Here is a 71,815-nt window from a genome sequence, read left to right on the forward strand (position 1 = left end):
ACTCAACTTCCAGAGCCCCTTCTACCCAAGGATCTCATTAATGTTTGGAAAACCTTTTAAGTCAGTGCTCACCTTCTTCCAGTGCAGTAGGTAAATATTATCTCCATTTTTACAAGGGGACTGAAACCAAGGCACAGAGACCTTGTCTGCCTGTCCCCAAGGCCCAAAGGAACTCTGAGCCACAGCCTAAACTAGACCTCTCACTCCTGACTCCCAAGTGTGTGTTTGAATAGGTTTCTCTCTAAAGACAAATTATCCCCTGACATTTTCCAGGTCATCTGCCTGCCTTTACCCCCCTAAAGAACAGCCTAGTAAAGGCAGTGCATTAGTCAACGTGAGTTAAACTTCTCCTCTCTCCTCCTGTTTGTTCTTTCAGGCAGGGACTGACTTCATTTTGTGTCTTAGCACAACATTAGCACTTAAGTTATAAGGAATCCTCAATTCTCCCACTGAAATATAATTTGTCCTATTTTCATATTGGTGCCTATCACTGCTGGATGCTGTCAGCAATGTTAAGGAGTACTTGTGGCACCTTAGAGACTAACCAATTTATTTCAGCATAAGCTTTCGTGAGCTATTGGGAGTCAGCAATGTTGTTTATTATTTGTTGGAACTTGTAGGAGGGAGCCAGCTGAGAGAAGAGTTTCTTCAAATGCTTCCATAGTGGGTGTGGGGCTTGACCCCTGAAGAAGCAAGGGTTTGGCCCTGCAGAACTCTGGTATCCACTGGAGGAATGGGGCCATGTACTTCTCTCCCAGCTCCATAGCAGTGACTAGAACCCCCATGAAATGGGAGCCTCCTGCAACATTAAGGGGGACCCTACAAAAGATAATGCACCCTGGGTCTGTATTATCTCTTGTGCGGATTCACTGCTGGCTGCCAAGACTGTGAAGCACAGAGCACTGGCCAGCAGGCCCTGCTCCTAGCCTGCTCAATATGCAGACCTTGTACACTGGTGGGAAAGCACCATTGAGATGGCTGCCTCCCCCTTCGATGTAGCACAGGGGAGAGCATGCCTAGAGGAGACCCTTAACACAGAGATCCCTTCACAGTATTTTTGTATGGAGCGAGAACTAGTCTATGCCAGGGTATGCTGGGCTTTTCTGAGAGTCCTTGATCTCCTATTTCAGGGGGGCCTGGAGTCCAAATGTAGCACTTGTCTAATATCTCAATTAATCTCACTCCCTCTCATTCTAGTTACTGAGGCTTTCTGATACAGCTCTTTGGTCCTGATTTGCAGTTACCCTGCTGATCCAGCACAGCTCCTCCCCTAAACAAAGGCAACTATTCAGTGCCAAGGATGTAGTATTTATGCTATAGACAAATGGCCACCGTTGTCACCAGTACTGCATCCCAGGGACATTACATGCAAAATGTCTTTATTTCAGAACGCTGATCCCTGTTCCTTCATAAGCAGTATGAAGATCCCATGTAGACAGCTAAAAGAGGGTTGGGCCTGTCCACCAACTTGGGGACAAAACAGTCAGCCAAACCCCACTTCTACACAGGCTCTCTTGTTCCTCCACCACACAAGACAGATGGGAAAGTCCTATTTGTGATAGACTTGACCTGGACTGATACTGTAGGGTCCTCCAGTCCCCAGTAGCTAGAAGATCACAGCCCTCCCTTAGCCATCAGGGGGACCACAGGGCGGACGGGCGGGCCAGCCGGCCTGCCTGCCTGCAGCCTTCCACTATTGCTCCTCAGGGAACTGTTTATTTGTCTGCCCTGTCAGGGCCACCACACACACACTTATCTCTGCCAGCTGGGAGTCAGCACAATCACTCCAGCTGCTTACCTGGATCAGCTGGTTCTCAACACCTGCCTGCTGAGCTTCTCCTTAGGCCAGGGCTTGCTGCTCAGACTGTTAAAGGGGCAGACCACTACTACAGTGCCCCACTGAAATCACTGGGCTCCATGCGAGTGTAACCCACACTCGCTCTGTACGGCACTCTGGCCTTAGGGGCTGGGCCACACATAAAAGTTGATGAGCTTGCTACAGCAGTGTATTAATAAAGAGGTGTTTTAGCTCAGGCGGTAGTTCCTCATGCTTTTACATCCAGAGGTGACAAGCCCTGCTGATAATGACCCACATGGGGGTGTGGTGTTACACCAGCACAGGAGTCCACCTGCATGAAGCTCAGTGCAGGACTAAGGCCTATGTTTTTACCCCAAACCCGTTACCATAGTAGCTGATCACCTCAGTTCAGTACCAGCCATCATTGGGGGCATCACAAAATGACGACATTCATGTTTCTAACTACTTGATGGGTGGGGACACCAAGGCAGGTATCTGATTTCTGACAGTTGCATTTCCAGTTTGCTGAGGACACAAAATGAGCAGCTTTCCTAAAAACAGCCAAATAAATCTGTTTCCATCTACAAATCTCTCTGATCTGCATAGTATCATATTAGTCCCAGCAAAGATCCACAGACATCAAGAGACAATTGACACTGGACACAGTGGCTTCTCAAGTGTGGATCATTTTCCATTAGTGAGTCACTGAGACAGCGGGAGCAGAGTTGTACAATAAAATTGCCACAGCAGCCGGGGATGGATTAACACTAAATGGGACCTGGATCAGCCACAAGTGCGTGGCATCAAAATGACTCGCTTGTTTCTGGGAGGTTCAGGTTGGTCTTTGCAGAAATTCTGGGGTCTCTTTTGGCTCCTAGGACTCAGCTCAGCCCATCTGCTTGATCCTGCCTAATCTGCTACTGACTACATTGCCGTAGAAATGTCATGCAAAGTTCAGCGCTGCAGGCAGATGGCGTGTCAAAGAAAAGCAGTGATCAGACTGACATGTTGCAGGATTTCTGATTTTCATGGGAGACCCCAGGAAACTGCTGTCAGTGGAATCAGACAGTGAAGTGAATCCAGATGATTGTTGAAAGAGAGGGTAAAAAGCCGAGGAACACTTGAGCAATTTAGCCTGCTCTAATACTCTGCATCTCCAAGAGAAAGATGTGATGTCTGGGTTCCCCTCCCATAGTGTTATACACTGCACTAATTCACACAACTGATGAATATCTAAACAGGCACAATTACGGCCCATTATATGGGGAATATTTAAATAATCATATTGACCTGAGGCTTTGCTTGTCATTTGCAATATTGAAAATAACTTGCATTTCTATAGCATTTTTCATTCCCCCCCCCCCCCAAGATCCTAACGAACATTACAGAAGTCCTACTAAACAGAAATCACTTCTCTCACCATTAAACAAACAAACACAGCTGCCATGTTTTGGGGCAGAAAGTGGCAGATGTTGAACAGCAAGGTTTAGGATAGCAAGTGAAAGATACTATATCCAATAAAAACTCAAGGTGACATGGAGAAAGTCGGATGTAACTATTCATAGTGCCAAACATGCCCTGCGACCTTCAGGACCTGAGTACTGAGCAACCAACCGACGCCCCCTGGATTTGCACCCCGCAAACAGGAGCGTGAGCTGTGGGAGCTCGGTGGATCTTAAAATCAAACAGCATTACGTGAAAGCACACTAGGGGATCTTCAGTGAGCGCCAGCAGAGTCTGCATGGACAAATTAATGCGCAATGCATTAGTGTACTCTACACATCACACCCCTGGAGTGCACATTACCACATCATGTGGACAAGTCCTCAGAGTGCTTCCTTTTCTGAATATTTTAGAGGGACAAATTGATTTCCAGTGCAGCTCCTGAAATGACTTGGTGGATATGTATTGTCACATCTTAAAACATAGAAGAATGACAGCGCATACCTTGTGCTCCTCATGGTTTTATGCACACAGGTTTAAAAGCACCTCTGGGTGACTGGATGGCACAGGGCGAGATAAAGGGCTATGGAGTCTTGCATCCCTAGATCCTCATTTGACTCCAAGCCAAAGACCCTTTTCTCCTGCTGCAGAATCTAAGTTCCTGGTGTCCTGTGCAGGGGTGAAATGCACACTTGTGCAGAGACCACCCGGAAGGCCTGTGTGTGATTTAAGGGATGCAAAGGCCTCTGGCTGGCCCCTCCGCACAGGGTGGATTTCACCCTGGAAAAATAGGGCTCTGCATAATTAGTAACTGAAAGTAGCTATCATCAGTGGTTCCCTATTGGCCCATTCATATTGCAGTTGATGAACCCTGTACAGTTCTCAGGGCACAAACATTTCTGTTTCTTACACACACACACACACTCTCTCTCTCTCTCTTCCCAGTCTGCAGCTACTCAGTGGCTGCCTCTACACAGACAAAGGAGACAACGTGTATGGAGACACAATTACTCCCTCAGTCCTAGAGATGGACCCTCCAGGGCAGGGATGTTTGAGAAGGAGATTTTATTTTTCTACTGGAAATTTTGAAATTTTTTATGGTTTTTCCCCAGAATGTCCCATAATATTTTAAAAAAATAAAAATAAAAAATCAAACAAGCATTGGATTTTGTTTTTTGGGGAGAGTGGGGGTGGAGGGGTTGTGAAGGGGGTTTAGTTGAAAAACCAAGACATTTCAAATGAAATTAAAGCGTTCTCACAGAAATATTCACTTCCCTCAAAACACCATTTTCCATTAAAAAAATAGAAATTTTTTTATCAGCGTTAATTATGGCAGAGCTAGATGAATCATATACTCTTGTAGATCAAACCTAAACTTTGGATCTGGACTTCATGGATAAATGCAGAGGGACAGATGTTCAACCATGGTGTTTAAGAATATTTTCATTTCATAGATTCATAGAGATTAGGGCCAGAAGGGATCATTAGATCACTTCGACTGACCTCCTGTATATCACAGGCCATTGAATTTCACCCAGCTACCCCTATATTGAGTCCTATAACTAGTGTTTGCCTGAAAAATCTCTCCCCCTTGACAAGGTCATATGGGACCAAGGGTTTTTTTCTGCATGTGTTTGTGCGTGTAGAGTAGAGGGGAAGGGGGAAGAAGTAAAGGATGCAAAGCCACCAGATGGAAGCAACAGAGGATGATTACAGCATTAAGTGGAGGGAAATTGGCCCAGTGACTTTTGTGCCCCTCTTGTCTCAGCAAGGCTTTATTTGCTTTCCCCTCTTCCTGTCAGTCCCTGTGCCTCTTCAGGTCTTCACTATTAAATTTGGCAGGAAACTTATTAATTTGATTGCTCGTAGGAGTTGCCCAAAGATAAATACATGCAGCTTAATAAACCTTGTTAGCAGGAAGGAAGGAGAGAACATTTAATTAATGTACTGTAGTAATGGTTGCAAAGCACTTTTGAAGATGAAGAGTGCCATGAGTAGGATGCTGCCCTCAGAAGTCATGCACATGTATCTGAGGGGAGAAGATAGCTTTAAATATTACTTCAGTCTTTCAGGGAATAAGTAGCACACATAATGACTTCTTTTGGCTGCATGTAGGAGTGAGGGAGCTCACAGATACTCTACCCCGTTGCATCCTGGGAGTGTTGTTGTTGCAGAAGGTACAGGGAAATGGGACTTCTGAACCCTTTGCCTTGTATGTGTTGGCTCACAAGGCAGCTGGTGGTAAAATTGTTGAGCCATCGGTCTAGGCTTGTGTGACTGCCTTCCTGTAGAATTTTCTCTTCAGGGCAGGTGTATATATTCCCAAGGAATGGAGGGTGGCCCTGGAGTCCTTTAGAGTGTGTAAGGATTCATCTGGCTTCTGGTTAAAAAGATGAGTTTCAACAAAGGGCAGGACCTCCGTGGAAAACCCCGCAGTGGGAGGCCATGATTCATGGCACATTGTAATGGCAGTAGCCATTGCCTTTGAAGATGTATCTGCTGCATCTACTGCTGATTGAAGAGTGGTCCTGGCAACCAGATTGCCTGCCTTAGTGACAGCCTGAAATTGAGCTCTGTCCTGTTGCAGAAGCTATGCAATAAAGTCAATGAATTTATAATAATTCATACTTAGCCATCAGTGTTTGGTAATTGGCTATTCTGAACCAAAGGTGAATAGAAGTGAAGACCGTCCTTCCCAATAAATTGAGTCATTTATCCCTTTATTGACCAGATTGGATCTAGGCTGTTGCTGGCCAGATGTCTCCATAGCAGCCTGGACAACCAAGGAGTTAGGAGCAGGATGAGAAAAGAGAAATTATACCCCTTTGGCTGGGACAAAATAACATTTTTCTGGCCTCTTGGGGTAGGGGCCCAGATCTTGGGGATATACCAGACTGTTCTAGCTGGTTCGGCTGGATCCAGAGAATTGGAGGATGTCCAGGAGTTTATGCTGAGAATCCTGAACTTACCCCCCCCCCGCCCCAGGAAGATCTGTAACTTCTCTGACGCCATATGTAACAGTTCCTGGAATTGTGTATGGTCATTGGGGAGGATGGGGATACTGGAGCAATTGCTTCCTTCAATGATGAGAACAGCCTCACTGGTACCAGCGGAACTGCCAGATCTGCTGCATAATTCTCCTCTTCCAGGCGGTCAGGAGGAAGTGCTGCCTGTCCTCTCACAGGGGAAAGATGGACTGACTTTCTAGTGGATCATGTTGTCTCTGCAGGGTGGTATGGGTCCTACAGTCCCCACTATAGCCAGTAAGACAGGTCAAAGGGTGATTGTGGAGGACTCCAGGCCATGGGGTTCCAAGGCAGGTGCTTAGGCAGAGATTGGTTCCAGACTGACCCAGGTCCCTTGTCTGGGAAGGAATGTCCCAGAGGAGGAGACATTGGTTCCTCAGATAGTTTAGAGGCTCCCAAGGAAGAAAATATTGATTCTGGATCTATTGGCAGAACCAACAGTTCCGCTGGAGGGAAACCATGGCTGGAAGCTGGAATAGGAAACAGACTCCGCCCATAAATTGCATCTCCTGGTGGAGTCAGGACCTCCCTAGAGAGGGACCTGATCGAGATGGAGATTGAGGATCCAGGAGAGCAAAAATGTCCTCGGGCGGAGCATAAGACTCTACTCTTCATGGAGTGTGAGGGGTCCTGTCAGAGCTGGAGCCGTTACAGTGTGTGCCGCCGTCAGGCAAGGCAGAGCCAGTACCATTGGTGGCTGAGGCTCCCGACGGTTTCATTTTGTTGGTGCAGTCGGTTCCCGGAGCTGAAGGCTTAGTTGGTACTGGAGGCACTGCTGCCCACAGCGCGCAATCTGGTACTGATACAGCCCTGGATTTGTGGGCTGTCTTGCCACGACCCTGTGATTTAGGACATTCTCAGTCCCCATGGGCTGAGCAGGAAGACTCGACTTAGGCAGGGCTGCACCTAACTTCTTTGAAGCAGATTTAGAGCATTTATGAGAATGCTCCCTGCCCTCCCAACAAGTCCCCAGTGAGGGATCTGTGGGGATAAATTCCCTTGCTCCTAAGTTGGATCTCACAGCAGCAGGTGCAGTCCTTGCTGATGTAGGCAGTGGGGTCTCTTGGCCTGTGTCTGACTGTAGCCTCACGGTCGTCTCCATTAGGTGCTTCTTAAGGCAAAGATCCTGCCCTTGACGGACACGAGTGGGGAACAAGTGGCAGATACTGGGCCTGGCCACAACATGAGCTTCCCCGAGGCAGCATTCATATTTGTTGCTGACTGAGAAGGAGCGTGAACAAGCAGCACAGAATTTGAAACCCGGGGTCCTGGGCAAAGTTCAGTACCCACAACAGGGCAGGGAGGGTGGGGGTGGGGGTGGGGGGGAGAGAAAGGGTAATTCCCCAGGATGGGGAATCTAACTAACTATCAAACTTAGATAAGAACTATCAGATAAAATTCTTTAACTATTTACAAAAAATATATACCTATGTATTTACAGATTGAAGAATAAAGGAAGATGAAGCTTGGACAGTGGAGGTTCCGACCCAGGCCATGTAGTGACAGGAAGGAACGGGAGAGGTGGTCAGTCCACTCTGCCCTTTATCTCCTTGGTTGGAAGCATGAGGAGAGTGAAGGCAAATGTGGGGCCCAACAGACCTGGTTTTCAAGAATTTTCCAGTTCCGGGTGCATGGCGCGCACATGTACCCACCGCAGAATACACACAGGCCCCAGCACTCAAAGAAGGAAAATCACCAGAGAGATTTTCAGAATTGTTCAGCAGTCAGTGCTCAGCAGCTTCCCTTGTTCTTCCACTGAGCACTTTCCAAAAATCTGGTCCTTCGTGTTGTTGGGATACACACAGAGTTAGGGTGCCGTGCTCCGGTGTCACGCGCACTGCTGCACTGGCCTGCTGCAATGCAACCAGGGCTAAATCTTGTTGGAAAGTTATGTGTACATGAATGCCATGTCGGGATCTCCTAACATCTCCGTGAGCTAGGGGCCTGATCCTGAGAACTCTTACTCATGCAACTAGCCTTTACTCACACCAGCAGACCCGTTGAGGTCAATGGCGCTATACATGAGTGAAGGTTGTAGCTCTGAGGTGGAGTGTTAAAGAAAAAAGCTGGAACAAATAAGAAAGGGGACCGGAGCCCGAGGAAAAAAATAGTACTACTGAACATGGTAGTTCTGGTTTGTGCCCCACTTCTTCTCACTCTTTTGGTTGGAGCCTTGATGTGCTTCTGTAATAGGAACCACCACCAAAGCAAGGTCACCTAGCAAGTCTGTGGCAGAGTCAGGAGCACAACATGGAGCTCTGGACCCTTGGGCCTTATCTATACAGGGGTTTTAAGCCTCTGGTGTAGCAGCACCAATGCAAACCCCTCCTGGTGCAATGCAGCTACACGGACCAGAAAACAGGCTAAGGTACAGCATTGCAAAAGTCTGTACTAGAAGTTTGCATTGCATTGGTATAGCTATACACCAGTGACTAAAAGCCCCAATATAGACAAAGCCTCAATCCTGTTCTTTAATTACAAGACTGTACTTCCTACAAACTCTTTCCCTTCCAGTGATTAGCTCTCCAACTGGCATACTCTAGCATATAAAGAAAAAACCATGACTTCATAGCTTGCTTTTGTGACTTTGCAGGATGGCTCCATCCTGTGATGAAAAGATTGCATTGCATCCAAATGTGAATTTCTTTAACAGAAGTCATTCAACTTTTTTCACCCAGATGGGTTATACCAGCACCTTAATGATTTATTCTAGCTAAAGAACCTAAGAAAATTCTTGAGAGCGCTTCTCCTGTCAGCTTAGTTAATCCACTTCTGTGAGAGGCAGTAGCTAAGTCAGGAGAAGCGCTCCCGCCGACACAGCGCTGTCTACACCAGCGCTTCAGTCAGTAGAACTACATCGCTCAGTCATGTGGATTATTCACATCCGTGAGTGACGTAATGATACAGAAGTAATTCTGTAGTGTAAACTAGGGCTTACAGAGACCCTCCCCAGCATACCCTATAACCAGGTGATTAGAAGGAAAACCAGGGTTCAAGTTCCTTTTTGCTACCTAAATCTCCTTGGGAATCAAACCTGAAAAATCAAAATGTTTTGTTGCACGAATGATAAAATGAACCATTTTGACATTTCCAAAAAGTTTTCTTTTTGACAGAACTTTGCCAAAATCTACACAAATTCACCCAATGTTTCAGTCGATCCAAGTCCGCATTTTTCAGTGGAAAAAAAGTTTAGTCTGAAAAATTTCACTCAGCTTTAGCTGTAACCCATACCTTACCCTCCACATGCAAGTCAGACCCACTATCCTGCTGGGGGCCAAGGAGCTCACTGTACCTGGTTCAGCCCCACACCCCCTGAGTCAGAAACCTCACCCTTCTTCCCAGGGGCTCTGCCAATGCTCACAGTCCTCCTAGCCACCCTCTAGTTCATACTGGATTACTGACTCCCAGGGAGCCCCTCTCTGTTTGCTACCCCACTTTACTGGGCCACAGGCTGTTCTGGTTTTCCCTCCAGCAGGCCTTCTTGTCCTTTGTCACTCATCTGCTCCAGCTGGGGAGGCAAGATAAGTCTGGCACAGATGCAGCTGAGCCCTAACACTCCCCACCCCTTAAAGGCCCAGCTCATACTGGGAAAGCCCCAAGCACTTGGCGCACGGCCCTAACAGTCCTTCACATTTCTGGAGTCTCAGGGAGAAGTGGTAGCCAGTACTATCTTTTCAACTATGGCTGTCCAAGATGCCATGTGATTTTTCTACTTCATTTAAAATATCATGGTAAGCCAAATTCTAGCCTTCCCCCCACCTCCTCAAGGATTAAAGATGTAATATTTTTCTTCTTCCATTAGCAAATAAAAATAAATTGGAACACACTGGTATTTTAGGCAAAGGTGTCCTAGAACTGTTCAGATCAGAAGGTTTTAACAATGGTCAGATTTTTTAAAAAATCATTAGCAACTAAAACTTGTGAATATCATTATTTTCAGCTTCGCTTAAAGGGATAACATCAGTGGTTCTCAAACTTCTGTAATAATGGCCCTTTTCACAGAGCAAGTCCCTGAGTGTGACCCCCCACCTCTCCCCATCCCTGTATAAATTAAAAACACTTTTTAAATATTTAACACTATTATAAATACTGGAAGCAAAGTGGGGTGGGAGTGGAGGGGTGGCAGCTTGCAACCCCCCCATGTAATAACCTTGCAACCCCCTGAGTGGTCACAACCCCCAGTTTGAGAACCCCTGGTCTATATAATCAGGCAGAAGATACGAGTTAAAGGTTGTTTCAGGGACACTAGACTCTGAATTCCCCTGCCAATTTTGGGGGTTTTGTAAATTCAAGTTTCCTATACTATTAGATATCCTTTTCTCTTCCCTGTTGCTGGGTGAAAGCTCCACACAAACAAAAGGGAGGGGAATTACTATGCCTCCACTTTTGCAAACTGCTTCATGCAGGCACTAGAGTCAATGGGGTTCCATTGTCTTCCTGCCTGGAGCAGTTTCCAGGAGCCTAAGCTGGGGGGCAGCATTGCCCACTGGAGAGGGCACTGAACTCAGACAGGTGACTTGAATTCTGGCTCATCTCAGCACTGACTTGCTGTGTGACCTTTGGAAGGTCACTTCATCTGTCTGGGCCTGTTTCCCTTCCCCACCCTTAGGTAGGTAGGTAAGTATTTGGCAGCAGGGACAGATATATCTCACTGTGTTTGTACAGTGCCTAGCACAAGGGACCTCTGGTCATTACTGTAATACAAATAATAATTGGTTAATGATGTGGGGAAGACTGAAATTGACTATACATAAAGTCAACAAAATAAAAGCAAGAGCTTTTTCCCCCACTCTAATCTCATTCACTTATGGAAAGCTTAGGTATTACTTGTAAAGATACCAAAAAGTACTCAGGTAGAATGATTCACTTTGGTTATATATTTGTGCAAATTAAGTGAGTATGTGTGATTTTATGAAACAGTCACAGGAGGGCAGCATCAGCTGTGTTTTGGGTTTGACAGAAAGGAGATATTTGATAAAGCTTTCTAGCAGGTCAGTGTTTATGATGATACTTCATAAGACGCAGTAGAAAAACTTACTGGCTAGACAGATACAACCACCACTTCAGGTTTTCTAAAAATCTGTATTTACACAATTTTGTAACAGAAGCGGACTGAATATTTTACAGTTGCACACAAATAAATTTATTTAGCATGAATGTAAAACAAAGTATGGCGTGGGGCACTTTACCATTATTTAGCGCTGCTCCCCATTGTAAACAGGGCAGGGCAGTTGTATAATAACTGAAGGTTTTCACTCAGTACATTCTTTGCTTGCACAGGAAAATTACAAAAGGCCCCAGATTCTGCAACAAGTAGCACATATACAGGCTGCAGAGAAAGATTTCAGTGGGGCTCTGCACAGCTGCAGCAGGGCTGAGGCCTAAGCATGTATCCTTTTCCTACCATAGATGTCAAGGCCAGTTATACAGGGACATATAATTCAGTATTTTACTTTTAGCAAAACAACTGATGGCATGATCCTGCAACATGCTGATCATCCTGAACTCAGTCAGAGCTGAGGTTTCTCAGCTCCACACAAGATCAAGTTCTTATTGATTATGCAAACGTTAGGAATGATACGTCACGCAGTGTACTTTTTCTCCCCATGTTTTTTAGTTTTGTGGTAGTGGGTATAATCATTGTACAATTCCTTAAAGACTTCTCTTACGCCCATCTGTAGCGATGCGTTTAAGAACTTGATGTCGCGTTCAATGCAAAGGTCTAGGATGTGATAAATTCCCTCAGTTAGATGTTTCTTTACAGCTGGAAGTAAGGTCACCTAGGAGATGAACAAAATCTCATGAAACTTTTTACTTTCCATAGTTAGTATACGTCAAGTGACTGGAAATAAAAGTCCTGACAAGATACAATCCAAGGTATCAGCCCATCTAGAATGGTCTGTTAAAACACCGTGTAAAATATTAGATAATAAATTCTCTCCCCGATTTTGCAAACCTGATTTAAAACACAGCAGTAATATATAATCCTGTATATTAAAATTTGCAGCGGTGCTGAGTGTTCAGGTAAACGCTCTGTTATATTTGGGAGAATTTGAAATCATCCCAACAAAAAAAACCCTACAGTAAAATATTCTAAGACACCCATCCTGGAATAGATTTTTCCTTCAGGAGACGGAACAATAGCCAACGTATCAGCTGCATGCTGCACACTGAAATCTCAGTTAGGAACAAGTCCTTCTGTGAGCGTACATCTAAAATGGTTAGTTTGTTTTGCCTCTTCCAGTTTAATAACTGCATTTATCTAGCAACTTTTACCCAAGAATTTCAATTTGCTTTATAAACATTAATTACAGAAGCCTTAAAGAACACCCTCTCAGGTGTGTGTCTACTTGACCCATTTTAACCCCGTGGAACCCCAGGCACACAGAAATTAAAAGACTTGCCTTAAGTCATACAGCAAGCTAATGCCAGAGCTGGGAATACAACCTAAAACTCCTAACTCAGTCCCTTGCTGATCACTAGACACGCTGTCTTCCCACAACTGCCATAATCCCCATAACAAAGCTCATCAAGGCTGACTCTGGAGTGTTTTGGGGCTCTAGGCAAACTGGAACACATCCTCGGATCATAACCCGCTCACTGAACATTTTACTGCTTTAGATTCAGGTGGCCTCTGGAGCGGATCATGCTGTTCTTGCCACAGAAATAGGTCTTATCTCTGCTGAATACTAAAATTAACTTGGTGCCTCCAGACCTGTGCCTCTGCACTCCAAGCATAATGAAAACTGCATGAAAGGCTCTCATTAAAACTCAGAATTTTCCTCTCTTCCTGAGGCAAGTAATACACTCTTCACTATGGAAGTGAACTCCTAATCACAGTGTCGGGTCCAGGCTCTCTTTCTGCTCTGAGGCCACAGAGCAGTGAAGGGGCAGGGGCTGCCTTCTAAGAGGATGAAGAGCCAGCTGATCACTGCACAGAAGGAACAGCATGAAATGCCACTATAATTGAGAATTTGGATTAAGTTCATACCTGGTGTAAGCAGATGCATCTGCAGTGGAGTTACACCTGCTTACACCACATCTGAATTTGGCCAACTCCTCTTGACTGTCTTTACTCTACAATGCAATTCCCACAAACCACTGTCTAAAAACCTTATGAGATTTACACAACTGCCAGTGTGAGCTGGCAGTTAATTCTACCTACACACGTGTTATGGTCTACATAGTTAGCAAGACCAATTTGCGTTACAGAACTCTTGATGGGGGACGGCTAAGTGTGTGAAGAATTATTTCATCATTACTGAATTATGCTACAGCTCTGAGATAATGCATGAAAGGTGAGATCAAGCATGTGGAAGAGGCTGCAGGTGTACCCAGGGCCAATGATGGACTTTTCGAGGTTTATTTCAGAATAATTAATAAGGGTCTACATTTGTTGTGATAAATATTGATAAACTAGATTTTTCATCAGGAGAAAGTGCCCTTTATGATTGAGAGAGTACAAGTGTGTGTGCAGCCTTTGTAAAAATCTACTTTGAAAAGGGGTTTCTCTTCTGTTCTTTCAGAGCAACATGAGAGGTCACAAGTGCTTTCTAGCATGTACAGGTCCAGCCCCTTTCCCCTTTGAGATCGATCCTCTTTTTTTTTTTTTTTTTTTTAAAAAGAAAACTCCACATCACCAATTCAGTAAGTGTCCCACCAATTCATTAACTCTCCTCCTCATGCTCAATTATTCCATTAACATATGAATCCCCAAACAAAGATTCATTTGTGCAGTTATTTATCATCAACTAGTTAGGCATATGGTTACACCGCACCCTTTAGCTAAAGTCTCAAGAGGCCTTACGCTCTAACACAGAATCAAATAACTTGAAAATGTCCGTATGTGAAAATTAAAACAGACACCACTTGCGGAGATTTAATGACCACAGCACATCACCTTTCGCCACTCACCTTCCGAAAGAGCGGGCTGCCTACAAACTCTCCGATTTCAACAAAGCCCTAGTCTTGCTGCACATGCCCACGTGGCTATCACTCTCTCTTTGATTCATCAGAAAGCTCAACCTGACCTGGCGTAGTAAACTTTATCCTCTAACTTTTTCAAGACACCACTGCCCCTTTGGGGAAGTGATATCATGTACCAGCCGAGATAATTCCAAGCACCTGAGATCAATTTGGGGAGAATTAGAACCATAGTTCGAGCCCCAGGTGTATGCAAAAACAAAACAAAAAACCAACACACCAGAAGAACCAGGAGATTTTGTAAAAACAATTTTAAGGGGTAGATCATCTCAGGAACCTTTGCTCAAATGACCACAAATTTAGAACACTAGCCCTACTCTGCATCCCTAGGAGGTACAGCAAATTTCAAGACATCCAAGTCAGCATGTGGATTTTTAAAAAATTTAAAATAGTTGTCTTTTAAACAATAAGTGACTCTCAACCTGAACCTTATAAATGACTTTAAGGTGGATGAGTGTATATTACCTTCTGCAGTTCAATCACGTATTGGGCCACTATAAAGACAGAAAACACTGTGAACTCCTCTGTTTTTGCAGCAATGTGACTATACATCCTTTCCACCAAGTGTGCACATTTCAATACAACTCCAAACTCATCTGTGCTCCCTAAAACAGAAATCAAATTGTGGTGCAAAATTAGGGGTTAAAAAAAATTGTTATACAAGGAAAAAAAACCCAAAAAACAAAACTTCAGCAACTACCTAGCCATGGTTTCATATTTTGGATTTGCCAAAATGCATTTTTTTAATTACAGGAGAGGTGAGAACAGAAGAGTGGTTTAAAAGCAACTGTGCCCTTATGAAAATGAACAATCCCTTACAACACTTTATAGACTCTCTTTCAAGGGCAATATTGTAAGAATAAAGGCAGAAGGCTGTTTCAACTCCACCATACACTAGGATGCAGCCAACTTTTGTTACATGAATTCAAGCAGAAAGAAGGGCGGGGAAGGTACCTCCCATGTTCCAGCCCTCTGCCCAGTTAACTGGAAAAAGAGCAAAAACATCAGATTTTTTTAATTTATTTTTTTTTTGAAGTGCCACTTGCAGAATACTAGATCAAGAAGCTGCTTCTTGATAATGAGACCTATTACATGGCACAGTCTCCAAAGAGAATCACCATCACTGGAGACATTAAAAACTAGATGGGACAGAGGACTTGAATTTTCTGTAGGGAACAATCCTTCACTGGCAGGCAATGAGATAACTTAATAGAAATTAGGAGGAAAGTGGGGGGGGAAATTCAGGCATGTGTCTTGTTTTTTATTATTAAAATACAATAATTCTGCAGGGGTAGACAAAGTGTATCTAAATCACAGCATTTCCTGAACCTGTAGCTTTCCGCTGATTTTTCTCTTTAGAAAATGTGGATACTACTGAAATGTATAAGCCCCAGCTTTTATGCCATAGGTGCATCAATATATCATTCCTCTCTCTCCCCTTTGGAATATCTTAGTGTACTTGCCTATTGCATATACATGGTTATAACACACACACACAAAGTGGGGTAAATTTCAAAGCAGTGAACTTGGTTTTAGCCACGTGAATTAATGGAGTCAAATAAGTAAATCCCAAGTAACACTTTGAACATGTACAAGATTCTGGTTTTGTATCTAACACACAATGATGAACATGTAGTCTGTAGCATATCTAACATCTGCAACACAGGGCTCTGTTTAGTAGCACATATATAAAGCCCTTTCCCAAGTGCGATGGTGTAAATCATCAGCATTTGGAGCCACCACACCAGAAAAAACATGCTTTTCCTAAAACCTTCACTGACCTTATACAATAGGGGCTACTGTGGCTGTTTCTGAGTGAGAATGCAAAGGTCAGGGAGAGGAACTGACATAAGGTACAAGGAGCCCTGCCCCTGTCTGCGTTGTGTCATTGTGCTGGGACAATCCTGTAAGCCAGGATTACAGTTCGAAATGGAAGCACTATGCTAGTCTCCCAGGATGAAGCCTGGAAAGAACCTTTCAAAGAGTGTCAGAGTGCAGATTGCTACATGGCTCATCCACACTTCTGCCTATGTGGCCAGTGGCCCAAAAGCCACGATCTGGCCCTGGGACTTTGTTTCAACTTCTAACGTTACACACAGCCTGCCCTGTCCTGCACATTCTTCTGTGCATTGCACCCACTCAGAGTTGGGTACGTTAATGAAAATGATGACACAGCACCTCTGTCTCCTTTCTGTCGCCCCTCGTGCATAACAGAAACAACCAGCCTCTTGAAGCTGTTCAGGAAAGATGGCGCTGCTTTTAGCATCACCTGCAAGAACATCAAATGAAAGAGGATCAGATAAATACCTAATGCAGTACAGAAAAAAGGCTTTGAGGATGGTTCCTTTATTAAAGCAGCACATGCAGCATGACATTCAACATCCCAAAATAAGAGTGGATTTATGTGCTTTAAAGGAAGGTACATCGCCTGTACGCGCTACAGGGAAGGGACTGTCTTTTTGTTCTGTTTCTACGGCTGCTGGCACAATGGGGTCCTGGTACCTGACTAGGGCTGGTAGGTGCTATGGTTAATACAAATAATTACAATCATCTCAAAGTAATCCCACATCCACAAAGCAGAGGTTGAAAGTTATGTTGTTCTAATGCCTGGGGCATTTACCGCTGTCTGTCCTGAACCAGTGCTTGCCCAAGGGACCAGAGATTTAAGGACCAATACACTTATTCATCTGAAAACAGTTTGGAAAAATCAGCTTTCAGCTGACAGGCACTAGAGGCAAAAATTTTCAAAAGTGACTTACACAGCCAGGTGCTTAAGTCCTTTTGATCTACAAAGAGACTTAGCCTAAGTGCCCGTCTCTTTTTTTTTTTTTTTTTTTTTTAAATATGGAACTTAGGCCCTTTTGAAAACTTTGGCCAAATCTAACTTTAGAGGTTGTGATAATTTGCTTCCAAATATCTTATCATTTCAGAACCTCCACGTTTTCAACCTCCTGGTCATAGGTCAGGGATTGGCTTCTTAAAATTTCTGATCCCCCACCCTTCAAGCCCCTTCTCCCTTCACCTTAGGGTGACACTGCAGTATGGAAAACAGCACTTCATGAATTCCCAGGAAGATGCTCCCATACTCCTCCATCTTCAAATGATCCAGAGGGACAGTCAGCAGAATGCTGAATGCCAGGCTCACGTGATGGGGATTGGAGAGAATTTCTTCTCCTTGCCTCAGCAGGGCTGCTACTGTCTCCAGTATAGGAACAACAATGGTGGGAATCAGCGATTGGTCCCGACAAGCCTCTTTGGTTTGAATCTACATGTGAAAGACAAGACAACAATAACAAAAAAGAATTCCTCTGTCTCTACCCACCCCCTTCTTCCACACCAGAGAATTGTACTGTTGCAACTTGAACCAGCAGGAGTACACTGGCGCAAACTGCAACAGCATAAAGCCTCATCCGTACTAATCAATCTGTTTTAGGTACATGCCGTGCACCATATCCCCATGCAGCATTCCCTGAAAGCACTGCAGGGTCTGTGCATTGTTGCATCTATCCCACAATCCCATAGAGAAGATGCATACAGAATGTGTTCTACAGGGTCTATTTGCATCTGTTCATGTTTTTACACTGTTCCAGTGGATAGTTCTGTCCTTCACAAACATTGACTCACCCCAAGCCCCTGCCAGACAATCTCTGGTCCCAGAGAGTCAGGCATTGTGATGGCAAGCACCAACACTACTACAGTTGCGTGCAGCCACAACACAGGTAACGAAACGGATTTAATTATTTTAATTCACTTATTCTGTCATTTTTATATGCTCTTTTTTTATTAGTTTGGCCTTGTAGCAAAGCAAAAAGCCAACAAACAGTTTTCTCCTCCTTTGGATCGGAAGAAGAGTTGCCCAGGCCTGGGGAGAGGCAACTCTCTAAGCATCTCCATGTAGCCTAGTGAGATGCTCTCAACCTCTACACAATGCAGTGCAGCCCCAAAGATGTAATCTTCCTCAAAGTAATGGTGATGTTAATGAATGAGTGTGTGTGCCATGCCAATATACAGGGATATACTTGAGGAAATTTGGGCCAAACAGCGTAAATGGATCCTAGCCAAACTGATGTCAAATGTAGAATTTTTTTTTTTTTTAAATATCTTTTTATGTATGTTTCAGACACAATTGTTTCAGGCTCTGCCAAACAAAAGTGATAGGTAACATATACCGTGGGAGGTACTTACAACTAAAGCTGTGATTATCTGTGGGCTGGTAAACCAGAAAGCTCTCTCTTTCTCTCCAGTTAACGGGCAGTTGACCAGCAATTTGGTTAGCGTAACAGCTGACAATACTTCCTGCAAAAAAATGGATAAACAATCTCTGCAAAAAGATAAATACGCTCACTTGAAATATGGCACCTCTCAGTGGAGGCATCACATTATCAGCAGCTCAATAGAATTTGCACTGAGCAATAATCACCTTAGCATACTGTACTATATCTATTTTAAAAGCAAATCGTGACATTAAAACATTTAAAAATAAAGGCAGATCAACTCATGTAGCAGCCATTATAGATAATGGAGGGAAGTAGTGTGAACATACACATATGAAACTCACTTGTGGTTTGAGCCTGCCATATAACCAGCATAATCTCATCACATTTACCAGCTAACATGTCACCACATATTGGCTTATAAGAACTAAGATGAAAACATAGAACATCAGTGTATTTCAGCCTTACAGTCCAAAAACATGTGGACTTCAATGCCTATATGCTATGGCGATTAGCGTTACACAAACCATGTAGAAAGATTAGGTTAGATTCTCTTTTAAATGGACATTATCTACAGAGATGACACACAGATGCCTTTTCCAAATGGGCAGGTCTGGGAGCCAGATACTCCTGAGCTTCAGCAAGGCTCTGAGTTCCAAGTCACTTAACCTTCCAAGGGGAGTGGGGGGGGGCGGGAAGGTTATGCCAGGCTTGTTTGCCAAATTTCTTCCCAATGTTACAACTACCAATTCAGTTCCATTGGCGACAGATGTTACATGTCACTTAATGAACTACTGGAAGATGCTCAGATGCTACAGTAATGAGCACGGTATAAGAACCTATACAGAATAGAATAGTGGGAGCACTAATATAATCAGTGCTTCACATAACTGCTGGTGTTTAAAAGCACCGTGCCACCTGACCCTGTTCAGAGTAGGTCTGGACAATAAAATGGTTAAAATGCCAGTGGCTGCAAGTCTCTTGTCTATGCTACAGCTTTGGTGGTAACAATAGTGGGAAATTTTTAAGTGATAAAACCTTTTGTCTGGTCTTGGTCTCAGTTTCTCCATCTGAAAAATGGGGATAATTGTACTAACTTACCCTCCTCAAAGCAGTCTTGTGACGATCAGTACATTTGTGTTTGTAAAGCACTTTGCCAATGAAAAGTGCTCAGTTAGTGCTAAGTAGTACTGTGATAAGAAAAGAACCACCCACACTACAAGAAATGTATACTAGCATGTGCCAGTTTACACCTACAACTGCAAAGAACAGACCACACTAGGTGTGACTTTTAAATGAACTAGGCAAATCTTTGTTTTGCGTGTTCATGGACTGAACCAGCTTCCTGGTAATCACCTACATAATTATGACAAATTTTTCCTGGGTGCTGAGTCTGAGGACTCTACTGAATAACACAATAGGAAACAAAATTAAAGCTTTTATTTGGCCAGTTTGTAATGTTAGAATTAACACATAGGCGTCGACCTTCTGCATTCTCTACAGGAATTCACTGATGTGAGACTCCTGTTAATGTTACTGGGAATTAGAGTGCTAAATGCCTGGGGATCCTACTGAAAGCTTTCTTCATAGGTAAGAAAAGTTTCTCTCTTTTTCATAGTGGAGTCTATCGATCTCAGGTATTTCTAGGGCACACTTCATCGCAGTACCTAAGCACCAGGTTTATTGCCATGTAAGTTACCATGAGTGTGCAGCATAACAAACACACATTTAAAGCCAAACTCCTATGTGTTCCTCATGTCCTATTCATGGTCTTTCTTCCTGCCCATTTTATCAGATACCATCCATGTTCTATTGCAGTTCTTCAAGCCATGGAGAGAAAACTAAAGAAAATAAATTATAAGAAATAAGCCCAAAGTTCCCTACTTTAGGATTTTGTTTCCAAATATTGCTAACTTCAAGTCCTTGGAGCACCAGCCTCATCATGACACAGAACTCCTCAGTCGTGCAGCTCTCCACCAGCTGAGTCATCAATTCTGTCAGCTGCATTTCTAGATCTTGAATTACCTGGACTGTGGTGCCAGGACCTGCATATTCAAGAGACACAAACATGTCTGAATTGCTTATCCACCTGGGGAACTGCCAAAAAAACCCTTTCAAAATCAAGCCTTGAAAAAGAGCTCTCTCTGTGAGTGATTTTTTAATGTTCACCCGCACAGAACTGCTTTCTCCCACCAACCACAGCAGCAGTGTATCATTCAGAACATTCCCATCCTACTGTGTATCCCGCAGTCAGTATCTTGATTAAATGCTTTCACTCTGTGAAAACCCCATAATGAGGCTTGTTCACAAGCTAGGGGAACAAGTTGATCACAAGCTACAGAATATCAGGGTGTTGGGAGGAGAGCCACACATCACATGAATATTAATGGACAATGCTTAGATCTCGGTTTAGCAGTGACCAGGTCTCCTACATATGAAGTCAAAGATTATATTATCTATGACTAGTTTAAATTTTGGTTTACTTTGCAAGCATATTTATCTGCTCCACAAACACCCCGAATGTAGCAGTAACTCCTGGGATTTGTGGCAAGATTTTCTGTAGGAGAAAATAATTTTAATCTATTTAAAGCCTGGCACTTCTACAGCACATTTCATCAGAGAATCTCAAAGCATTTTATCACCATTAATTATGCCTCTGCACTAAATAAATATACCAGCTTTGTACAGGAGTAGAGTGTGGTACAGAGATGTTAAGAGGGAGTCAGCAGAAAAGCCAGGGTCAGAACTTGGTAATCCTGACTCCCAATCCTGTTTTAACACTTACATCATACTGCCTCCTGTGGTGAATTCTGTAACTGGAAAGAATTGAGATACACAGCGTGCAAGAAATATTATACATAGGCACAATATAAAAATCTATTTGCAACTCAACTAGCAAGAGCTTCAGCCAGGCTCCCAAACAGATTTACAAAAAGGCTTCTCCATACAGAATTGTACTACAATTAAGGGATTAAGCGCATTTGTGATTCCCTACCAACCAGGGGGTAATATACATTTGTAAGATCACTGTAGTAGTAAACTAGACTAAATCAAATCTTTCAGGCATCAAAGACAAAAATAATATTGCCAGGTTTTTTGGTACTACTACACTGCACATGTGGAATGTCAGTTTAGGTTATATTTTAAATGAGGCAACATAGATTAGTCGTTAGATCACACTGGCAGTCAGAAGACCAGGTTCCCCTAATTCCAATTCTGTCACTGGCTCACTGTGTGCAGGTGATAAAGGGTCTGGCTTTCTGAGAGGTGCCGAGTACCCACAGCTATCATGGACTTTGCCTGGAGTATACTGTGTTCAGCACCTCTGAAAACCAGGCCAGTAGTCTTTCTGTTCCTCAATTTCCTCACCTTTAAATGGAGATGATACTTATCTACCTTTGTAAGGCCCTCTGAGATCTTCAGTGAAAAGTGCTGAGTTATTTAACTAAGCCGATCCATTAACTCCTTCAGTGATAGTTGCTATACCAGATACATAAGACCAAAAAAAATGCATTTTCAGAGCAGCCCCAAAAAGTTTGACCACATTTGGTGAAATGGTCCTAAACAGAATATTTCTACGGGGGTGTTTCTCAGTGCCTTGGGCCATCATTTATAGAACAGCGTAGTATTTTAAAAAGGGCTAAGGGCTACATTTTCAAACCTTGATAGATTTGTGTCACAAAATATACACGTGCACATACAAAACATGTATTAGCATAGGCAAAATACATATTTTTGCACAAAAATGAGCACTGAGGCACATGAGTAACTATTTCTGTGAAAGCAAGGAGATCAAAATAACTACGTGGCTGACATCCTCAAAGACCTTCCAGATGAGACCCCTACCAAGACAGGTCAACACTGCGCCCCAGTCATGACAACAGTATCCCTCTAAAAGCTTCCCAGTTTGTTTCTTAAGAAGATAGGACCAATTTACTGATGGACTAGCATACGTGGATATCTTGTGACTTTCTTAAGAACCTCTTGGATGCTTTTACCCACCCCTGTATTCCAAAATTAAACGGAGGAGTTGAAGAAAAGAAAAAAAGAGCTCTGTACCAGCAAGGAGTTTTTTTACAGCATGGAACACAGTGAGAGCAGTCTCTTCTCCAGGATACAGATCTGTTACTGAGCAGAAAACAGTTAAAAACTGCAAGGCAGAGTGAAAGAACTGGAGATGGCCTTCCACAGAGGTCAGCTCTCTCAGTACTTGAGTGTAAAACTTTTGGTACAGTTCAGTGTGGGAATACTCCCGATATTTTCCTGGGTCTTTAGGATTCTCCTGCTTGCCTTCCATTTTCATAAAGCGACCAGTACACATGTAGCTCAGATCTGCTTTCAGTAGAGTTGAGACAGCTGGGATGAAAGCCAAAGGCAAAGGCTGGTCTTTGGTGAGGTTTCTAAGGCAGAGCTGGATGGCTGTTCCTGTCTGGAGGACTGTTGGCTCCAACAAAGCAGACAGCATTTCTGTCAGTTGTTGTTTCTTCTCTGGCTGCTGCTGGAGGTACAGAGTCAGAACATGGCAGAGTGTGGTTAGCGGCACTAAGAGCAGCTGATTGACTGCAGTGTTCCAGGGCTTGCCTCTGTCTGCATCAACATATGGTTTGCAGCTCGCTAGGAAAAAAGAGAACTTTTCCAAATTGAGTTTCAGGCTCTGCCTCTTTTCGACAATCATCTGAAGAAAGCATTCCAAAAAGGTTTGGATCACCTGGAGAAATTCTGCCCAGGCGGGAGTGGTCAAAACATCAGCAAAGCACTTGCTGGCTGCAAACAGGGCGGTCATGACAGCCTCAAGAGCATCGCTGGCATGAAAAACTTTAAAGATAGAGTTGACACTTCTGCCAGTCTGTAGGCATGTTAGGAGGCGGAAGCAGGTAATTAGAAACTTCAATGATAGCAACTTACTGCAAGAGATGTTAGCTCTGGTATTGGCTACCAAGGATAGCAGCAAGAGAAAACAACGGGTATGGTCTGAAGGAAAAAGACTATCAAGTTTCAATGCAGAAATCATCTCTAGTAAATGCAGAAAGCTTTCTATCTGGTCTTCTTCCAAAGTAATGGGGGAACCGGTCCTTGTTAACAACAATATATGTTGAGCAATTTTTTCCATTGTTGTCCAGCAAATGAAGGGTTCATCCTTTGATTGATTGTTTTCTGACTGTGCCTCCCCCATGCCAACCATCTTGCAAGATGAGAGGACTTCCTCATGCCATGGTATATTAACTGCAGACAGCTGTTGAATAGGCTGATCTACGATGCCCTGAGTAGCAGAACAAAACACACTAGAGCACTGCTGAATAACGCGGCTTATAAAAGCACAGTGAAGCACCTTAATTTCTGGAAGAAAAGTACTATGCAGCAAGGCTTTAGAAACCTTTTCAGCTGTGATGAAGGAATCCTGATCTGCAGAAACTCCCGGAGCTTTAGTTGATGGTAAAGTCTTCAGAAGCACGTCAGCAACATACTCTACATCTTTCAGAGAAAGATGAGGAATCAGGATTGTTAGATTTGAGACTACAAGGTACCAGTGTGCAGCGGGGTAGGTGAGAGCATTTATTGCACTGATGTTGCCATTCCAAGGTTCGGACTCTTCCATGCTCATGCTTGATCTTCCAGAATGAAGGATGAAAGCTGCGGCATGCTGCAAGGTGTGAAGATCAGCCTCAGTCTGAAAACTGGTTTGCATTAAGATCTTTTTTATTTTCTGAAGCATGAGCAGTTCTAAGCAATATTTACTAGGTGAGCAGAAATTACCTGAGAATCTCACTACCCTCTTCCAACACTGGCTATCCACGCCAGGGAGAAGGGCTGAGAAGTCCCAGCTCTCTGCAGCACAGTCAGTACCACCACCAGCTGCTTCAGCCAGTCGAGACACATATTTGCTGCAGTTTATACTAAGCAGAGTGTCAACCTCCACCCATGTGCAGACAAGGAGGAGCGCGGAATCACTGACCTTCTCTAGCCAAAGCCCTGGTTTATCTTCGTCTGCCCACTGATCCTTCAATAGGTCTAGCAATGGCTGGATTACCTCTTTCTGCATCTTGTCCAACAGACTCTGAGTGCGAAGGACAACAGGTAATGGGGTGACATTATCCAAACTCTTCATGTTGAACAGAAAAGTGTGAAGCACAGAGCTCACAGACAACAGCTTCAGTGCCATGTCAGAATCATCTTTAACGTCAGGAATTATTTGAGTCTGACACTTCTCCAGTATGAGGAACAAAATATCCAGAATCTGGTTGGGTGGCAGCTCGAGGAGGCACTCACGAAGCTTTGCCGTCAGCCCAGCAGACAAGACTGGCAGCCTTAACTCATCATCAGCTGGACGGCAGATCACGGACAGAACCTCTTCAAAGAATTTAGGGAACTGTCGCAGCTTCGTGTAAGTCTGAAACATGGCATTTATGAGAGTCTCTTGAGGCTTCTTTGTACGTGGCTCAGAGACCTCTGCATCGATCCAAGCTGAGGCCACAAGGTCATCCAGATCAGGCTCGACAATTAAATGATTTAACGAAATCAAGGTCTTGAGACACCTAAACCAAGCTGGGATGGAAGCCTGGGAGTGATTCACCAACATTTCTGCCAGTTTGCGGTAAAACTGGAACTGGGTCTCTTTGTGCCTGATCCGGTCAGCGGCAACGTTATAGATATCGTTGCTGAGCACCAAGTTCAGGAGCTGTTCCACAGCAAGCAGTTCTGTGCTCCAGTCTACTGGCGAGAGCATCTCCTGCCATAGATCCTCCTGCAGGTGAGAAATCCTTAGACAGCCAAAAAGCCTGGTGAACATGTGGAAACAGACCATGTGGTTTTCTGCCTTACAGTAAGAATCCAAAAAGAGCTTATAAAGCAGAGGTACTGAATTTGCTACTATGATCACCTGGAGCGTTGATTCACAAAAGCTAGCATCCTGGAACTTGGACAGCACTGTTTTGACTGGCATCAGAATAGTTTTAAGAGCCCTTTTCTTTTTCTCTTGCGGTTCCCTTTCTGGCAGGAGCTCCCCTCTGTAAGAGGACAAGAGCTCAGGCTGGAAAATCCCAGCCTGTAGCACAGCCTCTACTTGGTTTCGGATTTCCCTGCTCAGATGCTGACGTACGCGGCCATCATCAGCTGGTGTCCACGCTCTGGCCATAAGCAAATGCCTCAGGAGTAGACATGGTTGAAACAAGTGGCTGGTCACTTGCCCAAACACACGATTTGGGTTGATCTGTTGCCTCTGAATCAGGAGGTACTGAGCAAAGGTCAGCTGGAGGACATCAAACAACTGGGAGGTCACAGCATCTTCTGAGGTCAGCCATTGACAGGCCAGCCAGGAGAGCTTGCTTAAGAGATTCACCATCAGCTCATATTTTGTGGTATAGATGATGGAGAGAGGCGGAGTGGAAAGGATGCCCCTGCAACAACTTAGCACTGTACCAACATTTCCGCGGGATTTTTGAATGCAGGACTCGGATATCCTTTCATTTATGACCTGAAGATAAAACAACAAAAAAAGCATCACTATCAACCTTGCACACAGAAACAAAGGTCATTGGGGAACAGACAACAATCTTCTTTGCTGGGCAGCTCCGGCTGGACACATCAACAGCATTTAAACAATCATTAGTAACAGAAGATGGGAAGGACATAGACCCACCAGTGGTTATTCCTGACCCCAGGCATAGACAATTGATCGTTTTCAGACTATAAATTTTTCAGGGTAGGAACCGTGTCTTTGCATGTGTCTGCACAGCATCTGACATGAGACCCCATTCCTGACTGACTACTGTAAGAACAGCAGCAGCAATAATGATGCATGATAGTCCACCTCATTCTAACTGTGAGGAAACTTACTTAGTGCTGTAGAGAAAAGAAAGGCAAGATGCCCTCCCCATCCCAACAAGGGGGGAAATTCCCTCCTTATCCCCAGTTGGACAACCTATTTAGCAAGGATCTCAATTAGTAAGCAAATAATTCCAATTATACTCTAAAACAGCCATATGATCTTCCAGAGTTTCCTATACTAATATACATTTGCGAGCCTTTAACTCCTTCTCACATGAGTAGTCTGAAATGAAGTCATCTAGGCTACTTGTGAGAATAGGGGTTGCCTGACTGGGTCTTTACTTACTAACCAAAATATTTAATCTTGTTCCATCCCTGATAGTTTGGGGAGGGGAAAACCTGTGTGAAATCATCCGAGTATGAGGCTATTGGGAAGTGTTGTTGCTTTCAATCTTTGTTCTCCACAAATATCAGCTGTCTTGCAACAGAGGGGATAGAAGGGAAAATAAATACAATGGCCTAAAAATGTAAGCTAAATTATCCCTAACTATTTCATACAACACCTACCTCTAAAAGGAAGTGTCATATATTGTATCACATACTGCACTGACATTCATCACTTAAAGAGTTTGGTTTGAGTTACCTGTGCAATCAAAAAACTGAGGTTGATTGTCTTTCCATCCTTTAAGAGATTCTGTAGTTTTCTGCTATGGAAGATGTTATCCAGGTACGTCCAAAGTTTCTCAACAATTTCATCCTCCAGTTCAAGTTTCTTGTTGTAATATGAAACCAATGCATGGCTCACCCAATCAAGTAATACCTATGTAATTTAAACAAACAAAAATATACAGCTGTGGGTGATCATCTTTACCTCCATGGGAAAAGGTTACAGAACTGTAGTAGCCACTTCACACCTGAGAATGAGCTTGACATGGATACACAAGTTTGTCTATGCAGTTCTCCAAGCAGGATCAGGGCCTGAATTTGTAACAGTTTCTAAACTCAATTTTGGCTCCCTTCACGCTCTAACCTTCATAGTAAAGCTAATTTCAAGGGTGAAAATGCATTTCCTTTCAGCTTCTCTTAAACCAGCAGAGAAAATTTCTCACATGAAATTTTTGTATCAGTGAGGACATTTTTGAGTGAGGGAACTTACGAAAAGAATTGTGGATTTTCACTTTATAAAAACTGTTCTCATTTCCAAAATGCAAAAACAGCTTGTCCTAAAGATTGCACGTTTATTTAAAATCTCGATCCCCGAATAGAATAATTGCACAGGCCTGATTTAACTTTTTTGGAGTTCCTATTTTTTCAGTCTCTCTCTCTCTCTCTGTGATATTGATAGATAGATAGATAGATAGATAGATAGATAGATAGATATAGAGAGAGAAACAAAAACAACCCTCTGAAGCTTTGCAATCTGTAGAGCTTACAAAATCCTTGGGCAGTGTCTGCTTTGCTTACAAGGTGTACAGACATAGTCCATGTACTAGAGGGTCTGCAGACCAGACCTGAATATCTTATAAATTCCACAATCACCATTATACAGTTACAAGCTCCAAAGGCCCTGTCTGACCTGTAAAGGATTATAAATGTCATAAGTCAGCACTGAACTTTCAAGGTACATAGATTGCAAGCTCCATGCTAACCATTATGAAGTTTCCAGCTCTTACAAAGCCTTCAGATCTACAACTATGGTTAAGGAAGAAGCACATACTGTAACCCATTGAGCCAAATTCAAGGAAACAATCTCTGCTAGCAAAGACGATAGAGTTTTTAAATTTTGGGAGAGAAATAATAAGATAATTTTAAAATTATTAAAGCCACTGAAGCCAAGTCTCCCAGGGGAGTAAAGAGGAAGCCTTCAATTTCTGCTCCGTTTTTGTATATAGATGTGAAATAAATAAGATTTTTCTTAATTTTTTTCCAAGTTCTTTAAGAAGATGCTTTGAAATAACATTTTAAAAGTTTTACTTTTCTTTAAAAAGCTAAGGAAATGTAGGCAAAAACCATTAATACACAATTAAATTGTATAACGTTGCTCACTTAGCCATTCTATTAAAGGTTAATTTCATGTTTTAAAGCAATTCATAGAACAATTTAAAAAAAAACAAAACACTTTTACAGATCCTTCTTGTGCTAAGTTCTCAACTAAAATGCTAGGTGGTTTGATAGCTGGGTCAGCAGGCAAAGCCCACTAAACGATGTAAGGTCTGCCCCTCTCAGGTGAAAGGAGGAGCCACAAGTCCCAGAAATCAACTATTTACAGGGAACAAAAAAATAGGTCACAGGATCAAAACATGGTATCCAGAGAGGAACACCGCACAGAGAATGTGCTGGACAATACCCACTACTCCAAGGAAAAATCCAAGGAGTGAATGGTCATGATGCCCAGATTCATACAGATAATGTGCCAGGAAACAGGTCTCACAGCCACAGAGAACTCTCCCCCACCAGTCCAATTTCCCCGTCCTGGACTGGTGGATGGTCATTTTAGCCATTATCAGGAGACGGTTGGCAAGACTTTGCGGGGGCCATGTAGGAAATGTGATGAAAGATGCTAGCCTTACAACTCTGGAGACAGAGGTCTACAATTTATCCACAAAACAAGTATAGCATGGACACTGCATCTCTCTCCCCTCTGCCCCATGAGCATATCCCAATCCTGAATTGGAAAAACCATCTTTAGATGTGAGAAGGTAGTTCATTCTTTAGCCCATTCTATACTTGGACTTTCTACTGAAGCCACTAAACAAAACTTCCATATGACTGCCTCTTAGTGGTCATTGTTGTGATATAGATGAAAGCCTATTAGTAAACAGACTGGTCTACTTCACAACCATCATCAGCAACAACTTTCAGTTACTCCCTATTGCAGCTGTATTTGCACCAGTGTCTACAGGTGAAAGGCTATGCAATGCATCTTGATTCATCCTCTGAATCAGCTTGGGCTCCACAGCAATTAATTGGTACATTTTTCTGCATTTGACAAAACAATTTAAAAAAAAACAACAGAAAACCATACTTGTTCTTTATTTGGAAGAAAGCACTGATGGGAAATCCATGCAAAGTGAGCTAATTTGATTTTGTCTTCCCAAGAGGTTTTTGCACTTTTCAGCTTCAGGTGAATTCCTGAGTAAATTGCAGCCATAGAGACTATTATTGTATCTGAAACGTCAAATATTCATAAAAATATTAGATGCACTTGAAATAAACATTAACGAGAAGGATTTAAGAATACCAGAATTAATGGTTATTTATCTCTAGTAAAGCAGACTCTTATTTGGGCTAGCCCTATGTTCATTCGGCTTTACAATGCAAGAGACCTGGGTTTGATAAGCAGGTCTGGTCACTGAGGATCCAATCCACTGAAATCAGTGGAAACAGCATTGGATACCAGGCAAACAAGAGCTGGGAAAACTGAGAAGACAACAACATAAACTGGGCCTTTTTATGAGAGGTGCTGAACTACCCAACATTCCTCCGAAAAAAATCACAGGAAACTGCGCACGCCCACCACGTCTCAGGATCAGACCCTACATCCAGTGCTCAATTTGTCCCAAGGTTTGCCAGGTGTGAGCCCCCGGCACCTCTAGGCTTGGCAGTTCATAGCCCCGCCACCGCTAGGCTTGTTGTACCAGTTATGAATGGAAAGGAGTTGCTTAAGCCCTGGCACCTAATTGCCGTGGGCCCTGGCACCTCGCCCATTCCACAGCAAGCACCGCCAGTGCCAACAGCTGAACCGAACCCACCCCTCCAAAGGCGAGCCACGGGGTCCGGTACAGACCGGAAAATAACGGGCCGGATTCACTTCTGTCCGGCCAACCCCACGGAGCAAGTGCCCGCCGCTGCGGCTGCCGTAGGCCAGACCCACCCAAGGGTCACCTGAGACCACGGACCCCACCCCACGCCCGCAACAAGCCTCGCTCGGCTCGGGCCAGCGTGATCTCGCCCTGCTCTGAGACACGCTGTCCAGACACCGCGAGGCAGCCACCCGCCGGGGCTCCCTTCCCTGCCCGCGGCCCGCTCCCCGGCTGCCGGCGCTGCACAAGCCCGGGGGCAGCTCGCTCACACCGGCCGCGCCCCGCGCGCAGGCCCCCGCCTCACCCGGCCGCGCCTCCCCGGGTCCCCGCACGCACGTGCTGCCGCCCCGTGGCCTTTGCCCTTCGCCCGCTCAAGGCGCCAGGCAGCGCTAGCCGAGCGCCGCGGCGAGGGCCTCCCATTGGTGGGGGGGGGCGGCGGGTGCATCACGCATGCGCTGTGGCAGCCGCCCCAGCTCTCCTCGCTCGCTCTCTCTCTCTCTGTGTCAGTCAGTCATGGAGCGGCTGCCTCGAGCCGCGGCGGAGACTGAGGCAGCCGCAGCGGCAGCCAAGGGAGGCGGCGCTGGCTGCGCGCGCGCTGCGGAGAGCGGCGTCTCGCGCCGGCGGGCGCAGTGACAGCGCGAGCCCAGGATTCCGCCTTGTGCCCGCAGCAGTAGAAGCCGCCGCCGCCGCCTGCGATGCTCAGTGAGTGGCCCCGGGCGGAGCGCGCGAGCAGGCTGCCCCGTGCAACGCGCCCGGCAGCCGTCCCGGGCCCTGGGAGGGAGAAGGAGGCAGGCCTGGGCTGGGGGGTGGCGCACACCGCGCCGGGGATGCAGCTGCGCCCGCCTGCAAGGGGACGGGAACCAGTTGCCTTCCCTGCAGCGGTGCAGCCTCAGCAACAGAGAGCGGGATGAGGATCCTCCCTGACCCTGCCTCCCCATCCGCTTCTCCTCTGCTCCCTCTTGCTTTTTATCTTCTTCTTCCTCCCCAGCTTCCTGATTCCCCCTGGCGGCTGCTGCCTTCTCTGCCCGTGGCTTTCTTCCCCTCTGTGCTCTGCACTGATTTTATTGGCGGGTTGGGGGGATTATCAAACTGATTCTGCCCTGAAAAGTGACCCTGTAAAAATGGCCCTGCCGGACTCCTTGATTATTGTGTCTCGGTGATTCTAGGTCACAGGAGCTCAGCTTACATGTAACAAAACCGTAACTTTGGTAAATGCCAGCCCTACAACCAGAGTCTGGGATCTGAAGATCAAGCTGGGGCTTTCCCGTTTGCATCAGAGCCAGCACTAAAGGCCCTGCAGGCCCACTTCTGCCCTCAGTGACACCTGTGCAGCCCTACTGAAGGCTAATCAGGTTGCCCAAGTGGCACTGAAGGAAAAGTTGGTCTGCAGAATCTCATGCTGTTGATGGTGCACAAGCAGGAAACAAAAACCTGGCTTCATTCCCAGGTTGTAGGGCTGGGAGTTATGAATGACTTTCTACTGAGCACATTTGATTTGATTTGAGCTCAGTGAGACATAGGGAACCACAAATTCCCATTCTTACAAAGCTGCCTTCTAAAATACAACTGCAGTGTAAAAACCAAACTTTTCTTATGTGTTACAAATAAACTCTGAAAGAGTTAAAAAATCAGGATTTATTGACAATCTGTTTTATGTCACTATGGATTTTTCTTTTTATGCTTATGCAATGAAAAATTTATTTTCATTTTCTGGGCTTCATGCGCTTGCTCAGTGGTGTTTTGTTTGGGTTACAAACATTGTAAAGGAACGTTATTATTTAAAAATACTGTTTCAGTTGGGAGGGGGGAAATTCATGGAAATGGGTCTGTTGTTCTAACTTTGTTTTTACAAAACCTAATTTTGGAGTAAGATTTGACCCCCCAGCTTCACTTTAAGAAAGGCAGGGATGTATTAGAATTTGAAAGGAGAGGGTGAACTATTGTGGGTGGAAATAAAATAGATCATGCTTGTGTGGGACACAGGAAATAAGGCAGACAAAGCTTGCCATTTCATCTCATTCTTGAAGCTTCCTTCATGGGGTTGGTCAAGCTTATTCTATGGACTGTGCCCAAAATACAGGTCTGGTGTAAATGGACACAACTCCCACTAAAACCACTGTCTCCTCTATTTCTGAACCCAAACTCCACTGCAGGTAGTCAAATTATTTTTTGCCAAGGTTCAAATTTCTTAGTCAAGGTCCAGACTCCAGAGAACCATTTTTCACACCTCAATAACAATAATGATAACAAGTAAATAAAAAGATTCCATGGTCTGTTCAAAAGCATCTGGTGATCAGGATTTGGCCTAAACTCTGCCTGCTGACTACCCCTGCTTACTGTTTCTACCATCTGGAATGCTTTTCCTATTTTGCTGCACCTCCTTAAATCTCCCTTTCAGCTTACAATGTATCTTGTCTCACTTACCTGGACCTCTGTTTCTCTTACTGTATATGGGGGCACTTAAGTAAAATTTGAGCAAACATTTAGAATTCGTAAAAACAAGTTTTTACAGAGCCCTAAGACTAGTAGAAGTAGTGCCATGAAATAATTTTTTTTAAAAAAAATTTGACTGGAAGCAGTAGCTTTTAAGCAATTAAACATTTCCCTGTATTATTTCTGACCCAAACACTGAAGTACTGAGAAGCTGAGAGAGAACAAGAGTAAACAAAAGTGAAATTGCTAAGCACCATAAATCGTTAATTAGATTCTTTAAGTTCAGTTCTCAGTTGTCAGTGACACAGGCAAAAATGTTGGAAATAATGATTTTTTTTTGGCAGAGTCCATGTACTTCTGTAAAGTGTTCTGGGATTATCGTTTATATGAAAGCCCTCATACAAAAATGGAGTTACGCTGTATTGTACGTGGACTCTAATTTTGGTGCCTCTCAGTAACAGAACATTGACCTGAAAGCGAGGACTCAATTTGGGGATAAAAGGCAGTAATACTCTGCCTGCAAGTCAATGCTTGACACACCATTCACCATCAAATCTGCAGATGTTCAAAATATGATCACTGGTGCTCTGCTGAGCTGGTCAGGTTTGACTCTTCATATGGAGGCTTGTATACACAGTTCTCAACAAAGGCAGAGGCCCCAGTTCTTGCAGTCATGTGATGAGTTCAAAATCTAAGCTGGCTTCTGAAAAGTTGTTACTAGCTCTTTTGTATGCGAAGAAAAGCTTGAAAACATGGACAGAGCATAACTGCATTAGGGTCTGCCTGAGTCTGCAAGCAGCTTCCAGAAGGAGAAGCAACAACCACTGTAGCCAGGGAGGGTGCCCCTTGGCCTCACACTAACCACCAAATTGGACTAGGTTCTTGTTGCTCTGGGGAAGGGAAGCTTGGCTTGGGTTCTGTGGGATTGGCACCCCCTTTGGGGCGCCCTGTGGGCTTCTGGCTTCACCAAAAAAAAAAAAAAAAAAAAAAGTAGTTTTTCCCACCTACCACCCCCTCATGACATCAAAGCAAGATATTTAATTCTGTGTAGACTGCAGCACTTCATAACGTGATCTTCCCCCTCCTTTCTTTCTTAGTTTGATAAGCAGTAGAGGAGTTAACAATATTGACCTATTATCATCCCTGGGCACTTAAGTTGATGCCCCATTAAGAAGAATCATGTAGCTCAGACCTGTGAGTGATTTTCAGGTTTTGTGCAGACTCAGGCTGTTGCAGCCGTTAGTCATTTCACATTTTAAATGCTTTCTTCACAATCAGGAGACCAAACGACTTTAAGTGAAAATTGAGATTTTGGAGAACAAGATGGCAGATTGTGGGGGGGGATCTAGGTCTCTGACCTGGTGTGATCTGGCCTAACTTGAACCTTGCTGACAGCATTCTAGATGGCTGATTTCTTACGTTTATTTAGATATGCTCTCTGCAATGGCCATCAAAATCAAAGTATCTTTAGGAATATTGTTTTGGGGGCTTTTCTTCCTGTATCTCTTACTGCAGATAATTTCCCTGCTTCCATTATAACTCTCACGAGGAGTCAGGTCTGGTAGCCAGTGGTAGAGCTGAGCTATAGACAGCTAGAGCAAAAATAACTTTCCAGGAGAGAGGCTTTAGTGGACTACCATAGCACCTGTAGCAGTAATGTCATGCATTTGCAATGTTTTAGGGGATTTGCTCAGTAGTAAATCATCTAAGCAGTTCCTGTTTGGTGACAAGAGTAAACAAAAGTGGAATTGCTAAGCAGCATAAGTAGATCATAGATCATAGATCATAGAATATCTGGCTTGGAAGGGACCTCAGGAGGTCAAGTAGTTAATTAGATTCTTTAAGTTCAGTTCTCAGTTGCCTGTGTTACCTATTTGGTAACTTTAAATCATCCCTTATCTACAGGGGAAAAAAAAAATCTTCTTAGGAGATGTCATTCCTAGTGTCAATCCCAGTCCTGTTGCAGGCAAGGGAGAGAGTGAAGGGGCGTAAGTGTTTTCCTGCAAACGTATAGAGCCCTGCAAATTCACAGATATCCACTTTATATTCATGGCTATTCGTGGACCATTTTTGCAGATACAAATTTTGTATCCACACAGAGCTCTACAAATGTAAAAAGCTAGGATTTCCTGTTACCCCCAAAGCTCTGAAAAGTCCAAGCCTGAACGAGCTGCCAGTAACTGATCTGTATCGCAAGTCCTAATCTAATTGGTCTAACATCCCTAAAATGCCCAATCCCTGTATATGAGGATTTGAGAGCCCTATTTAAACTCTTGTCTTTCTCCCTTGCCTCAAACTTACCCTCTTCTCCATTAGTCATCTGTTTGATTCAGCAATTGCTGGTGAAGACTGACCTCTGTTCCCCTCCAGCCCTTACGTCATTACTATTTTATAGGATCTGCTAGAGTTCTGCACCTCTGTGCCTCAATGTAATGAGTGATTCCCTTCACTCATTACAGGCTTATTATGAGTCAGCTGTATAAGGGAGCTGTGTTCTAATGTGTGAGCACCTCTCCTTGATGCAGCTTTATGTTAGTTTTGGTAATGAAATATAAGGCTGTGACTAAAGCAAAAAAACAAGACTGGTGGTTATGGGTTCTATTTTATATTGAACCACTGGTGTGGGGCTGGTCTACACACCGTTTATGCAATAATTTAACTAAATCGGTTTAGAAACGTATGTAGTTAAATCAGTGCAAAGCCCTTTTGTAGATGCACATATTTTGAATTAAGAGTGGCACTGTGATTTAGTTTAAGTTGGTTAAAAAAAGATGTAAAATAACTTAGTTTAAGGTACTCCATAATATGAAATAAGAGCCTTTACAAGAGGGGTTTCACAGATTTAGTTAAATCTGTTTCTAAACTGATTTAGTTAAATGTGTGCACAGAGTAAGCATCAATAAGGCCTTAGTTTGAGCATGGGTGAGTCACTGAGCTTTACATCAGTTATACTAGCTGTAGTATTGGGTAAAACACAGGACTTCAACAAAACAGATTCTGAATATGATTTAAGCTTCTCTGGGTGGGAATTAGGGTTTGGAGTTCTCTACATTCACTTTTTTGTTGACTTGAATAGAATCCTTTTATCTCTCCCTTCTGCAGAGAAATGTTAAAGATATCAGCAGAACTTATATTGATTTATATGATTTTATTAGCTCTTTTGAGTGGAGGAAGCTGTGGTTGAATCATACAATTTCTTCATTTAATAAGGCCGCTTAGAAATGCTTTGAAAAACCCACTTGTTTGTGGCCCCCAACAATTGACTCACTTAGGTGAACAGATGGAAAACTTGTCCCCAGAGCAAATATGGCTTTGTAATAGTACAGGTCTCTTAAAATTCCACTATTGCTAAAATTTCATATCCACACCCACTGAGTACTTTAAGAAGAGCTAATTGTTTTAACTGCTCTGTAAACTGTAAAATGTGTAAAAAGAAAAGGAGGACTTGTGGCACCTTAGAGACTAACCAATTTATTTGAGCATGAGCTTTCGTGAGCTACAGCTCACTTCATCGGATGCAAGCTTATGCTCAAATACATTGGTTAGTCTCTAAGGTGCCACAAGTCCTCCTTTTCTTTTTGCGAATACAGACTAACACGGCTGTTACTCTGAAACCTGTAAAATGTGTGTGAGTATTAACAAAAGCTAAGCAACTGTCATGCTCTTTAAAAAGCTGTTAAAATACTTTTGTTCTGTTTTGGGAAAGGACAGTCATAAAACTAATGTTGCCTGTCTGAGAACTGTTACACTTCATAAAACATAGCTGCTCAAACCAGAAAACATATGTATTTATGGTAAATAAATGCAGGTCTTTTTGTAGTGGGAATGGGGACAGGGACATAGGGTAGAGAGGTAGGAAGCTGACTTAATGTTGAAGTTCTTTAGCTCGTTTTTCCAGTAGAAGAAAATTGGCACTAATCCATATTTAATAAACCGTTTGTCCTTGTTTGATGTTTATTTCATTTAAAGCTCTTAAACATCCCTAAATTTCTGAATAGAATCTATGGCTTTTTGACTAAGTGTCATTAGTGGGCAAGGGGGATTCGAGTAACATCTGACCAATGTTCCGTTTGTCACAAACTATAGGCTGATGCAAGTAGCGTCAGACTCATTCTTTTATGAAGCTATGACACTTTTAGAAAATGTTTGCAAAATTCACTGACATTACTGTAAATAATTTCTAATTAACTTGTATTGCTTCTTTTTGTATAAGGATGACCCAAAAAGATGTGTGGAAAAAGGGTGGCTGGATGGGGGGAAGGTAAGGGAGAGAAGGGTGCAGAGAGTTCTGCTTCTTACCTTTGAAGTAATAGAAATGTTAATTGTGGTCTTCCCAAGTTTTGCTAGAGGACCTCCTGGAAGTCCCAGAAGTTGTATAATGTTAGCTCTTGCCTCTTAAACTTCCTTTAAAAAAAGTTTTAAGTTGTATGATTAAAAATGTATTGCCTTCTTTGCTGATCAGCTTTCATTCGTGTGATGTAATTTCACTGGTTTTCCAGTCATCAGAGTCTTAAGGCTAAACAGGACCTGAATTTGTAATGTGAAAAAGCAAGTAGGAGAAACATACCTTTCAAACCGTCCTTATACATCACAATGAAAAAGAGGGTGAGGGAAAGGCACCACCGAATTTAAAAAGCAAACTTTGCAAGTTACTTTTGCTACCTTATAATGGATGTTCTTTTAGCTAAATAAAATCTTTTGGCTAACCACTGCAGTTCTCTCTTACTCTTTCAGTGTCTAGTTATGCTGAGATATTGGGAGATGAGCACTTAAGGGTATCTCTTATATTTCAGTATCTAAAGAATCTGCCTTTGTGGTTGCTAGTATAATGGAAGTGTTGAGCCATTTGTTTTCAAGTTTAATGCAGATACTATGTTTGTGGAAAAAGCTACATAACCTACCTGTGAACCATGTTTTTATGCCCTATCATCTTTTTTAATTTTTTGGAGGTCATGAAACGCGTACGCACAGAACAGATTCAGATGGCAGTGTCCTGCTACCTCAAGCGCCGTCAGTACGTGGACTCGGAAGGTCCCCTAAAACAAGGGCTGAGGCTGTGTCAGACTGCTGAAGAGATGGCAGCTAATCTCACAGGTAAATTTTCCATGGATACTTATGGGAGGAGAAATGGAAAATACCAAGTTTCTACATAGTAACTTTTATTTTCAGAGGGAAATTTTCAAATACTAAACTGGGAGGAGTTACAAACAGTAGTGGGGAAAATAAAATGTAAAGGGGCCTAATCCAGAAACATGGTCAGAAGAAGAAAAAGATTAACGATAGAGAAGAAGTAAGCTAATTAATGTGGGCAAATATTCTGAAATACTCATTTACGCTCTGTGGGAAGGAGAAACCTGGTGAGTACTGATGGCAAAAAAAAACCTAAGGGTAAAATTGGGTATGAATAGGAAAAGCCCGTACAACTTTGTGTTGCAGAAGCACAGAATCATATGAAATAAAAATAACAGGAACTGTTTCTTTCTCTGGCTAGTAGTTGTCATGTAGTTTTGAAAGACCCTTCCACATCCCTCAAAAGAACCCTGTAATGGCTGGAATGGAAAGTGTGTACATGCACTCTCTCTCCCTTTCCCTTCTAAGAGCTCCTGGATCTCTGCTACACTGTCTGCTCCACCCACAACATATCCCCCTCTGGCCCAAGAACATGTTTGTTTTTCAAACCATGTCTATGGCACTCTTCACTATAGAACCTGAAGGGGAGGGACACAACTGTCCACAAATATTGCAAGAATGTAAATACCAAAGGGTGGGGTGGGGGTTATAATGAGGGATGAAACTCGTTCAAAGGTAAAAGGAAATATAGGCTTAATGTTTGGTGGGAGGAGGAAGAGCTTCTGTCAGTGAGATCTCAGCCTGTGGCAGCCTCCTGAGGGGAGTGGTACACACTCTGTTTCTTGTGACACATACATCTTGCCTAGATAAAATACTAGTTACTGTACAATTCTGCATTGGCAGGGAGATGGACTAGAAGATGATAAAATAGATCTTTTCCATTTCTAGAATAGACCCACCACAATACCGAAGCAGAGTGTAGCATGCTATGGGTAAATGGAAGGTTGAACTCTTTATAGATCTAAGATAAATGATAATTGGTGCTTGTTTACGGCTTTTCATCTTCAAACCATTTTCAGTCAATAGCTATAGCAGGGTTATAGTGGATCACAAATTGAATATGAGTCAGCAATGTGATGCAGTTGTAAAAATGGCTAATATGATTCTGGGTATATTAACAGGAGTGTTGTATGTAAGATACAGGGGGTTATTGTCCCGCTCTGCTCAGCACTGGTAAGGCCTCAGCTGGTGTACTGTGTCCAGTTCTGGGTGCCACATTTTAGGAAAGATGTGGAGAAAATCCAGAAGAGAGCAACAAAATGATAAAAGATTTTGAAATTCTGACCTATGAGGAAAGATTAAAAAACGTGGTCATATTTAGTATTGAGAAAAGAAGACGGAGGATTGATAAGTCTTCAATTATGTTAAGGGCTGTTAAAAGAGGTTGGTGATTAATTGTTCTCCATGGCTGCTGAAGATAGGACAAGAAGTAATGCGCTTAATCTGCAGCAAGGGAGATTTCGGTTAGATGTTAGGAAAAACTTTATAACTATAAGGATAGATAAATTCTGGAATAGGCTTCCAAGGGAGGTTGTAGAATCCTCATCACTGGAGTTTTTTAAGAACAGATTGGACAAACACCTGTCAGGGATGGTCTAGGTTTACTTGATGCTGCCTCAGTACAGGGGGCTGGATTTGATGACATCTCAAGGTCTCTTTCAGTCCTCCATTTCTATGCTTCTATTTAATCTTCACAACAAACCTGTGAAGTATTCTCATTTTAAACAGGATGCAACTGAAGTAAAAAGATGAAGTGATTTTGCTGAAGGCTTCAGTGGGGAAGAGGGAGGCAGTGTAATAATGAGATTAGGACTCAGGAGCCATAATCTCAGTGACATAAAGTATGACAGTAGATGCTGGTGGGATTATGTTGGTGTATGCAAATCTTACTATTTTGCATACAAATAAAAACCTAATTTAGATAAGAGAGTATGAATACCTGTATATTTTTAACTGACCACCAAACACGGTAAATACATTTATATTTATTAGTAGCACCTTAGAGACTAACCAATTTATTTGAGCATGAGCTTTCGTGAGCTACAGCTCACTTCATCAGATGTATGCCGTGGAAACTGCAGCAGACTTTATATATACACAGAGAATATGAAAAAATACCTCCTCCCACCCCATTGTCCAGCTGGTAATAGCTTATCTAAAGTGATCATCAGGTGGGCCATTTCCAGCACAAATCCAGGTTTTCTCACCCTCCACCCCCCCACACACAAATTCACTCTCCTGCTGGTGATAGCCCATCCAAAGTGACAACTCTTTACACAATGTGCATGATAATAAAGTTGGGCCATTTCCTGCACAAATCCAGGTTCTCTCACCCCCTCACCCCCCTCCCAAAAACCACACACACAAACTCACTACCCTGCTGGTAATAGCTCATCCAAAGTGACCATTCTCCCTACAATGTGCATAATTAAGGTGGGCCATTTCCAGCACAAATCCAGGTTTTCTCGCATCTCCCCCACCCCCATACACACACAAACTCACTCTCCTGCTGGTAATAGCTCATCCAAACTGACCACTCTCCAAGTTTAAATCCAAGTTAAACCAGAACATCTGGAGGGGGGGGGGTAGGAAAAAACAAGAGGAAATAGGCTACCTTGCATAATGACTTAGCCACTCCCAGTCTCTATTTAAGCCTAAATTAATAGTATCCAATTTGCAAATGAATTCCAATTCAGCAGTTTCTCGCTGGAGTCTGGAACTTCAAATCCAGACTCCAGCGAGAAACTGCTGAATTGGAATTCATTTGCAAATTGGATACTATTAATTTAGGCTATTTCCTCTTGTTTTTTCCTACCCCCCCCCCCCCTCCAGATGTTCTGGTTTAACTTGGATTTAAACTTGGAGAGTGGTCAGTTTGGATGAGCTATTACCAGCAGGAGAGTGAGTTTGTGTGTGTATGGGGGTGGGGGGGGATGTGAGAAAACCTGGATTTGTGCTGAAATGGCCCACCTTAATTATGCACATTGTAGGGAGAATGGTCACTTTGGATGAGCTATTACCAGCAGGATAGTGAGTTTGTGTGTGTGGTTTTTGGGAGGGGGGTGAGGGGGTGAGAGAACCTGGATTTGTGCAGGAAATGGCCCAACTTTATTATCATGCACATTGTGTAAAGAGTTGTCACTTTGGATGGGCTATCACCAGCAGGAGAGTGAATTTGTGTGGGGGGGGTGGAGGGTGAGAAAACCTGGATTTGTGCTAGAAATGGCCCACCTGATGATCACTTTAGATAAGCTATTACCAGCTGGACAATGGGGTGGGAGGAGGTATTTTTTCATATTCTCTGTGTATATATAAAGTCTGCTGCAGTTTCCACGGCATACATCTGATGAAGTGAGCTGTAGCTCACGAAAGCTCATGCTCAAATAAATTGGTTAGTCTCTAAGGTGCCACAAGTACTCCTTTTCTTTTTGCGAATACAGACTAACACGGCTGTTACTCTGAAACCTATATTTATTAGTGTGTATCCTCCTGCCAGTTCAAGGATTTTGTTGCTGGTGATCCAGAACGCAGTCATCAGTTTTCATTAGATCCCAAACTCTGGGCTGTCAGCGGTCATCTGTTGAGGTGGTCACTATTAGTTCATTTCAGACATGTTCAGTGGGAGCACAATGTGCATAAGTTACAATTCTCCAGGTGAGAGTGAACCTCTGGAAAGTTCTTTCTTCGTGACGTCAAACAAATATATAAATGGAAACTGGGCTGATCCAGACTATGGAGGTTGGATGGTCTTCCTGCAACATATCCTGACAATGGAGGTTGCCTTGATCTTGAAGACTGATAACTAGACTACAATAGAAAAGCCTCTTGGAATGACTATTTTCATCACTTTTCCTAAAAATCTCCTGCTGACTCCCTAACAAAACCCACCCTTGCTTTTCCTCTAGTTTTCGCCATATTGTTTTCTAAACAACAATCTTTTCATTTAATTCTCTGGGTCATTTACATACTATTCTTGCCTGTCTCCTGTACTGTAGTTTCTGCTCTTTTAGATGTATTTCATACTCTATATTTGATGTATACACTTTTTCTTTTCTTTCCTATACTGGCACTTACTTTTTCCTTCTTCCTTCAGAATTGCTTTACCTCAGCCCATCCCAAATGTTTGATATTGTCACTATATCTCTCTAGCTATTTGCCTGTTTTAGGGCATACACACTGGGGAGCATAACTTCGTCCCAGCTCATCTTCTGCCCTTTATGGGACTAGAAGCATATTGCACCAAGTGAACCTGCAGTAGGGTTTTCTAATACAGGTATATACACATATACCTGTGGGTGAGGTAAATTGATAACTTTCTAACAGACAAAAAAGAAGTGAGAGTAGCCATACTGTGTGTATCAGCTGAAGAGAACACTTTCGTTAGCCAAAATAGAAAATTACAAGGGAGATCATCATTTCAGATAGGATAGTTCCTTTCAATCTATTAGTGGGTCACGTAACTGGCTCCATTTACAGAAACTGAAATCAGGGAACAGATGTTATCAATCGATGCACTCATGGCCAATGGAGAGGGTGGGGGGGAAAACTGTCCATGGTAGAACTGAAATAAATGTGTATATGTAGGCCCAAAATCTTTCTATTTCTTTCAGAAGGAAAATACACCTGAAAACAGCTCTCCCTGCTCCAGAGAAATTTTTAGGGAGTGATTGCGTTCTTGATTCCTGTGTAGAATGTCAGGAAGGGGAAGAACTAGAATTCTAACTGCTTATAATTGGCTCATATGTAGTATCTGTTTACTGTTTGCATGATGGCAATGAGCATCAGAGGCATTGTTGAGAGAGCAAATCGCAACAACATAACTGCCCGATTAGCCGAGTTAACTACTCAAAGGTAACACCCTTCTGTCTTACATGTAAGGTTATTTTCTTGGTTTGAAAAGTAAGTCAGTTACACAGGGCTAAGGGGAGATTTAGTGATACTCAGTAGAATGCACCTGTGTGGTATAGGCAGAGTGACAGATCACTCCCATTGCCTACGGGAATGTCAAAATCAGGACTTATTGCCAAGGGTAGTGCTGGGGAAACTGGAACATTCTAAAGAGCTGACGCTAACTCTTTTCTTTAACCCTGTAAAGAGATTTTATTACAGAATGGCCATATTTGCGTACATGGTTGAGTCGCATAAAAGGCAAGCTCTTGTAATTGGGTCTGCTACTGTTTGGGCTGTTCAGATGACTGATGCAGCTGACTTTGTAAACTGTTGTGCAATGCTTTTTTAGGTTAATGTGAGCAAAGTTTGTATATTACAGTTCTAATAGAGAATGTTGACTTTTTTGAGCCATAAGTCCAAGCACTAACAGAGAATCTGAACTGTAGGCATTAAGTGATCCTAATAACTTTGTCTTTTAGAAATAGAAAAACATATTTGAAGTCATTCAATAAATATATACTTTTTTTTTCCTTTTTACACCGCCTCTAAGATTTTATGCACCACAGTATGCCTCTCAGTCCCTTACTGTTTGCTTCTGCATGGAATTCCTACCAATTCTGAATTTCCAAAGTAGCTGGGTTATGGGAAAACAATCTTCCAACAGGGTTTAGACGTGCATATTTAGGAAATAGGGGATTTGGGAGGGGTGGGATATTGTTATTCATGTAACTTCACTAGTACTGGGTTTGTTCGCAGTGGGGGCTGCAGTTTTGCACCTACCTTTATGCTCCTGCGGCTGAATTGAGCTCAGCCCTGGGAACTTGTAAACATGACCACTGCATTTCCCTAACTCGATGGAAGATATGCCTACTTGTTATAAAGGAGGGGTGAGGGTAATGCTAGGGTATATGTGAATCTTGGCTCAACGCTATCTCCATTTCTTTCCAGTGCAACACAACAGGGGTAAGCTGGAGACTGGCCTTTCTCTCTTCAGCATGTGGAAACTGGCAACTTTGTTTATAGGCTTCCAGGCCTGTAATAGCTGAGTCTTATGAATGCGAGAGAGCAAGAGGGGAACCAGGATGAAGATTAGGAATAAAGAGACCGAAGAAGAAATTGTGGGGGTTGGATTGAAGACAGATGGGAAGAAGGAGAGGATGTAGGAGAGTATAAACATGGATAAAAGAAGGGGAGTAAAGGAAAGAGGGAATGATAACATTAATAAGAAGAGAGAAAAAGTATAGTAAAAAGAAAAAAACAGGTGAGAAGGAAGAGCAAAAGAATCAAGACATTATTAAAAATTTTTAAATTTACATTTTGACATTCAAAATTTAATAGTATACAGATGTAGTCTGCTTAGAGTAGGGGTGGGCAAACTTTTTGGGTAGAGGGCCACATCTGGGTGGGGAAAGTGTATGCAGGGCAGGGGGTTGGGGTGTGGGAGGGAGTGCAGGGTGTGGGAGGGGGTGCGGTGTGCAGGAATGGGCTCAGGGCAAGGGACTGAGGTAGAGGAGGGGTGCGGGGTGTATGGGGGGCTCAGGGAAGGGGGTTGGAGTGCAGGAGGGGTGCAGAGTGCAGGAGATGGCTCAGGGCAGGGGTACAGGAGGGGTGTGGGGTGCAGCAGGGGGGTCAGGGCAGGAGGTTGGGGTGCAGGATGGGTGTGAGGTGCAGGCAGGGAGTTGAGAGGTGGGGTGCAGGAGGGATAAGGGGTGTGGCAGGGGGCTCAGGGCAGGGGTCTGGGGTGCAGGAGGGGTGCGTGGTGCAGCAGGGAGCTCAGGGCAGGGAGTTGGGGTGCAGGAGGGGTGCGAGGTGCAGGCAAGGGTTTTAGGGCAGGGAGTTGGGGGACAGGGTGCAGGAGGACTTTGGGCTGGTGCCGCTTACCTAAAGCGGCTTGGGGTGGCAGTGCTGCGCACTGGGGCCAGGGCAAGCTCCCTGCCTGCCTGCCTGCCCTGGCCCCACGCCACGCCGCTCCAGGAAGTGGCCGGAACCACATCCCTGCGCGGCCCCTGGGGGGGCATAGGGCTCCGCGCACTGCCCTTGCCACGCCTCCAGGTACCTCCCCTGAAACTCCCATTGGCCACGGTTCCCCGTTCCTGGTCAATGGGAGCTGCGGGGGGCGGGGCCTGGAGGCAAGGGCAACACACGGAGCCTTCTGTCCCCCCAGGGACGTGGTGCCAGCCGCTTCTGAGAGCGGCGTGGGGCCTGCGGCACCACAGGGGGCAATCCCGTGAGCCGGATCCAAAGCCCTGAGGGGCCGGATCCGGCCTGCGGGCCGTAGTTTGCCCACCCCTGGCTTAGAATCTCAGAGACCTGTGTATAGGTGTAGGAAGTGGAAGATTTTGGTTTTCCTTCCTCTGATGGGGATCCCTTCTTTGAACACGTCAGAGCTATCTTTACCAGAGTTAATATTGATCTTTCTGAAAAACAATGTAATACCTATTTTTTTGGCCATGGCGTGTATTTGTCAAAACAAAACTCCATTGGAAAGGTAGTCACAAGCACCACTACAAGGTCTTTTTCTTCCCTACTGCAAATTACTCCATATTTTGTATCATGTAGGCTGGTAAAAAGATACTGCACAGATCAGTTGGTGGATACAGCTTTGCTATAGCATGTGTATGTGGGGCCAGGGCAGGGGGTTGGGGTGTGGGAGGGAGTGCGGAGTGTGGGATGGGGTGTGGTGTGCAGGAACGGGCTCAGGGCAAGGGATTGGGGCAGAGGAGGGTGTGGGGTGTATGAAGGGGGTGCAGAGTGCAGGAGGGGTGCAGAGTGCAGGAGGTGGCTCAGGGCAGGGGTGCAGGAGGGGTGCAGAGTGCAGGAGGTGGCTCAGGGCAGGGGTGCAGGAGGGGTGCGGACTGTGGGAGGGAGCTCAGGGCAGGGGGTTAGGGTGCAGGAGGGGTGTGGGGTGCATCAGGGGGCTCAGGGCAGGAGGTTGGGGTGCAGGTTGCTGCAGGGGGCTCTGGGCAGGGAGTCAGGGAAACATGAGAGCATAAGGATACGTTTTGATAAAAACTAGATGTTTGACGAAGTAAAGGTATGAGTTTGTGAGCATTGATTCTTTAGTGGGATTTCTAGACACTGCTGTAATACAGATAAATTGTGATTGGTAAGCAGTCCCCTATACTCAAGAAATTTGATAATCTGATTTAATATCCTCAATTGTAGAACTCAGATTCTCTGGAAATTCCTCACTTCGTGTGATAGATTCATTTGAGAGAGAAACACAAGTTTGCTTCAATAAGAATGATTTATTTTAGCACACACAGAGTTGTAGGACTGTGCTGAATTATCTAGTAGCAATCTAAAGGGATCTGTAACAATGTTTTGAGACAGAGAACTTTGTGCTTTATTTGAAAATTAAACAGTGGGTAAGTAACTATTGTTTCTTGTCAAGCTTTCAACCTTTGTCCTTTTCCATTTTCCCTAGTTTATGTAATTTTGGATTAATAGTTTGTCAAATGCCCCATGAGACCGTATCTAATGCTTTGGATTACATGGCCCACATTCATCCTGAAATGTTGTCTCTTTGGTTGCATTTTGTTTAGTTTTGTGCTATGAATTTTGACACTTTGAGATACAAACACCCTTGGATTCTAATTTTTTTTTTTATTCCCTCAGTCCAATCTGAATCTGGTTGTGCCAACGTAGTGTCTGCAGCTCCCTGCATGGCAGAGCCACAGCAATATGAAGTACAGTTTGGACGATTACGCAGTTTTCTCACAGGTAAGCAGCTGCAGGAGGAGGATAGCAGATTCTGGACAGGCAGTATACATTTTTAATTTTGTATAGCATACAGTGTTCGCTCAAAGTCTTTAAAATTCTTTTTTGAATGGGTGACTTTGTGTCAAGAGACCTAAATCTGAAGTCCTGTAGCTTTAGTGAGTAAAGGAACTCGACCACTTACCTTTAAAAACAAGTAAAACAAATTAACATTTAAGATTACTGCAACTGAAAGATTAGAGAGAGAAATATTTATCTTTTTCAGTATGTTTACTCTGTGCATTTGACAGCACTTTGAGCATAGTCAGTTTTGCTGTTTCCCTTCTCAGTCGGTCAGTTTACCCTCATGTTTGTGTGGATCTTCCATGCAGCAACAGGAGAGCGGGAGAGGTGTATTATTTTTTTAAGAAATCAAAAAAGGAAAGTGTGATTGTAAAATCACTAAAATTGACAGATCATTTTAGAGGGAGATGTAGTACTATTCTATTTCTGTTCTCTTTAGCTTTTCAGACATTGTGGTATCTGACTGTCTGAAGCTATTTTTAACTCACGTTTTGATTGCCTAGATCTTAAGGGGAACTGTGTTCCTTTAAATTTACCTGAGCATTGCTCCAAAGTTTTTAGGATGAGAGGATGTGGGGAGGAAACCAACAACGTTATCACTGTGTGCCCCCAAAAAGAAGGAAAAATTGATCTTTCTAGAAACGAAAAGACCGTTGGGGGGTAGGTGGCAGTAAAAAATGGGGGGGGGGTAAGGTGGCAGTAAAAAATGGGAGGAGCTTCCAGGGAAAGGAGTACAGAAGAGGCCAATCAAAGTGTTGTGTGTGACTGCCACCCTTCATGGCTGTAGGGAGAGCTCTATTGATTCCAGTTATATTTAAGTTAGGATTAATATTCCTGCTGGAGTTGAGGAGGGTTAGTTGGGAAGATTTCCCATCATGGTATATAATGTAGCTGGTCTGTAGACTTATCGTGACCATCAATAATACAATGGTACCAAACTACTGTATGCTTTTATGATTTGGCGGGTGGAGATAGTATTGAAAAGTGTGGACATTCTTTTCAGGATTGCAGGTAAACCTCATGTATTAGACACGGGGAGCAGTTTTCTTAGCATCTTCTCTTTGAGGCTCACAGGTGCCCTTTAAGACCGCCTTCAAGGCTCCAACTGTCAGCTGCTTTCCCCTTTTCTAACCCCTTCTGTTTTGGTTTTGATCTTACCTGCTTGATCCACTTCTGACTTGAACTTTAACCTACTTTCGTATCTGCATCCGTGATGTGTAACCTGCAGCCAGGCAGCCAAATGGAGCCCACCAAGGGCTTGCTGCCTGCCATCTTTGTCTCCACTGGCACTGAAAAGCTGCTGTTGCACATTTCTCAGCAGTGCATTCCTGTAGGGCTCCTGCAGTTCCCATTCTCTCCCACCCTCATTCCTGCCAAATGGTAGCCTCTTCTTCAGTGAGGTCCTGCTCCTCTCAGCAGTTCTGAGGGATGGGAATGGAACAGAGCACCATCTGGCAGCTTGGGAGTTCAGTGTGTGCAAAGCACTAATTGGTTGTCCATGACCTGGGAGAGAAGGGAGAAAGAATGCAGAGGGGGGAGAGGCTTACAAAAGGAGACAGAGAGAGAGGTAAAATGGCAGGATGGAAAGGAAAACGTGTTGGAAGAATACTTAGGTTCTTTTCCATTGTCTTTTCTCATTGATTTGAAAGGAAAAAGAGAAAATGATGTATGGAAAGATAAGAGGCAGAGAGAAATGGGAATAAAGAAATAAAAAGGGATGAAAAAGACCCGCCTTTAAGGCTTTTAAAATATATTTTGTTCCAGTCATCTGAATGCATCATACTCAAATGTTGAGGCTTGAGCTGCTGGTAAATTGCTGTTGTGGCCCTGTATGCTGCCAAGGCTTTTGTGGCACTGCTTGGCATGCTACAGCTCCCTGCAGCCAGTTGAACCCGGGAGAAAAAACAGCCCCAAGCAGCTGGCTTAAAAGGGGTGGAGTTGTTACACAGATATAGTCTTGTCAAAGTACGGTGCATCCCCATCAGGTGTACATGACACTGTGTTCTAGAAATTACTATTGGGATTTGTTTTGGCTAACGAGAGAGAGAACAGGGACAGAAATAAAACTGTGGAGCACAGCGTGTTGCAGTACGTTTTCAAAATAAACTGTGAGGATGTTCCTCTTCCTTCATTTGCGAATCAATTCCATGCATTTAAAAAAAACCAAACTCAAGTTATACTGAAGTTGGGAAAACCACTCAGTACAGGCCCCAATAAAGGAGGTAAATAATTCTTTGTTAAACATCACAGAGGTCTGGTGTACAAATATGTTTTTTAACGTATCCTAATCTTAAAGTGCAATTATTTCAGTACATAGAGCATTTAAAATAGGAAAATTTTCTTCTAAATTCATAAAAGAAATTCCAGCTGTCATGTTGCTTATGGTGTGTATTTTAATAAATTGGCCTTAATTGAAAGGGCTCTTAGTAACAGAAGTAAGCTATTTCAAAATGAATTCTATGTTGACAGTCTCCCTCTTGCTGAGCTGAAAATGTATTTTAAATCAGAGATGGAATAGATTCCCTGTACCCCCTTTAGGGACACCAAGTATTTATTTAAAAAAACCAACAGAAGGCTAGACATTTGTCTTCTTACGCCATTGAAGGCAGCTTGAATAAATTGTCTTGATTTATATTCCTAGCAGAAAATAGATTGAGAGAAACCGTAATGCTTGTTGTTGTGTTTTGATTTAGATTCAGATTCCCAGCACAGCCATGAAGTGATGCCTCTTCTGTATCCCCTTTTCGTCTACCTCCATCTTAACATGGTCCAAAATGGCCTAAAGAGCACAGTGGACAGTTTCTATAGTCGCTTCCATGGGATGTTCTTGCAGAATGCCAGCCAGAAGGATATCATTGAGCAGTTGCAGACTACTCTGACAATTCAAGACATCCTGTCCAACTTCAAGCTCCGGGCATTTCTGGACAACAAGTATGTTATCCGCCTTCAAGAAGACAGCTACAACTACCTTCTCCGCTACCTCCAAAGTGACAACAATAATGCTCTTTGCAAGGTTCTCACCTTGCACATTCACCTGGATGTGCAGCCTGCCAAGAGGACGGACTACCAGCTATATGCCAGTGGCAGCTCCTCACGCAACGAGAGCAATGGCCTGGAAACGACAGACATGCCCGCTTCCATACTGCAGAATGAAGCAGCGCTGGATTTACTTCAGGACAGCATTAAACGAGTCAAGGACGGGCCTCCTTCACTAACCACCATATGTTTCTATGCCTTCTATAACACAGAGCAGTTGCTGAACACAGCAGAGATCTCGCCGGATAGCAAGCTGCTTGCTGCTGGGTTTGATAATTCTTGTGTAAAGCTGTGGAGCTTGCGATCCAGGAAGTTAAAATCTGAGCCTCATCTTGTAGACGTGTCCAGAATCCGTCTGGCTTGTGACATCGTGGATGAGGAGGTCTGAATATCCTTATTTTTCACCCTATACATTTTGGAATGTGTGAAGACTATTTATATTAGAAAGGCTAAAAGAAATGTTTTCTAATTTGAGTGTGGGAATAGGGCTTCATGGAACAGGGGAGAGGAACTGTGAGGGTACTGAAAAGCTGAATGACCTTGAATCTGCTCCACCCCAGTATGAAAGTCTTTTATGAGCTACTGCCATCCCTCTCTTCTCCTGCACCAGCCCTTAATGCAGAGAGCTGTGGGAGGATTTTATGTGGACAAGCTCAGGCAGCAGCCTGCCAGTCCTAGCTGCTTTTTTCCTGCTCCCTCTGTACTTGGCTCAGCCACTAGAACACATGCAACCTGGCACCATTGAACCGCTAGTGGAGGCCCAACCCCCAGAAGCATGTAGCCTGCGAGTGAGGCTGGAGGGATACCAGGAGCGAATAACAGTGAATAAGACAATACAAAGCAAAATTAACAGGGAAAACAAGACAAGAAAGGGGAAAAGGAGCAGACAGAAGAGGGTAGGAGATAGAAAATGGACAGAAAAAGAAGAGAGCAGAAGGGGTCTGGGCCTGGTGTGAGGAGTCATGGAAGTGGGAGCCATGCCCGTTTCTCAAACTGTCTCAAGGGAGGCTCCAAAAAGGTTGAGAACCTGTGATTTAACAGATGAGCGGGTAAATGGTTAGTCTAGAGAAAGTATGCAGAACTGTCTATATTAAGGAAACTGCATTGTAGAAATGTAAGAGACTTGCTAGTCTATCTTTGTAATGTTTGAGAGGAGAATGATGCGTATCTCTTTGCATACTTGGCCTTCCCCCCAAGGCGTTGCTAGACGGCATCATCTAGTTCATTCCACATCTCTTTTAGTTAGTGCCAATTGCCCCATTTCTGCCCTCCCATTGCAGCCACCCATGTGGCACCTTGCATCTGATTAGGAGATCAGGACTTGTGACTCTGACTTTCTTTAATCATCCTTCAAAGCAAGGTGTCCTTCATTCTTGTGCTCAGCAGCTTCCTGTGAGAACATCCTCTCGCTACTGCTTTGCTATTTTGTGTTGCTCTTTAAAGAAAACCCAGTAGCATCTAGATAGTGAGGGACTGTTTACTTTGACATAGTAAAGAGAACTCAGAGCCCTAATTATGAGGAGGGATTGTTTTGTTTGTCATCTTGGGGCAGACTTCCAGGCTTAGTAGCAATGTGGCTCAGTACTCAGTATGACTTGAGTTAACCCGTTCAGGTGGGTGTACAAATTGGTAGCTTAGGCTATCCCAAGATCAGGCTGTGAACTACCTTCATCATAAGGTTCTGGGAGTCCATAGGACTTGTCACTTTGAATCAGTGCTCTGACAAATATGCAGATCACCTCAGATTGCCTTTTGGCTTCAGGCTGCCCTATGGTATATAAATTCCCCTGTTTACATATCTAACTTCTGAATAGCAAAACACTGCCAATGTATTTGGAGTGTATATTGCTTCTTGCTAGCAAGTGTTTACATACCATTACATGTATTCTGAAATGGCTTTGGAAGTCTGCGTGCAAATGGCTCTTGCTGATTATTTAACATTTGTGTCTATTGTAATATTTTTATGCAAATTTAAAACAATATCTTGTCAAAAATTAGCACACGTCCAAGCAATTTCTGCCCCACCACCTTCACCCACTGACCAAAAAACCCCCAACCATCCTGACAGCAGGACCAAATTTTAGGAAAAACCTGGATGAACACGCTTCTTGCAACATGTCCTAAGATTGCCAAATTCTGGGCTAGAAAGAGAAAAAATTCCAGAATGGAGAGCCCACTAATGAGAATATGCTGCCACAGGAATCCAGGAGTTCAAACTTGAGAACAGGCATTCAGATACAACTGGGATGGAGGCGCTAAATACCTATATAGGCAGAGCAAGAGCATTCTGGCTGGTCAGAGCTGCCATGATGTGTGATAGTGAAAGGAAAGGCTGTATCTGGGAGAGCTGTTCATGTATAAATGATCAGTGACTGTGGAAAATATACAATACACAGGATAACATAGATTAAAAAGTATCTGGATGCTACAGCAATGAGTGCTTTAGAACAGCCTTTGGTGATGCCTCACTTTGGAGGTACAGGGTTTCTTTATTGTCTTGTTTTTCTTCCCTCACTCAAGATACTTTGGTTTTTGGGAGATTATTGCATTTCCTTAGTGCCTAAAGTAATTTGCCTTCAACTTTGTTTCTAATTTGCAGTAAACTAAATGGCTAAATTCAGTTTCTCATGATGTAAAATTGTAAGATTGCACCAGTGTTCAATAGATCGTTTGCTGTTACTGCACTGGTGGTACACTATCAGGTTTTTTATACATCTCTATGTATGAACAAAAAGAGACATTCGGTTATTAAAATAATTCCCATAGCATGAGTGTTACAGAAGTGCAATTGCTTCTATTTGGCACAATGCCCTAAAATTATTAGGGTCAAAAGGCTTTTCGCAGGTCTAATTTACATGGCTGAAAAGCAAGTTCCTTATTCAGTGTAATGCCCCAACATGCTGGTGATGTCTCATCTCTGAAGAGTACTGGAGGCTTCAGCCTGCCCTTTGGGGTAAGGCAAGTCCATTGTCTTTATAATCACATGTGTGATAGGCTTTATATTAATATTCTCTCATTTAGCTGTATACTCTCAGTCCAGTGTAATATGTGATTTTGCACCTGGGCAAATAGCCTCCTAATTGCCCTCTTTGCAATGTTGTCATGTAAGTGTCTAGGACTATATACATGAACAGCAAAAAATACTGCTTTTTGTTCCAAGCTGTAGGAGTGGTTGCTCCTAAACTCTGATGTGAAGTCAGACTCAGCTCTGCTTAAATTCTGCTCTGAAGATACTGAGTGGTAGGGGGCCTATGAGTGGAGGAGAGGGGTTAACGGCCACTAGGTACCAGGCAGGAGGAATACTGGAGGAAGCAGCCTGAAGACTGTCCTGCAGAGTCTCTTTTCTAGCAGAGGGTAGGGGCTCTTCAAAGCAAGCGTCTTCCCCTGCTGTGCAGCTGTATGCAGGAATGGGGCTTCCCTCTTGAACACCTTAGGAGCTCTGCAGGACAAGAGAGATATTGTAGGTTTCCAAGATTATCTGCTGGTGGAGGGATGGGGGTGGAAGAATGAAATGCTGCCTGGCCCCAACATTGTTCCCATTAAAGATCTTGAGGCCTGGCTCACTTTCTAAGTGCTGCTGGGCACAAGGGTATAGGGCTGGGTTTGGCCCTTTTTCCCAACATGTGACTGTGATGGAAGGGTTTGAGGATGAAATGTTTGTCATTTAAAAAAGAATAACTTCAGGGATTTTATATAAATGTTCCCAAAATTAATAAAAACAGACTGGCTCTAGGGACAATACTAAAAATAAAAAATTGCCCTGTGGGAGAAAATAGTTCTTTACTATTTGTGTGTGCGCACGTGCGTATGCATGCTCATATTTACACACACACAAAATCACCTCCTATTAGTTTCAGGCAATATACCACAGCCTTAATTGTTTTCTCCACAAGTGTTGGTTGCTGTTGCCCTCGGTGTGCATGTATGTCTGCAGGGAAACGGAGTCTCTCTGCTATTCTACCTGTCCTTCGGCCTGCTTTATGGGTCCTTCTCAAGCACCTGCATCTGCTGCTCATAGTTTTTTCCAAGTAGTGGCAGAGTAAAATTAAATCACCATGATTCTTGTTAGTTTAACTACTGCCCACAGAGATACAAACAGCAGCGGTGAAACTTACCAGAGTTAAATTAATGTCACACAGCAGCTGATGTAAGAGAAAGATTTGAGCATCAGCAAGGGCACATTGAGCTTGCTGTCTGTAGACTCAGGAAGATGACACTGCACTGGTTCACATTTGGAAGGTAACCTTTGCAACCAAAAGGGCTTTAAAAATAAAAACACTTCAGTTCTGTAGAAATCAAGTCCTTTACTTCCCTGGCGAAATTTCCTACTCACCAGTGGGGAGTAGATTTAAAAAAAAAAAAATCTCATACCAGAGATTGACATTTGGAAAGTTCTTTTAATACTTTCTTTTAAAAATTCTTTTTTTCTTTTTCAGACCGTATTATACAAATAATAAAATACAATTTTTAAGGCATGTAGTTGGCTTGGAAAAGGGTAGGGTTTTGCATATTGAAATGTAGAGGAAACAAATTGTTCACGCTGCTCTAACCTGCAGTAGTAACTTCTTTGGAAGGGATGATTGATATTCTCAGTTCTGCTCAGTGCTATACTATATCAAAGAAAAGTGTGTATTATCACATTTCATGTCTGGAGCAGTAATTCTGAAAAATTACTAAAGGAGAAGGAAAAGGAGGACTTGTGGCACCTTAGAGACTAACAAATTTGTTTGAGCATAAGCTTTCGTGAGCGACAGCTCACTTCCTCGGATGCATTCAGTGGAAAATACAGTGGGGAGATTTATATATACAGAGAACGTGAAACAATGGGTGTTACCATACACACTGTAACCAGAGTGATCAGGTAAGGTGAGCTATTACCAGCGGGGTGGGGGGGACACCTTTTGTAGTGAAAGTGGGCCATTTCCAGCAGTTAACAAGAAAGTCTGAGGAACAGCGGGGGCAGGGGGGAATAAACATGAGGAAATAGCTTTACTTTGTGTAATGATCCATCCACTCCCAGTCTTTATTCAAGCCTAAGTTAATTTTATCCAGTTTGCAAATTAATTCCAATTCAGCAGTCTCTCCTTGGAGTCTGGTTTTGAAGTTTTTTTTGTTGAAGAATTGCAACTTTTAGGTCTGTAATCGAGTGACCAGAGAGATTGAAGTGAGGAGACTGGATTCCCCCACTCCCACAATTGATGACAGCGCAGGCCTAATTCTGTTACAGTTCTAACTGCTCCAAAGAGTCAAGAGAAGAGCACCAAAAATGATAAAGGGTTTAGAAAACAAGGAAAGGTTGAAAAAACGAGGCATGTTTAGTCTTGAGAAAAGAAGACTGAGGGGTGACCCAATAACAGTCTTCCAATATGTTAAGGACTGTTATACAGAGGACAGTGATCAATTGATCTCCGTGTCCACTGAAGGTAGGACGAGAAGTAATGGGCTTAATCTGCAGCAAGGAGATTTAGGTTCGATACGAGGAAAAACTTCTAACTATAAGGGAAGTTAAGCTCTGGAATAGGCTTCCAGGGGAAAGTTGGAAGCATTAAAAACAAGTTGGACAAACACCTGTCAGAGATGGTTTAGGTTTACTTGGTCCTGCCACAGTGCAGGGGCCGGGACTGAGGACTTCTTGAGGTCCATTCCAGACATAAATTTCTATGATTCTGTGAAATACTCAACTAAAATACAATATGGAGTGTAGAATGTTCTTTGTGTGACACTGGAAACAAAGGAATGGAACTCAGTCCTCAACTAGTGAAAGATTTGTGGTCTGTAAATAACTGGGTGAATTTTTTGAGTACAGAAGAAGGTTACTGGAATGCGAGATTACTTCTGAGCAGAAGAGAAGTGACACGTGCTTGCTGATAGTCTAGAAATCATAATTGATTGGGAGGGCATATAACTAAAATTCTGGATTTATGCATTTTACTAAAATTGCACTGTAAAATAGGAAACCTCAGTGGGCTCTTATTGGCAACTTTGTCAGGAATCGTAGGTTTGCAACTGATTAACATAATATGCTGCAGATTGCAAGCCCTGACCTTTAATATGGAGATGTGGCTCACTGACAGTGCAGGCTCCAGCAAGCAATGCTCCATCCAGGGCAGAGAAGGCCACTTGGCTAAAAATGGAGCTTTGCATGTAGGAACCAGTAGTCTCTGTGCCACACACCCATAATAGAGATTCAGTTGGCTGTAAACCAGATCATAAAATTCCTGTGGGTGCTGCTTTAATGAAGGAAAGATTTGTGACTTTATTATATTTCTTTTCAGAGTAGCAGCCGTGTTAGTCTGTATCCTCAAAAAGAAAAGGAGTACTTGTGGCACCTTAGAGACTAACAAATTTATTTGAGCATGAGCTTTTGTGAGCTATAGCTCACTTCATCGGATGCATTGGGGAGGAGGAAATGCACAGTAGTATTGCTTATTGCTTGCCCTTCATTTCTTTTAGTCTGCTGCATCTTTTTTCTGCTAGGAGTCTGGGTTTCTTTTATCCAGAGTGACATACATTTCCAATAATAACTACACCAAAGCATCAGGTGCCAAAATCTGTTTCCACACTACTGCCAAGAGCTTAGTAGAGAGTGAGTAGGAAGTTACCAAATGCGTTTAGCAAGTGTGCCAAAGGAGGAGAAATTTGGAAAAGAATACATCTTAAAATAGCCTGTCTTGTCTATTTTAATATAATCTCAGGTCTTATCTACACAGGGCACTCAGGAAAATTAAACCAAATTAAATAAAGATGTGATTTTAGAGTGGATTAACTAAACCACATTAAACTCTTGTGTGGAATTCTTATTCAGAATTGAAGTGGCCTTAACTTGGTTTATGCAGTGTTGTTGTAGCCATGTTGGTCCCCAATAAAGACATGACCTCACGCACCTTGTCTCTTTAATTCGATTTAGTTTAATTCACTTTGGAAGTGGACTAAGGTAAACCAAATTAAAGCCACTTTGATTCTGAATAAGAGCATCCCCCCAGGGTTTTTAGTGTAGTTTAATCCACTTTATAAATTAAATTGGATTAACTTTCCTGAGCGTCTCCATGTAGACAAACCCTGAATTTAAGGTTCCTTCAGAGATGGGAATGGGGGTACGGAAAGTGAAGATAAAACCTTGATAAAACCAAAACCCTTTCAGCATGTCCGCAGAAGATCTAGCATGGAGCAAACATGCTCGAGAAGTGGACATTGGTACATTACACAGAATGGATATCTGTAACTCTGCCACTAGTTCTCCATTTTTTGGTGGTGGCAAGGGAGAGGATCTTCTGAGATCACTTCAGACCACTCTTCACTTGTTGCTTCTCGTTCAACAAATAAATATCCTCTCTTGTTTTCTCCACTGTCCAGGAGGAAGATGATGACAATGTAGGCACAGAAATGAAGATACTGAGAGGACATTGTGGACCGGTGTATAGCACGAGGTTCCTATCAGACAGTTCGGGACTCTTATCTTGTTCTGAGGACATGTCCATCAGATACTGGGACCTTGGAAGTTTTACAAACACTGTGTTGTACCAAGGGCATGCCTACCCTGTCTGGGATTTGGACATAAGTCCTTGGAGCCTGTACTTTGCCAGTGGTTCCCACGACCGCACAGCAAGACTCTGGTCATTTGATCGGACATACCCACTGCGAATATATGCAGGCCACTTAGCAGATGTGGACTGTGTCAAGTTTCACCCCAATTCCAACTACTTGGCTACGGGATCCACAGACAAAACTGTGCGCTTATGGAGTACTCAACAGGGGAACTCTGTGCGCCTCTTCACAGGTCACCGTGGCCCTGTGCTGGCACTTGCATTTTCTCCCAATGGTAAGTATCTGGCTTCAGCAGGAGAAGACCAGCGGTTAAAGCTGTGGGACTTGGCATCTGGCACTCTTTACAAAGAACTGAGGGGGCACACGGACAATATAACCAGCCTTACTTTTAGTCCCGACAGCAGTTTGATTGCCTCTGCATCAATGGACAATTCTATTCGGGTTTGGGACATTCGGAACACATACTGCAATGCCCCTGCAGATGGTTCTTCCAGTGAACTGGTTGGTGTATATACTGGACAGATGAATAGTGTACTGAGCGTACAGTTTATGGCCTGTAATCTTCTTCTGGTGACTGGAATTGCACAAGAAAATCAGGAACATTAATTTTTTTAGGGAGGTGGGTGGGTGGGTGTATTGAATGCCAGAATCCATTACCAGCTAAGATTAAATTACTGACTGTGAAACACTTTCTTCCTCTCTCCCATTAGCAGACATGTTCAGAATGATGCAAATATTTTCAAATGGCTTTCCCATAAAATGGCCTATACCGTTGAACAGAGAGAGAGGAAGAGGGAATGCAGAAAACTTTAACCTAGTCAGATACTGGTAGGGCAAGGGAAGAGGGGAAGAGAAAGCCTGTTGTCCAATAGCTTGGGACAACCAAAAGCCTAGTCCAGACAAGTGAAATTATCAACTGGACAAGCTGCTGACCTGCACTTAAATATTCTGCATTGACTGAGGGCGTATCCTACCTACTATTAGCGGAGGCGTGAGTGTGCTCACATATGTGTAACTACTGGCCCAGTTGGCTTTTATTTTTTTCTGGTATTGCAGAGGACCAGAATTTAAGACCCTTATATTAAAAGAAAATGGCTATTTACAGTAATGGTCCCAATCACTACAGCTCACAATAGCACTACTGAAGTGTTTTGGACTAATAATGTAAAAAAATTCACCTTTTTTAGTAAGGGGAGGGAAATCTGACATCATAACCCATCTCTGCATTATCATTTGGGTTCCATTCCTGGCACTGCCTGTGATTTTTGTAACTGTTCCTGATCCAGGAATTTGGGATTTTCCAAATCTGGTTGCACTGTGTTTTAGAGGTGGAGTGAGTAGGCGAGAGTGGTGATTTGGGGGTGATTAATAACTCACCCCGGCCGTAGAAGAGTGTGAGAGCCTGATGGAACTTAACAGCAGAAATTTGAACTCCTCATAGGAAAGGGCCATGTCTGCGCCTCACCAAAAATATTTCAGCAAATGGAAGTTGGCAATCTTCGGGGGATGGGAAGGGAACACAACGTGAAATGGAAAATAGTATTACTAAATTATTGTGCATACACAGAGGTAGCTTTGCCAGTGTTGGATTTTTCTCAAAATGTTGCAATATCAGTTATATGAACACTTTGTGAAACAAATCGTCAGCATTTAAAATCAGGATCCGAGGAGAAAGCAAGTCCTAATTTGTCATTTGGAGTGAAGATTAAATACTTCTGCTTTCTGGAAAGAGTTATTTTGTATTTTGTTTTCTATTAAAAGCATTTAGTTTAAAAAAAAGCGTAAGTCTCTTTGTGGGAAATTTAGGGTTGCGCTGATTTGTGTGGAAGGTGAAGGCAGGTTCATTGGTTGGGTTACATCTCAATACGCTTTGCAGCAAGGAGTGTTGATGCTTGTTGTTGGTTATGCTGTACTAGTGCCCCATAACAGAACTAACCTTGATGGCAAGTAATGGAGTAGAACTGCCGCTAAAGGAACTCAAGTGTGGGATACCATAATTTTTGTCCTGAGATGTCCTGTCGTACCATCCCCCACAGTTTAAATGACCTGAAACTTAAATGTTTATAATTATTTTACATATTTTTGAGCAGCAAAATAAAGGCATGACCAAAATGTCTTTGGAGAAAATACTGTTACTATTAAAATGCTGATTGTCTCTGATATACACCTATATGTTATGGATCTGTATGAGTGGGATTCCCCCTTTCAGACCAAAAACAATCTGAGGATTGAATGAATGGCTTGTGGAACAGGTAATGGAACATACAGCCCTTCGCTTTTGTCACCATTTCAAATCCAGCTCAGGTTGGTAGTGACCAAAAGTTGTTACAATCTGAAAGTTGTTTGGTGGTCTATGTGAAATTGGTAGGTTGTTTCAGTCTCAGAGTCCCAGAAACTATCACTGCACCACAGTTGATTGGAATTGCTAACCTTGTGCCAGAGAGACCAGATACTGAGTTAATGTGGAGACTGACTGATCTGTTACCCCAGAGTTGTTATTTCCAGATCATGGTGAAGGCTCACTACAAGAGCAGTATGCACCGTTACTATCTGTGCTGTACTTGATCTCTGGAGATAGACAGCCCTGGAGGTGAAGTACTATCTGACATTGCCCACCAGCACTCAATGCACTTTTATTCTTGACCTAAGAACAACATCCTGCTAGATGTAGAAAGAACATTTAAAGAAAATAATCAGTGGTCCAAAGATCTTGTCGTAACAATTCTTGTTACAGAATAACTCCAGACAAGGCACACACGAGCTGGGTCAGGGACTGTTTACTTACCTAGGTAGAATCTGCTTATCTGGCTTTCTGCGGAAGCTGGAACTTGCTACTCACAGGAAAACTTACATGTTACTCACCTGTTAAAACACCAATGAAGTAATTCCTTCAGGGATCATTCTAGGCTGCGAGGTAGCTCAAGCAGAACAGAAGTGGGAGGTGAAAGTCAAACCCTGCAATATGATGCACAAGTGAATCCTCTTCACAACTTCCAGGTTTTTCTAATGGGTAGAATTTGGTTTTAATAAGGTATTCCAAAGAATTTTGCAATAGGGAGCTACATAGTAATAATGAAGGGACTATGGAAGTGGAGTGTTTATGTATGGCATACGTACATAATTAGATCTCTGAGGAAAATACTGATACATAAGATAAGTTGTAAGTAGCTCATTGGTGGTATCTGCAGTGTAGACATTTTTATTGCAGTACTTATGGTATGTAAATGTTTATCTCCTGGTGTCCTGCCTTCAATTTGAACTGTTAGAAATGCTAAGACTTAAAGAACAGCCTGGATTCCAAAGGAGCAGTAGTAGTCAATGAGAGGGGGAGGAATAAATATTAGAAAAAGCCTGACAAAACTCAGACAAGTTTCTCCAAATTATTGTGTATTTCAGGAAACAATCTGCACTAGTACATCTCTTCCCTTTAGCACTCTAAATATTTCATATCACAAAAAGTTAAGAATATTAAGGTTGCATAGTAGAGCGCTCAGATGTCAGGAAATGCCAAAGCTAAGGTTGGCTGAGCAACTCTTCCTGCCTCTGGTGAGTATGTATTCTCACAGTTCTTAATTATATATATATATACTCACATACTGTTTTTTTTACACAGGATCTAGTCTCATTGCACATGCAGGCTGGGTGGTGCACAGTGGATGAGGCAGCTGTTCAGTACTTATTTTTATCTTCATAATTCAAAGAGGGTACCCTGGCCGTACATTCACCATCCCTTCCATCCTCTCCAAATCAGTTTGACCGGTGTCAATTCAGATTTCCGCCATGGTAATTGCAATAGAATATGACCAAAATTAAGGCACAAATCCGGGGGATTAGTGAATAGGCCACAGAGAAGTGATGTGTGTACTAAATGAGCCAGAGCTCCTGCAAAAAAAACTAGCATGTGATCTAGTGATTATTGTAATGCACACTCACAAGAAAAGAGTTAAGGTTGCCCTGCACAACTTTAGCATTTCATGACTCACGTGCTGCCCTTTACAGTCAGTGTTTTAATGTTCCTAATGCCTTTGCTAAAAAAGTAAAACGATAAAACAAATTCCATCCTATGTTACAATTTGCTAAACCGGAGTAAAATGCAGCGTCCTGCACAAGCCGTAAGAGACCAGATGCCCCTGCTTCAAGGAAAGGTTGAGAGCTCCCAGTGCATAGCTGTGGCATCTACATCCTCAGGCAAAACCAATGAACAACACGCTTGTCATTCCTGATCTTTTTAAGGGGAAAAACAAACTGAATTTTTGTAAGTCAAGTTTTTAATTGTTCTCTCCATTCAAAACCATCTTTAAATAGCTTTTCCTATCAATGTCTTCAAGTCTGAGATAAAATTCTGCAGAACTGAGCTTTCCATTACATTCTTTACGATTCTCCAGGAAAAATAAAAGGACTTCAAGACAATTTTTCTAACCCCTTTCCAACTGTTACTGTCTGATAGCTTTGTGGACTCAGTAGGTTCTTCAAAAGAAAGTCCTGAAATGGCCTTCATTGTGAAGGTGTCTTATTGCTTGTGATGAGCCAGGATCTAAAATTGTACCATTACAAGACACCTATGTGACAGTTTAGTTAACGACATGAATATGCCCTGCCAAAGTCTAACCCATCATGCTACACGTTAGCTTTGATTTTTTTTTTTTAACGTATTGGACAGGAGCCAAGATTGACTGAAATAACTCATCTTGCTCATCAAGTTCAGTTTGCTGCAGTTAAAGAACCTAAGCAAAATTTGTCAGAGGACTAGTGTTTTTACTACTACAAGAAGTTAGAAATATGCGCAACTTTGTTCCATTTCCTGATCACAAGTATGTAACAATCTTTCATAGGAGTTGTAAAGATAAGATGGTGGATTCCTGCTGTCTAGGCATCTCCTTTACAAAATAACACATTGCGTACTGGGGCCCCATCCAGTAGAAACATTCTCTCTCAAGCCTGTGACATTCTTGACAATTCAGCTGTTGAAGATATTTCTATAACTTTGTTTCATAAGTGTTGTTTTGTGACTGGGAGATATGACTTCTATTTTCAAACAGGGAAAGGAATAATGTATTATATTCAGGCCTACAGCAAGTATAATTCAGCCACATTTCCTTGGCCAATAACTTTGCATTACCTTTATTAGTTTCAAATATCTTTGGGATGTTTTTTTTAAATGTTGCCTCCTCTCTGTCTAGCTTCTCCTTGTTCTGCGGTCTGCAGTGAATTTATGATCCTCTGCTTATGCCATCAAACTTGTTGTCATAGCAATGTCACACATTCAACAACAAGACTTCACCATTGGCTCAAATACAAGGAAAAGAGGGGCTTGAAGGAGCTTCAGCTAAAGCCTCATCTGCAATCAAATAGCTGTGATAATTAGCAGAGCTGGTTGACTTATTTGGTGAAACAATGTCTGTTGGATTTCCTGTTCACAAATTGCCTGTAAACATCATGGGTTTATGTTTTTTGCAGATGTCTGGTTTTCAAAATGGTTCAACAAATATTTTTGTGCACAGATTCATAGATTGAGGAAGGAATGCCTGGAAGAAATCATTCCTGACCTCTCTCCCCCCACCCAGTTTTCTGAAGACACCAAGCTGCCTGATGAATGTCTGACTAGATTCCACTTAAATTGTAAAGGTGTAATAAGCAGGTAATCCAAAAAAGATAAAGGGTGTGATATTGCTCCCATTGAATTTGATGTCTAAACATGCCATAGGGGCATGCCCTATATAATAAATACTTCCAAAGTACAGCTTGTAACAGTGCTATAGAAGCTCAAAAATGTCTTGTGTGTGAGCATGAGGAGTAGAAGGAAAGGAAGGTGGGCATTTAGGACAATTCATCACCTGGATAACAGAAATTACACTTATCAGAGCTAGCCTTTGCTCCCACCCCCACTTGGAGGACCAAAAAATGTAAAGGAGAAGAATGTCACTTTAAAAGTCTACCCCTTGTTTTTAAGGTTCTTCACAATATAAACTGATATAAAATTATGTAAAGCAATCGCTGAGGTTGAAGGAACAAGAAGCTGGGCTCAACTTCTGAGGAACTGGTGTGTGGGAGGGGAGGGGAGAATAGAGATTTTTCCATCCCTCCCCTCCCCCTGCTCACACACCTTATTTAAAATGAGTTAGCTCTGTTTCAGAATCCTCTCCCTGACCTTCCTCGAATTCCTTACACCAGCCCTGGATACAATGAAGGCATAATTGACTGGAACGAGCTCTTTGTGGGAAGGGGGAAAGTGGCAAATTTTTTCACATGCCTGTCCCAATTACTAAGGTCACCTTTGTCTCCATCTTTGGGTATGTCTACACGGTCAGAGTTACATCGCTGGCAGTTACATCACTGCTCAGAGAGCGCTGAAGGGAAATGGCTGTTGTGTGTTCACACTCTCAGTTGCACGCACAATAGCGTGTTCACACTTGCGGCACTCAGGGCTGCCCCTAACTATTCTGGGGCCCTACGCAGCCCCCCCGCGGGGGAGGGCCCCAGGCCTCTGCGGGGGTGGGGGGAGTGGAAGGGGGCAGGCTCCAGGCCTCCGTGGGGGGGGGGCTGGCTTGTGGGGCAGGGGGCAACCACCCCCCAGCATTCACCAGTGGCACAGCTGGGGCTGGATCGCTGCACTCCTGCTGCTGGTGAGTGCAGGCCTGGCCCTGCTGCACTCCTCAGTGGAGTGGGGGCAGGGCTGGGGTGGGAAGAGGTGGGGCGGAGCAGGGGCGGAGGCCCTGGGGAAGAGCAGGAGCTGGAGCAGCACGCAGCTGCGCCGGGCACCAGGAAATTTGCTGCCCCACGCAGCTGCATACTTTGCGTATGGGTAAGGACGGCCCTGGCGGCACTTGCAGCAGAATTCGGAGCTGTGCACTCTGGGCAGCTATCCCACAGAGCATCTCTTCCTCTTTTGCCACTAAGAGTTGTGGGAAGGTGAAGGGGGTTGCGGGGCATCCTGGGTCCTGTCCCAATGCCCCGTGATGCATTGCTTCGCATCCCAGCAATCCCTGAGCTTCCGTCCGCATTTGGTGCCAGCTTTCAACAGTTTGTGGACTGTGTGCCCTGCTCTGTCTCTTCAGTTTGCAGGAATGGATCCCGCACTGTTGACCAATACGCCGCTCGCTCTCACTAACACGTCACGAGTGGCAGTGGAATTATTCCTTAAACTACAAAGGCAAGAGGAGTTCGACATTGATCTTGCCACATGTAATAGGTATGACACGAGATTGCTAGAGGCATTCACAGAGGTGCTGACCACAGTGGAACATCGCTTTTGGGCTTGGGAAACAAGCATTGAGTGGTGGGAAGACATTGTCATGCAGGTCTGGGATGACTAGCAGTGGCTGCAGAACTTTCCGATGTGGAAAGCCACGTTCATGGGACTGGGATGAGCTCGCCCCAGCCCTGCAGTGCAAGGACACGAGAATGAGAGCTGCCCTGTTGGAGAAGCAAGTGGTGATTGCACTATGGAAGCCGGCTACTCCAGACTGCTACCGATCGGTGACTAACCAGTTGGGAGTGGGAAAGTCGACCTGTTGGACTCATGTTGATGGAAGTGAGCAGGGCCATTAATCTCATCCTGTGCCAAAAGACCATGACTCTGGGCAATGTGCGTGACATTGTGGATGGCTTTGCACAAATGGGCTTCCCTAACTGTGGAGGGGCGATAGATGGCACGCATAGTCCAATTCTGGCACCAGACCACCTAGCCACTGAGTACATTAATCAGAAGTGGTATTTCTCAATGGTTCTCCAGGCGCTTGTGGATCACCATGCTCATTTCACGGACATTAACACAGGCTGGTCCAGAAAGGTGCATGACGCACCCATCTTTCGGAACACTGGCCTGTTCAGGAAGCTGCAAGCAGGGACTTTCTTCCCGGACCAGAAGATCACTGTAGGGGAAGTTGAAATGCCCATTGTGATCCTGGAAGACCCTGCCTACCCCTTAATGCTGTGGCTTATGAAGCCTTACACGGGGCACCTTGACAGCAGCAAGGAGCGGTTCAACAACAGGCTGAGCAAGTGCAGAATGACTGTTAAATGTGCTTTTGGCCATTTAAAGGCCTGCTGGCGCTGCCTACATGGGAGGCTGGACCTGGACGATGACAATATTCCTATGCTTATAGTCACGTGCTGTACGTTCCATAATATTTGTGAAGGGAAGGGTGAAAGCTTCACTCAGGGCTGGACCGCTGAGGCTCAGCGTCTGGAGGCTGAATTTGAACAGCCAGAGACCAGGGCTATTAGAGGGGCGCAGTGCAGGGCCATAAGGATCAGGGATGCCTTGAGGCAGCAATTTGAAGCTGAAAGCCACTAATGTTTGTTGCTGTGCTCGGGAGTGCAGTGCTTGTAGTGCTAGGAGGCGATTGTGATTGGTGCAGATGATGCACTTTGAAGGTATAAGAAAATTGCCTGTTGCTTTGCAGGGCTCTGTTTGCTTTCAGTGAATGGAATAAAGATCGCTTTCAAACCAAAACCATTCTTTCATTAAAAAACAACAACCGGAGGAGAAACAAACAAAAAAACCACATCAGCACTAAGGGGGAAGGGAGGGTCCCAGGAGGAGGTGGGGTCCCGGGCAGTTAAAGATTTGTGTATGTGCAGGTATCATATGTGACCTTGTCCTTTTGGAGTACAGTGTAGCAGGTGCTGTACTTCAGCAGGGCTAAACTGCAGAGGGACGGGTGTTGAGTGCAGTGGATACTGGGAGTCCACAAGGCTGGACTGTGATGGGACAGGAGTGAATGTAGTAGGTACAGACTGGAGCCAGGGGGTTGATAAGAATGTGTTGGTGGTGTCTGGGGGGCGCATGGGAATGAGTTTTGTGACAGCAGTTTCCGGGGAGGGTGGGCGCCGAGCTGCTCATTTTGCAGTGCTAGTAGCATCTTGAATGTTTCTGCTTGGTGCTCCATAATGTTTAAGAGCCGCTCCATGGCTTCATTCTGGTACACCACGTTCTCCTTTTGGTCCCTCTTCTCGTTGTCCCGCCACTCCTTGTTTTTTGGCCACGGAGTGCATCATGACATCACGCAGAAAGTCCTCTTTAGTTTTTTGCAGCTGCTTTCTAATTCTGCACAGCCATTCAGCTGGCGATAATAAAGAGGGAGGCTGGGCTCCCAATGTCATATCTGTGAAGTCAAAATGCAACATTTTACAGAAGCAGTATTGTTTGCAACACACAGACCACTGATTCAGTGATTTAAAAGACAGCCACTATGCACATACCTGTCACTACCTGGCTGACCCCAGGCAAGCACACATGAGCCACAAGACCCCCAAAATGGTGAGTAACCACAGGGGCAGGGGAAAATCAGTGTTCTAGGACCCTACTGTACACTGGGCATGTGGCTCTTGGGGAAAACCAGCACTGTAGAGGGAGCCTTATAATCATTACTGTCCCCACATTTTCCACAGGCTGTGATCATTATGGAAGATATCTCACTGCTGAGGGTGAGCAGAGAATCAAGGGAGGGTCTTCTCCAAGACTGCGGCTTCCACCCTGGCCCTTATACGGCTCGCCTGTGTGCAGCAATGGTACCTCCCACCCCAGTGATGGCACAGTGACGCGGGCAGGTTATGCTTAATGGGGCAAGAAACAAAGCAGCTCTGCCGAAGAATCTGCGGCAGTGGATTGCCCAGTATCTCCATGAGAGTTTCATGGAGACGTCTGAGGCAGATTTCCATAAAGTCAGGGAGTCAATCAACACCTTCGCAAAAAGAAAAGGAGTACTTGTGGCACCTTAGAGACTAACCAATTTATTTGAGCATGAGCTTTCGTGAGCTACAGCTCACTTCATTGGATGCATCCGATGAAGTGAGCTGTAGCTCACAAAAGCTCATGCTCAAATAAATTGGTTAGTCTCTAAGGTGCCACAAGTACTCCTTTTCTTTTTGCGAATACAGACTAACACGGCTGTTACTCTGAAACCAATCAACACCTTGTTCCACTGCTCAGACTGGGCATGTGGTGGTACGTGCATCATACAGAGACACGCCTGCTTTCTGCAACCCTCCTGCCCCCAACAACTTGCTTCAGCGATTCCCAAAATCAAAGCCACTTACCAGGGGCCTCCTCTCCTGTTCATGCTTCGCCAAGCTCCGACAGCTGTGACTGGCTAGCCTCCTCTGGGGTAGAGAAGTGCTCCTGGCTGCATGCATCTCTGACCTCCGAGTTGTCCTCTGTCTCTGGGTCCCCCTCTCCCTCCACATCCTCGTCCAAGATTTCCTCCTCCTGGCTCGGCCACTCTTGATTTGTACACAAGCCACTGAAGTATCCACAGCGGCCCTCACAGTGGCCGGGGAGTTGCCACTGACTATTGTGTCCAGCTCTTTGTAGAACTGGCAGCTCGTGGGCTCAGCACCAGAGTGTTGGTTTGCCTCCCGCGCCTTGTGGTAGGTGTTCCGCAGCTCCTTCACTTTGACCCTGCACTGCAGTGTGTCTCGGTCATGGCGCCTTTCTGTCATGCATCATGAAATCTGTCTGTAGGTGGTATAATTCCTACCGCTGGAGCGCAGCTGACACTGGACAGCCTCTTCTCCCCAAATGCTGATGAGGTCCAGCAGCTCGGCATTGCTCCAAGCGGGGGATCGCCTGGTGTGTGGAGCAGGCATGGTTGTCTAGAAAGATGCGCTGAGACCACTGCACATGTCCATCCAGCCAACAGGAAGGGGGCTTTCAAAATTTCCAAGAAATTTAGGGGTGGGGATCATGGTTGGTCACCTGAGGGCAGGGCAGTAGAGTTCAAACCGATGACCAGAGAGGTGAGAACAGGCATTGTGGGAATTACACCATAGAGAGCTGCTTTACTGCGCAGAAACTTGCCAGTGTAGACAAGGCCTTTGTAAGACAACTCCAGACAAATTGTGACCATGTGAAGATTATATTATACTTTTTAATTAATCTTTTAGGATTATCATGTATCCTTCTTGCGTCATGTGTAGCTTGAACAACTGCTAATTTTATTGCATCTTTTAAAATATAGAATAATCAGAGTTTGTGGGAGACTGATCCTAGTAATGCACTGGATTCAGCCAGTACTCTGATTTTTATGTTTACTTGAACCAGAGATTGTTTGCTCATCTGATTCTAGTAGTTTTAGCTTAAGTGATGTTTTGCTAACTGGTGGAGTTAAGACAACTAATTTTTGCACAGCAGTTCAGGTACAGTTTTTAGAGTGAGCAGTTTAGCTGGAGATTTTTGCCCTAGGGTTACCTGTGTTTAACCTGTGCTGGTGTTGCTTTTGCTGCCATATCCATCCTTGCTCAAGGCAATAGTATGAACTACATGCATATTGTAAATAAATGCAGACTAGGAAAAAATAAGCAGGATTTTTTAGCCACTCATTTCTCTTCCATGAACGATCTAATGCATTCTTGTTGTCCAAATGTTTCCTAACCATTTGGAGATCTGGGGTGTTTGTGTTTAGATGCAGAGTCTCTAAAAGGCTAACTTAGCCCTTTTTCAAAACCAAGTCCTGAAGTAGAATAAAGCATGGAGTGCTATTTCAAATAAAATCTGTGCCAGATTCCTAGCTTATTATGCATTTTTACTACTTCAGATAAAGAAGTTAATTACCCCTCTTCAACATTCCCTCAAGGAAGAGACAAGCAGACTTCTAATTCTCCAGCAGAGAGTTTACTGCAGCAAATTCAGAAAATGTGAGAGTAAAGAGGACCCTACTTATCTGAAACTCTGTTTGTGTTCATAGTGCTTGAGTTATATTGCTAATAGGGATCAAATTACATACTTAACAGAGCAAATGACATTCTTTACTGACAAACTATTATCAAGAGATAAAATCACACATTTTCAGAGGAAGTTGCATGCATCAATGCCTGAACTGCATGAAAAGCATTTTTCCTACATGCTTCACTGATCAAGCTGCATGCACTTTTTCAGCTATTGTACACTTTGCACCTTGCAGTGAAACTTGCATTCTTTAGTAAAGGTTTATTTTTTAGCTAAGTGGGTTCAAATTACACGGTATCAGATCACATATTGTGCCATTTGTATGCTTTGTTTTACTTCTGTACTGCTTATTTTACTCTCTATATACAGTACTAAGTTTCTCATGCAGCTCCACATCCTGGCCTATAACTCCTGCCAGGGATAATACATGCCACTACACATTTTAAAATGTACCTGCTTAGTCCCAGTTTGTTTGCTTGGATTTTTACAAGCCCCAAAGAGCTCCCATCCAGTGTTTGAGGCACTCTTGACAATTTTTTAAAAATATATTAAATACGTAAGTCCATCAATATCCCTAGATCAGATCAAAATAAACCAGCAACAACATAAATAGAATAATAGTTCATGGTAGTTAAAATCCTTTTTGAATAGACCTATGGAGATGTTATACCAATAAAATAAAAACCAGCAGGATCTTATTAAAGGTGAAAAGGCAAAATGCTACATTTATTGTGCAAAAAGAAAAGGAGTACTTGTGGCACCTTAGAGACTAACCAATTTATTTGAGCATAAGCTTTCGTGAGCCACAGCTCACTTCATCGGATGCATACTGTGAATACAGAAAGAATCATAGTAAGCAGTTAGTTATAGCTATAACATTCCATTCAATTTCATATTGATTCACACATTCATTCATATACACACACACACAGGTTCTGCAAAGTTGTTATCATAATTACCAGCCTTAGAGTTGCTCATGCCAAGCCACTGGCCAGGTGGCATGGACATGAGGAGCAGGGCCTTGTCAGATGCTCATCTGATGCTCCTGGAAGTTGGTTTGCAGAATCAGACCCCAAAGTTCTCATTTTCTAGAGTCCATTTTTATAGGAATTTCTTCCTATGCCAGTCTATGGGAATTGCTTCATCATGCTGTTGCTGAATCAATCAGCAGATGGCACATTCCTGATGGCTCCATGTTGTTCTTTGGTTCTCCCATTCTTGAGGCGGTTGGGTGGACTCCAATCTGCCCTCCGGGGGTCCTCTGGTTATTTCCATTTGATGCCTTCTTCAGCCGATGGACACTGGATTCTTAAGCTGGCACCTCCCTGATCATTCAGTTATTATCCACACCAAGCATCCATCCACATACATCCTATATCTCTATTTTAATCACAATTGTTAACAAAGAGAGATGAATACAACAAAAGGGCGGGGAGTCTCTGGGTGCTGTTTCTGTTGTTACAGAGTATTGCTTTGAGTCTCTCTCTGTGTGAGTAGTTGTTGTTACAAAGAATTGCTTTGAGAACAGACTCTGTCTTAGGATGTACTAACACAATTAGCAGCTTGCAAGTTTCACACAGAGAGGGAGAGAAACAGTACCAAAAACCAAGAGACCTCTTAATTAGTAATACCCTGGAATTTAAACTATGGGGAATCAAACTCATTTGTGATTTTAATACAGAACTTCTTTAATATGATCCAACAGATGGAATACTGTACATCTATTTAAGGGTATCAGTAAGTATGCAAGTGTCACCATATTCTTAAGCAGTCTCACCTGCATGCCTGCTCATACTTTTTAATCTCTTCTGCATTAAGCAGCTTGTTCATTTTCATATCCTCTCCAGAGAGCTCCACATCGATACGTAAGTGGCTCCGTCAAATTTTGTTACAAGCAAACTCAGTTCATGAAGCACTCTTTATCTCTTCCAGTTGCTGCAAAACATCCTTTCAGCAGCTCATGTAAGATTGGATTCTGGGCTTTAATATTCAAAAGCTGTGAAGGCCCTCAGAATGTTAACAAACGAATTCTGCCTGTTGGGCTCTTTCCTAAAGATAGCATGGGCAAGCACCATTCTGTTTCTCTGAGCTTCTAGTACCCTACATCCCAATCATGTCTTTGAGGTCTCCTTATTTCCTACTATCCCTGAAATCTAGATTCTGAACAGGTGCTTCTAGGGCTTTCTGACGCACTGCACCTCATCAGAAGCTCTCTCCTTTGGTTACTCAGGGAAACATGGTTGGGTTGTGTTCTTGCTTGTTTGAACACAGCCTGGGCTAGAGATTCTTATTTCTCCTTATAGATTCTGAAATGGAGTCCTAAGTGCACTTCCATGCAGAGTGCAAGGCTGCCATAAATCATATGGCGAACCTGACGTTGTATGCCAGCTATCTTTCTCTCTATATACATTACTTTGACTGTGATTATGTGCTCCTGAGGCATGTGACCAGGTTCCTGAAAGAGCAGTCCCGTGAGCCAGAGGGAGCATACAGAGAAGTTCTTGACATAGCAGAACAAGTGAGGGGGGTGCATTGTCCTGCAAGACATCAAGAAGTCAGAGCAGTATGAATGGGGGAGGAGGCTGGAGGCCCTGCCATTGGAGAAGACTATGAACCAGGTCCTACTGGATCTGCATGAACTGACTACAGAGAAAAATTACCTCCAGCTATATGACTTCCTGGAGTCTAAATATCTGGATGAGCAAGTAAAGGCCAGCAAGTACTAGGGAGACTACTTCAGGAAGCTGAAGCACCTGGGAGTGTGCCAGGATGACATGGGGAAGGAGTACCTGTTTAACAAGCACAGCTGAACTACACCCCAAAAGCTCTGTGTCAATGACCATTCAAGAGCTGGGAATATATATAGATATAAAAAAAAATTCAATTTAGCAAAGCTTTCTTCATGGTTTTTAAAAGTCAAATTAAGGGATTGGATGGGTCATGGGATTAGCCTTTCATGTCTAGGTCACTGATTCAAGAGTCCCAATGTGGTAAACACTGAAAGCTGTTTGATGGCCTATTTAAATGAGTTGATTACTTCAGTCCAGCCCTTAGAGAAAAAGTCTCTATGTAACCAAAATTATGGTTAGAACTGACACCCTTGTCCACAGAATAAGGAGAAAAGCCAAGGACTGGGTGAGGAGAGAAAGTGATGGTCCCTAAGGGTTAGGCTTGGGGCATAATGGCAGCGCAGGGTAGAGAAACGTTTACTGCTGCTGCCTATTCTGTCCCTGTTCTCTAAATTAAGGTGAGTTTAGTCAGAGTTATCAACTGGGCTTCTTTCACAAACTCTAAATTCT

General features: G+C 43.6%; 2 protein-coding genes across 3 annotated transcripts; one reads left to right on the forward strand and one right to left on the reverse strand.

Annotated features, from left to right (window-relative positions):
• Positions 1-11,329: 11,329 nt before the first annotated feature.
• URB2 (URB2 ribosome biogenesis homolog) lies at positions 11,330-30,483 on the reverse strand. 2 transcript variants are annotated; one of them, XM_084623270.1, is made up of 10 exons: positions 30,368-30,483; positions 29,254-29,396; positions 26,872-27,048; positions 22,524-25,935; positions 20,349-20,509; positions 18,436-18,546; positions 17,273-17,515; positions 16,429-16,519; positions 14,716-14,855; positions 11,330-12,047 (listed from the first exon to the last, which is right to left on the reverse strand). In XM_084623270.1, exons 1-10 carry the CDS (start codon positions 30,474-30,476, stop codon positions 11,850-11,852), a joined length of 4,785 nt encoding a protein of 1,594 aa, XP_084479396.1. In that variant the 5' UTR covers positions 30,477-30,483; the 3' UTR covers positions 11,330-11,849. The 2 variants fall into 2 exon arrangements, with proteins under 2 accessions (XP_084479396.1, XP_084479397.1); XM_084623271.1 differs by having other exon boundaries at positions 30,336-30,475.
• Positions 30,484-30,594: 111 nt separating this feature from the next.
• TAF5L (TATA-box binding protein associated factor 5 like) lies at positions 30,595-58,828 on the forward strand. The gene is made up of 5 exons (XM_084623272.1): positions 30,595-30,733; positions 37,414-37,558; positions 46,103-46,207; positions 48,961-49,685; positions 56,657-58,828. The coding sequence occupies exons 2-5, from the start codon at positions 37,417-37,419 to the stop codon at positions 57,452-57,454; spliced, it is 1,770 nt and encodes a 589-aa protein (XP_084479398.1). The 5' UTR covers positions 30,595-30,733; positions 37,414-37,416; the 3' UTR covers positions 57,455-58,828.
• Positions 58,829-71,815: the final 12,987 nt, after the last annotated feature.

This window comes from Lepidochelys olivacea (genome assembly GCF_965140295.1).
Source record: "Lepidochelys olivacea isolate rLepOli2 genome assembly, chromosome: 3".
NCBI classification, from domain to species: Eukaryota; Metazoa; Chordata; order Testudines; family Cheloniidae; genus Lepidochelys; species Lepidochelys olivacea.

Coding starts and splice junctions, on each gene's coding strand:
- URB2 (XM_084623270.1), bottom strand. CDS start 30,476: ATGCACCCGCCGCCCCCCCCCACCAATGGGAGGCCCTCGCCGCGGCGC. Junction 27,049..29,253: donor TTCTTCCAAATAAAGAACAA/GTATGGTTTTCT, acceptor TAAATTACATAG/GTATTACTTGATTGGGTGAG. Junction 20,510..22,523: donor TGTAAAAAAACTCCTTGCTG/GTACAGAGCTCT, acceptor TTGAATATGCAG/GTCCTGGCACCACAGTCCAG.
- TAF5L (XM_084623272.1), top strand. CDS start 37,417: ATGAAACGCGTACGCACAGAACAGATTCAGATGGCAGTGTCCTGCTAC. Junction 46,208..48,960: donor ATTACGCAGTTTTCTCACAG/GTAAGCAGCTGC, acceptor GTTTTGATTTAG/ATTCAGATTCCCAGCACAGC. Junction 49,686..56,656: donor GTGACATCGTGGATGAGGAG/GTCTGAATATCC, acceptor TCCACTGTCCAG/GAGGAAGATGATGACAATGT.